The 60,290-nt window shown below is 47.6% G+C and overlaps 1 protein-coding gene, 1 long non-coding RNA gene and 1 pseudogene across 12 annotated transcripts, besides 5 other annotated features; 1 reads left to right on the plus strand and 2 right to left on the minus strand.

Moving 5' to 3' along the window:
* The first annotated feature begins 1,998 nt into the window (after positions 1–1,998).
* LOC105371950 (uncharacterized) lies at positions 1,999–6,158 on the plus strand. 4 transcript variants are annotated; one of them, XR_002958209.2, is made up of 6 exons: positions 1,999–2,319; positions 2,684–2,868; positions 3,890–3,995; positions 4,169–4,482; positions 4,583–4,692; positions 6,079–6,158. It is a non-coding gene; the product is annotated as an uncharacterized LOC105371950 (long non-coding RNA). The 4 variants fall into 4 exon arrangements; XR_935077.3 differs by lacking the exons at positions 4,169–4,482; positions 6,079–6,158 and adding an exon at positions 5,725–6,061; XR_007066263.1 differs by lacking the exons at positions 4,169–4,482; positions 6,079–6,158 and adding an exon at positions 5,725–6,061 and having other exon boundaries at positions 2,739–2,868.
* Positions 6,159–6,353: 195 nt separating this feature from the next.
* On the minus strand, positions 6,354–32,681 carry TUBB8B (tubulin beta 8B). Of its 8 annotated transcripts, NM_001389610.1 has the most exons (7): positions 32,454–32,681; positions 9,563–9,691; positions 8,869–9,008; positions 8,271–8,379; positions 8,082–8,192; positions 7,590–7,757; positions 6,366–7,344 (listed from the first exon to the last, which is right to left on the minus strand). In NM_001389610.1, exons 4-7 carry the CDS (start codon positions 8,358–8,360, stop codon positions 6,532–6,534), a joined length of 1,182 nt encoding a protein of 393 aa, NP_001376539.1. In that variant the 5' UTR covers positions 8,361–8,379; positions 8,869–9,008; positions 9,563–9,691; positions 32,454–32,681; the 3' UTR covers positions 6,366–6,531. The 8 variants fall into 8 exon arrangements, with proteins under 8 accessions (XP_024306915.1, NP_001345618.1, NP_001376539.1 ...); NM_001389609.1 differs by lacking the exon at positions 7,590–7,757 and having other exon boundaries at positions 6,366–7,589; XM_024451143.2 differs by having other exon boundaries at positions 8,869–9,691.
* Positions 37,834–38,334: an enhancer, noted in NCBI's record as "H3K4me1 hESC enhancer chr18:78692-79192 (GRCh37/hg19 assembly coordinates)". NCBI's record gives its function as "activates a minimal SCP1, AML or CMV promoter by ChIP-STARR-seq in naive H9 embryonic stem cells {active_cell/tissue: H9 hESC(naive)}" and the evidence as "EXISTENCE:reporter gene assay evidence [ECO:0000049][PMID:30033119]".
* Positions 38,335–38,835: an enhancer, noted in NCBI's record as "H3K4me1 hESC enhancer chr18:79193-79693 (GRCh37/hg19 assembly coordinates)". NCBI's record gives its function as "activates a minimal SCP1, AML or CMV promoter by ChIP-STARR-seq in naive H9 embryonic stem cells {active_cell/tissue: H9 hESC(naive)}" and the evidence as "EXISTENCE:reporter gene assay evidence [ECO:0000049][PMID:30033119]".
* On the minus strand, positions 38,863–47,703 carry IL9RP4 (IL9R pseudogene 4; annotated as a pseudogene).
* Positions 40,632–41,545: an enhancer, noted in NCBI's record as "H3K4me1 hESC enhancer chr18:81490-82403 (GRCh37/hg19 assembly coordinates)". NCBI's record gives its function as "activates a minimal SCP1, AML or CMV promoter by ChIP-STARR-seq in primed H9 embryonic stem cells {active_cell/tissue: H9 hESC(primed)}" and the evidence as "EXISTENCE:reporter gene assay evidence [ECO:0000049][PMID:30033119]".
* Positions 49,591–49,885: a silencer, noted in NCBI's record as "tiled region #10972; K562 Repressive non-DNase unmatched - State 9:DNaseU". NCBI's record gives its function as "represses a minimal TATA promoter and a strong SV40 promoter by Sharpr-MPRA in K562 cells {active_cell/tissue: K562}" and the evidence as "EXISTENCE:reporter gene assay evidence [ECO:0000049][PMID:27701403]".
* Positions 49,591–49,885: an enhancer, noted in NCBI's record as "tiled region #10972; HepG2 Activating DNase matched - State 8:EnhW". NCBI's record gives its function as "activates a minimal TATA promoter and a strong SV40 promoter by Sharpr-MPRA in HepG2 cells {active_cell/tissue: HepG2}" and the evidence as "EXISTENCE:reporter gene assay evidence [ECO:0000049][PMID:27701403]".

Raw genomic sequence — 60,290 nt, forward strand, 5'->3', positions numbered from 1 at the left:
AGAGTGAACAGGCAACCTACAAAATGGGAGAAAATTTTTGCAACCTACTCATCTGACAAAGGGCTAATATCCAGAATCTACAATGAACTCAAACCAATTTACAAGAAAAAAACAAACAACCCCATCAAAAAGTGGGCAAAGGACACAAACAGACACTTCTCAAAAGAAGACATTTATGCAGCCAAAAAACACATGAAAAAATGCTCATCATCACTGGCCATCAGAGAAATGCAAATCAAAACCACAATGAGATACCATCTCACACCAGTTAGAATGGCAATCATTAAAAAGTCAGGAAACAACAGGTGCTGGAGAGGATGTGGAGAAATAGGAACACTTTTACACTGTTGGTGGGACTGTCAACTAGTTCAACCATTGTGGAAGTCAGTGTGGCGATTCCTCAGGGATCTAGAACTAGAAATACCATTTGACCCAGCCATCCCATTACTGGGTATATACCCAAAGGACTGTAAATCATGCTGCTATAAAGACACATGCACACGTATGTTTATTGCGGCACTATTCACAATAGCAAAGACTTGGAACCAACGCAAATGTCCAACAATGATAAACTGGATTAAGAAAATGTGGCACATATACACCATGGAATACTATGCAGCCATAAAAAATGATGAGTTCATGTCCTTTGTAGGGACATGGATGAAACTGGAAATCATCATTCTCAGTAAACTATCGCAAGAACAAAAAACCAAACACCGCATATTCTCACTCATAGGTGGGAATTGAACAATGAGATCACATGGACACAGGAAGGGGAACATCACACTCTGGGGACTGTTGTGGGGTGGGGGGAGGGGGGAGGGATAGCATTGGGAGATATACCTAATGCTAGATGACCAGTTAGTGGGTGCAGTGCACCAGCGTGGCACATGTATACATATGTAAATAACCTGCACAATGTGCACATGTACCCTAAAACTTAAAGTATAATAATAAAAGAAAAAATATATATATAACATAAAAAATAATAAATAAATAAATAAATTTTTAAAAATTAAAAAAATAGATTAAAAATAAATTCATGAAGGGAAAGAAAATATTCACACATTATGTATTTGGTAAGTAATTAATATCCGGGCTATATAAAGACCTCAGCAACAACAACAAAACAATCAAATTTAAACATGAGCAAAGGTTTTAAAATACACATTTCTCTAAAGAAGATATGCAAATGACCAGTAAGCACAGGATAAGGTGCTCAGCATCACTAATCATGAGAAAAAAGTAAATCCAAACCACAATGCAATACCAACTGACACATGTAAGCATAGCTGCCATCAAAAAAACCCCACCAGCAAAGCAAAACAACAAAGCCCCAGAGAACAGCAAATGCTGGATGTGGAGAAGTCAGGACTCCTGCACACTGCTGGTGGGAAAGTAAGATGGCACAGCCACTGTGGAAAACAGTAATCACCATATGATCCAGTAATCCCACATCTGGGTATATACCCCAAAAAACTGAAAGTGGGAATTTGTACACCCATGTTTATAGCAGCATTCACAAGAGCCAAAGGGTAGAAAAAGCCCAAATCTCCATCTACAGATGAATGGATAAGCAAATATGATTGATACACACAATATTATTCAGCCTTAAAAAGAAAAGAAATTCTAATACATGCTACAACATAAACCTTGAAAACATTAAAACAAAAAAATGCAAATACTCCATGCTTTCCACTTTTATAGTGTACCTAGAGCAGTTAAATTCATAGACACAGAAAGTAGGATGTGGTTTCCAGGGGATGGGGGGAAGGGAAAGGGGAGCTATTGTTCCGTGGATACAGAGTTTCACTTTGGGATGATAACACAGGTTTGGAATGGATACTGGTGATAGTTGCACAACAATGTATTTCTACTTAATGTACTTAAATTTTCTCTTATACATATTTCACCACAGAAAAAAAATTAGCAAATATTTAAAAATCTACATGTTTCTTTGAACTGTTTCTTTACGTCCCTTGTCCATTTTTCAATTTGGCTGTTGGTCTTTTAATAATTTAGGATAGCTATATAGCTATATATATACATATATATTACACAAATTAGCTTTTTGTCTGTCATGTATGTTGCAGATCTGTTTCCCCAGTCTGTTGACTTTTGACTTTGATGCATTTTTCTTGCCTATAAAGTTTTAATTTTTATGGAGTCAAATGCATCAGTCTTCTATTCAAAGACTTATTTATGGGTTTGGTGTTTCAGTTTAGGATGAAAAAGAAGTTGTAGATATGGATAAAGGAGATGGTTGTACAACACATTATATTGGACCACTCAACTGTACGTTTAAACATGGTTAAAATGGTAAGTTTTATGTTGTATATATTTTACCACCAAAAAAGGGCCAGGCTTAGATATTTATATGTTAGGGGTTTGGAGTACCTCTAACATTTATTCCCCTACAGGGCTCTAATTTATAAAACTCCCACACAAGAAAAGTAGATACTGACTTCACAAATCTCCTTACAAGTCCCACAGCAAGGGCTGTCTGGGAAAGCAGAGGTGGAAAAAGTCACATAAACTTGAGATCAGTGTGAGACCTCCCATCCCCCACTCTGGAATCAGATGGAGGAAGGCAGGCATGCAGGCTGAGCTGGAGAGATGAGCTGGGGTGGGCAGAACTGTCTTCCCATGAGCCTAGACCTTAAGTGCTCCCACATGATCTCAGGCATGTATCAAACCAAGAAAGCGGCTAGGAGGGCAACACATCTACCTGTATACAGGGAGCTATGAAATACGTGAGCTGCGCAAGTGATGCACAAGGAAACGGAAGCAGTATGACCTTTACACAGTGACCTGGCTCAAATAATTTCAGGCTGTCATTAACCAGGCGAGCTCCACTTTCTCTCTGAGGTAGGTAAAATTGAGGGGGTAAAGTGGGAGTTGGGGAAAATGGAAAAGAAAGCCTGGTAGTATTTCTTCTAACTCTGTCATAAATAAAAAGTAAAACATAGATGCCATTTCTCAGGGCCCAAATGTTAGGTGAAAAAATGTTTGTCATCTCAGTCATGTGATGTGGACTTCAGCAGAGCAGTACACACATGGTCATTTATCCTTTCCCTCTGCATGTTGTGTGCTTTTTCAGTTTATAATGTACCTGATCCACTTGTCTCATCACACTAGCTGCAAACAAGGCCACTGAATGTCACAGCAGGTGGCCGGCATGTCTGTGAAGGGCAGAAACTGGGGCAGCCAAACAGCTGGCAGAGGCCAGCTAGGAAGTACCTGATGCCCACTCCATAGAGGACTCCACACTTAAAAGACAAGATCAGCAAGTGTCAGGCTGCCTCACTAGTTATCCCCCCAAATAAAAAAATAAAAGTAACCCCTCCAGGGAACGTGTATGTGTACACACAAAAGTACATGCACACAGCTATATGCAAATGGGAAAGGCTTGGAAGGAACCAAATCCACCTCTGAACACCAGTTACTTGTGGGGAAGGGGCAGGTGAAGCCAACTGTCAGCATTACTCACCTTTTCAACTGATGAGCTTACATCAATTTTGGCAATTTCTCATAAAAAGGCAATTTTCACTCCTTGGGTGATCACCCAGGTCCTGCAGAACTGAGCCACCAACAACCACCTGCACCACTTCCCATGAGGCCAAATAATGGCTTCCCTCAAAGCTCAGCCCTCCCACCCACCTCCCAGTCCTCTCCCATGCAGGGGGCTGCCGGCCTCCTGGGGTACAGGGGTCCAGGCCAAACCCAATCCACGCATGGTTGGTGAAACCAGCACGTATCCAAGGGCCTTTCCCCCACCTGGGCCATGTGCCCACTGCATAGATAGGCCTGTGCTTGCTCCCCTAGGACAGAGACTCCCTTTTCTTCCATTGGAATGAGGAGTGGGGAGATTTAATGGTGTCCTGTACAGGTTGGGTGTTAATCTGATGTGGTGCTCTTGGAGAAGCTTGCTTGAGTTCGGCGCTTTCTCAGCACGTGGTGTGTGCTGCCCCTTCAAGCTGCAGGAGTCCCAGAAAGTAAGTGCTGCTGCAACCCCCATTTACTGGTGAACAGAGGTCAGGTGATCTGCAGCCAACCAAGCAGCTGCTAAGTGGCCAACAGGCTGGATCTGCATCTAACTTGCAGAGGCCCTGCCTGGATGCTGGGGCTGTCCTGAGACTCCCTCCTCCTCCTCCTCTTCCCTCCACAGCTCTCCTGGCTTCTATCCAAAGCTGTGTTCCAGGTGGGGAACACCTATGGATGCACCAGGGTGCAACTACTCAGAGTCCAGTGTGCAGAAGGGCCCCTGCTCTATGCTGTTTCCGTATCCAAGCCCAAGCTCTTCTAGAGCTTCAGCAAATCCAAGCCTCCCTGAATTCCCTGCAAGACCAAACTGAGCCCTACAACCCCCACCACTCTGGTTAGCTGCCAGTCCCAGCCCCTGTTCCCTCCTGGGCCCCTGTCTGTACAGTTCTGAAGTCCTACAAGAATGTTGAGATCCTAAGCCGACTCTCACCCAAAGAGGTAAACAACCAGGGGCCTCCAGGTTGAGAGAATATACCCAGACAGGTTCTGCTGCCTGTAGGCTTGATGTCTTTCCCCTACAACACGCCTTGCTTGCCAGGCTGGAAGAGGGGCTCCAGAAACTTGGGAAACCTGGGCCTGTAGCTGGCATGTGGAAAAGAGGCCTGGAAAAGCACCATTCCTGTCCATGAAGCCCCCAGATGGAACCAGGTAATTGGGAAATACATGGGCACCAAGCCTGAACCCCCCTCAGACCCAGGTGGGAACTGCAGTGGTGACTTGCCCCCTCTGCCAGTCTGGCTGTACCACTACAGGAGGGAGGAACATCTAGCCCCACGCGTGAGTGGAGACACCAGGTGTGGGCAGGTTCCAGTGGTTGCTGCAGCTGAACCTTCCTAACCAGGTCCATGCGAGACCATCTCAGATGGGTGTGCACCTGGGTTGGGCAAGGACACCCCTCAGACAGTGAGAGCCACTGAGGAGGGCTGTCACAGAGGCCCCTTTTCCTGCTCTTAGAACAGGTTGGGCGAGTATGGGGGAGTGTGGGGGAGTATGGGGGAGTATGGGGGACCTCTCCCACCTCCCAGCTGCTTCCAGGAGCCACTTCTTTCGAGATGAGACTCTCCTGCCTGCCTGTTCCCATTTGGCTGCAATAGACCATTGACAACATTCAGAGAACAAGAAGGGGCCTCACCTGTTTTCCCTGACACGTAGGAGGCAGATGGGCATTCCCAGGGGACCTGGGGTAGAGCCTGTTCATCTGCCCACCCCCAGGCTATGCTGGCTTCATCTTATCTGTGCGATAGGGCTGGGGGTGGGGGTGGGAATTACCAGGAGACCATCACACAGGCCGTGGACAAGTTCTACAAGAGCCAGGGAGAAGAACACTGTCCGTGCATGCGTCCCAGCACCCAGCTCACACATCTCTCATTTGACAGCTTCCCCAAAGCAGGCTTTGCAGTCCAGGCTCCCCAAGAAGCCAGGGGAGGAGACTCTGCCAGGCTGAAGGGTCTGTCCCCAAAGGTGCCACCCTCACCAGGCTCATCCTGACAATCTTGGATTATTTTTGCCCTGAAGTTTTGGAGTGGGGGACAGGGAGAGAGCAGACAGTACTCATTAGCCACCTTTCCAGAGAGCATCAGCCCTCCAGACTGGGGCAGGTCAGACCTCCACTCAGGCATTTTTCTCACTGGTTGCCAGTTGGGGGAAGCAGTATTTGTGAGCACCTGCCTGTCTCCCCAGGTCCTGTTCAGAAACCCCATCTGTGCCTTTGGAGGGACTGCCCTGCGCACACAGGCCCAGCAACCACCATCTACGGCCCCCAGGACCTAATCCCCTTCTACTTGGGATTCAGTGCATGTTAGCAGACACTGGGCTTGATTCCTGCCTAGTCCCTGCCAGATATCCCATGCCCACCTCATTAAGAGAATGAGGCCACACAAACACACCCAGGCCATCGTGATGATGGAGTGCCTGGGGTCCCACTTGCCCACCCTTCATTGCTGGTTCAGAGCCAGCTCTGACCACATTCCTACCCTGAGATGGGACTCTGGGGACATTGTCCACCAGGGTCACTGACCCCTTTTAACGTTCCAGAAACATGGCCAGCTGGTCCCCTAGAAGTTTGGTATATGGGATAAGCCAAGGCTTGCCTTCAGCAACAGGTTTTCCACCACATCACTGCCCAAGGCCCAGGGCATCACCAAGTTCATGTGAAGCCTGCCTGCCATGTCCACAGCCCATACCGACCCCTCCTGGAGCCACTGGAATGCTTGTTCCTGGGCATGTGATGAACCCAGACAGCTTCCGCCTTGCAGGACAACTATGCGCATCTGGCAGCAGTAGCCAGAGGGCCCATAGAAAGAAGATGGAGGCAAAACCAGATGCTGTGAGAATACTTTATTAGTCAAAACCGCATACTATAAAAATGCTTTAAAACGCAGCAGGAGATGTGAAGACACAAATTAACAAGCGTATAGTGACACATGGCTGTCAGAACACAGTAAAGAATCCACACTGCTTCCCCCCTTTACCTAGAAAAGGAGAGTTCTAGGCCACCTCCTCCTCGGCATACTCCTCATCCTCCTCCTCCTCGGCCGTGGCATCCTGATATTGCTGATATTCAGACACCAGGTCGTTCATGTTGCTCTCGGCCTCGGTGAATTCCATCTCATCCATGCCCTCGCCCGTGTACCAGTGGAGGAAGGCCTTGCGCCTGAACATTGCTGTAAACTGCTCTGAGACACATGTGAAGAGTTCCTGGATGGCCGCATTATTCCCAATGAAGGTGGCTGACATTTTTAGCCCCCGGGGTGGGATGTCACAGACGGCTGTTTTTACGTTGTCGGGGAACCAGTCAGCAAAGTAGCTGCTGTTCTTATCTTGAATGTTGAACATTTGTTCATCCACCTCCCTCATGGGCATGCGACCCCTGAAAATGGCAGCCACCGTTAGGTAGCAGCCGTGACGGGGGTCACAGGCAGCCATCATGTTCTTAGCATCAAACATCTGCTGGGTGAGCTCAGCCACAGTCAAGGCCCGGTACTGCTGGCTGCCCCGGCTGGTCAGTGGGGCAAAGCCGGGCATGAAGAAATGCAGCCGGGGAAACGGGACCATGTTCACGGCCAGCTTCCGCAGGTCAGCATTCAGCTGGCCTGGGAAGCGCAGGCATGTGGTGACCCCACTCATGGTAGCAGACACCAGGTGGTTCAGGTCACCATAGGTGGGTGTGGGCAGTTTTAGGGTCCTGGAACATATGTCATATAGCGCTTCGTTATCTATGCAGAAGGTCTCATCCGCGTTTTCTATGAGCTGGTGGACTGAGAGGGTGGCGTTGTAGGGCTCCACCACGGTGTCCGACACCTTGGGCGAGGGCAGGATGCTGAATGTGTTTATGATCCTGTCTGGGTACTCCTCCCGGATCTTACTAATGAGAAGGGTACCCATCCCAGACCCAGTCCCCCCACCCAGGGAGTGGGTCAGCTGGAAACCCTGCAGGCAGTCACAGCTCTCAGCCTCCTTTCTGACAACGTCCATCACTGACTCCGTCAGCTCCGCGCCTTCTGTGTAGCGTCCCTTGGCCCAGTTGTTTCCGGCCCCACACTGACCTGTAAGACAGCACAGCCGGTCACTCGACGGCCAGGTATACGGTCATCAGTGGTCACCACCATAATGCAGAAAGGGCCAAGTGTCACATGTGAGGTGAAAGCACCATTCGCCCTGCAGGTGGAGCAAATGAAACTCCCTCCTCCAGAGTTACAGGACAGCAGCTTCCCCTGTTAGAAATTAAGACAGGAGTCAAACCTGAGACGGGTTCACAGACCTCGCTGCAGGTGGCTCCTGCCCATTCTCAGGAAAGGCAGTAGCCACGGCCCCAGCTCAGCTCCCGGCAGGGACATCAGTAGCTCCTCACCTTGAGGAGACACCGGGGCCTTCCTCCCGAAGCCCATTTAGGAGGCAGATGAAGCGACTCGACTCGGCGGATAGGAGGGTGTTCAGGGGCCCTGGCGCCACAGTTCCCACAGGATGACCTTGGGCACTCCTGGATTTTGAGCTGCCCTGGCTAAGGAGCCGCACCCCAGTCCTCGCCCGCAGCTCACCGGAAATGAAGTTGTCTGGCCTGAAGACCTGCCCGAAGGGCCCCGAGTGCACAGAGTCCATGGTGCCCGGCTCCAGATCCACGAGCACAGCGCGGGGCACGTACCTGCCACCTGCGTGGGGCGGGAGGGCATGAGCGAGGGGAGGGCCGCGTTCCCAGGAGGGCGGTGGGAGAAGGACGGGGGTCGCACCGCTGGCCTCGTGGTGGTGCACGTTGATGCGCTCCAGCTGCAGGTGGCTGTCCCCGTGGTAGGTGCCAGCGGAGTCGATGGCATGTTCATCAGAGATCACCTCCCAGAACTGCAAGAGACGGGAGGGGCCAGACAGGCCGGGGCTGAGTCACGGAGGCGCCCCAGCCGCTCTCCCACCCCCACCCGCACCCCCATCCCTAGGCCGCCCTGTCCCTGGGGTCCACCCCAGCCGCCTCGCCAGCCACCCGGTTCCACCGTCCCCGGCAGGGAGCCCAGGGGCCGCAATGCAGGGGCACCGCTCCCGCCACTGCCAACATCTTCCCCAGCCACCCGGCAGGCCCGGGCTGGGCCCTCAGAGCCCTGGCTGCCAACCTTGGCGCCGATCTGGTTCCCGCACTGCCCGGTCTGCGTGAGCACGATTTCCCTCATGGCCAAGGCAGGATTAGGGCGGCAGCAGAAGCGCGAGAAGGAGGAGCAGACGCGCAGCGACCCAGCCCGCCCTCCGCTAACGCTTAAATAGCCCCGCGTCCACCTCCCTCAGCCTCCGATTGGGCTCCCAGAATAAGCAACAGCTTTACTTCCACACAGGTGCACCCACCTGTGAATCCCTTGGCGTTGAACGTCTGTTGGAGAACTCAGGTGTCCTTGCTATGGTCCCTTCCACGTTGGGGAAAGCTGCTCAGCTGGAGAACTTCTTCCCACGTCTTTAGTAAGACTAGATCCCTAGCTGAGCTGAAACTGAATTTTCCTCCCATGTGGGAGGGGAAGACGCTTGTTTCCATATGCACGGAGTGCCTTTGCACCTGTCCTAGATTGATATTTTTGTAATGGAGATTCATTTCATCTATTAGGAGATCTGTGGTTAGGAAAGGCCTTCCATATGTTAACTCAACAGGACTTAATTATACGTTTTACTTTGGAGCAGTTCAAACCCGCAGTAAGCTATGGGTGTTGGAGATAGTCAGGCGTCTGATTTAGCTGGAGTCTTCTGTAGAGTAGGATTAGCCCTTTCACCTTTCCAGAGGACTGCGGTCTCCACACAGAGTGAAGGTAATATTGGATTCTTAAAGCTGAGGATAGGTGTTGGGTTACGCCTGCTGTGAAAGATGGGCCATTGTCACTTTGCAGGCTTTTAGATTACCGAAACTGAGGAGTTATTTCTTCTGGTAAACATTTTTCAGATGGGGTGGGGAATGCCTCGATCTAACCAGTGAAGGTATCAGTAAGCATTAGCAAATATTTGAATCTCCTGCAGAAAGGTATCGGAGTACATTAGAGTTGCCAGTTCTCACCTGGATAGGTTCCTCAATTTTGGACAGGTTTAACTGGAGAAGGAGAAAATTGCTGGCCGTTTGGGTCATGTCAGGCACAGAGCTCACAGGGCTGAGTCACCTGTTTTAGTGTCTTGAAAAGATTTACCCCTATAAACAAATGAGACATTAACAGAAACAAAGAATCCCTTCTAGGGTGAAAAGAATCATGAAAGTGCTGAGTTATACTCCTGTGATTGGTACTTGGCATTAGTAATTTATTACCATCATTCAGCCTGAGGGGCCCTGGACTGAAATGCAATCCCTGGCCCATTTTTGTTCTTCTTCAGGGTATTCCGGCCCAGTTCTATGTATGCTGACCAGCACGCCCACAAGCTTCATTGGCCCTTTCAGTGCAGGGGCCTTGGCTGTGGCATCTACAAGGGCATTTCCTTTTACATGGTCAGTCTCTCTTTTGATGTCCTCTGCAATTAATTATAGTCACTTTTTGGCAGCAAAGCAGCATTCTAACAAGCTCAAAATCTGAATGATGTATGGAAAAGCCCTTTGGGGTCAGGAGTCCCCACCCATTCCAAATTGCAGCATAAGCATGAAGCACTAAAAAATCATACTTGGAATCAGTGTAAATGTTAACTTTTAAATCCTTTCCAACTGCAGGGGCCTAGTAAGTTCAATTAACTCAGCTTTTTGAGCTGAGGTCGAGGCCAGCAAGGCTTGTGCCTTGATTATCTTGTGCTAATAATAGCATATCTAGCCCTCCTGTTTTCCTGATGCATAAAACAACTTGCATCTGTTAACCACTCTGCCTTGGGATGGTCAAGGGGCTCATCTCTCTTAAGTCTGGCCTGCTAGAATCAATTTGTTTCATAACCTGTGACATGCTTTGGCTGTGTCCCCAGTCAAATCTTATCTTGAATTATAGCTCCTATAATTCCTATATATCGTGGGAGGGGCCCAGTGGGAGGTAATTGAATCAGGGGATGGGTCTTTCCCATGCTGCTCTCGTGACAGTGAATAAGCCTCATGAGATCTGATGGTTTATTTATTAATTTATTTTTGAGACAGAGTCTTGCTCTGTTGCTCAGGCTGGAGTGCATTATCATGATCTTGGCTCACTGCAACCTCTGATTCCCGGGTTCAAGCGATTCTCCTGTCTCAGCCTCCCGAGTAGCTGGGATTACAGGCACCCACCACCATGCCTGTCTAATTTTTGTACTTTTAGTATAGACGGAGTTTCACCATGTTGGCCAGGCTGGCCTCGATTTCCTCACCTCAGGTCATCCACTGCCTTGGACTCCCAAAGTGCTGGGATTACAGCTGATGGTTTTATAAAGGGGAGTTTCCCTACACAAGCTCTTTTGCCTGCTGCCATGTAAGAGATGTGACTTTGTTCCTCACCTGCCTTCTGCCATGAGTGTGAGGCCTCTCCGACCATGTGCAACTGTGAGTCAATTAAACCTCTTTTTTTATAAATTACCCAGCCTCAGATATGTCTTTATTAGCAGCATGAGAGCAGACTAATACAACCTGTATGCCAGAAAGGCTGGGAGCACCTGTGGACTCTGACAGGCAAGTAGATGGGTTTATGGTTTGCCAGGCTTTAAGGGTTATGTCTGGAGGGTCGGTCTAGCAATAAGGCCTCACACTTTCATAAATATTCTCCTATTATCCACTGCTGCCCTTTAGCTTCTAGGACCACCTTCCCTTGGTGTGGGGTCAAAAACCTGTAGGTGCTGTTCTAATGTTAGTTTATTAGCTTTGCCAACTAGAAAAGTGGTAGCAGCAATAGCTCTAAGACATCAAGGCTAAAAGTCAGAGGATTGCTGAGGAAAGTAAAAGCTAAACTGTTTGGGGCCTCTTTCCTGGGGCAGCCTCCAGGCTACTGCAAAACGGAGGCGGTGGGCAGAAAGGCAACAATATGCAGAGCACTCAGGTGAGGGACAAAGAGCACAAGGTGGACAGTCCAAAAAGAGAAAGTGGCAAACATCTTGTTTAGCCAAATCCATTCTTCTCAATATTCCCCAGGGCCTCTAACCCTGTGGGCTTGGCCTCTAATCTGAGTATGACACCCCCAGGTCTCTAACTTTGGGCTGAGTCTCTCACCCTAATATTATACCCTAGGGCCTCTCACTTAAGTAATAGTGGGTAATCATTCTTGCCAACCTGAATGGCTTCGCAACTCTAAAAGACAGCCCACTTGCCAGCTGATTGATTCTATGTGGATTGTTTTCCTTGGAGTGGGGGTCTTGTCTTGGTGTCCCTTCATGGCATTGCTGAAAGATGTTGCTGGAAAAGAGGGTCCTGATACAGACCACAAAGTAGGATTCTTAGATCTTGTGCAGGAAAAAATTTGAGGTGAGTCAGAGAGCAAAGTGAACGAAGCAAGTTTATTAGAAATGACTCCATTACAGAGTTGGACATCCTCAGAAAACAAGAGCAGGAATGCATTGTCTTTTGTTAGTGTCTCTACTCTAACTATAAAGAGAAAGAGTTATAATTAAACTTGGAAGGTGCAGATGTACTCATTGAAGTCGGGGCTATTCGTTTTAACAATGACAATTAACCCGTTGACCTAAGCTAGCTCATTAATATTATCTTTAAGAAAAAATGCTGCACTCCTAGGACATTTATACATTTTTCAGGCTTGGTGGAAGATGTCTTGTATGGCCATAAATATTCTGCAGTTGTAATTTGTGGCCAGTAAAAAAATGTGGCTATTTTCAGACTATAGGTATTAACCTTCTAGATGCCTTGTGAGTACCTAGCTACTCATATTAAGATAGAGAATTCTAGTCATGTTTATTAAACTAGAAGCTTGATAACCATGAGTTCCTCTAACACAGCAAGTCTACTCCTCAAGGAGAAAATGTATTTCTCAGGAATTTTGTGCATTTTATTTGATGGCATTTGGTATGTTTACCATAATGGCAGAAAAGAGTGAAATTAGTCCTCAAAGATTTCTCAAGATTGGATATAAAGTAACAAATGATTATAGTTAATATGCAAGTTGACACAGTTGATATGCAAAAGAAATTTTGTCTGGAACACAATGAGATTTTTATTTATTAATTATTATCATTATCGTTTTGAGACAGAGTCTTGCTCTATTGCCCAGGCTGGAGTGTGGGGCACCATCTTGGTTCACTGAAACCTCTGCCTCCCGGGTTCAAGTGATTCTCCTGCCTCAGCCTCCCAAGTAGCTGGGATTACAGGCATGAATCACCACACCCAGCTAATTTTTGTATCTTTAGTAGAAATGGGGTTTCATTCTGTTGGCCAGGCTGGTCTCAAACCCCTGACAACAAGTGATCTGCCCACCTTGGCCTCCCAAATTGTTGGGATTACAAGCATGAGCTACTGCTCCCAGCCACAATGAGGCTTTTAAATAATTCTGATTTCCTGCTGCTGAGCAGGGAGCCGAGCAAATTCAACAGTTCATGGGCCTAAAGTAGGAGAAGACTGAGGACAAACTCTAGAACACATGTGATTAAATTAATTACAATGGAAACCAAATCAAATTTAATAAGGCCATACCTCTTAGTTTCAAGATGTTTCCCCTCATTTTGAAATGTGGTGTTATTCAGTGGAAAAGAAAAATAGTGTTTATCTCCAGAGTAAAGAACAGGGTTCCCTGCAGGGACTGACTGACTGAGAGCTATGGCTCAGGATTAAAAATTCTCTTTTTTCCACTTACAAACTAAAAATTAATTTCTAAGCCCCTATTGACTAAATGGACCCCTCTTCTTGGATAAGGACATTCCAAAGTTAACCTGAAAAGCTACTTCAAGCCATGGGTCACACCTGCCTCATTAGACTCTCCTCCCTTTGGTTTTAATTGTAATTTTTAATTAATTTTTATGGGTACATAGTTAGTGTATATATTTATGGGGGTACATGACATACTTTGATACAGGCATGTAACGAGTAATACATAATAAAAAACAGGGTATCCGTCCCCTCAAGCATTTATAGCTTGTGTTATAAACAATCCAATTATACTATTTTAGTTTTTATAAAATGTATAATTAAATTTTTTTTACCATAATCACCCTGTTGTGCTATCAAATACTGTCTTATTCATTCTTTCTAACAATTTTTTGTACCCATTTCACATCCCCACTAACCCCGTTCCCCCACTGCCCTTCCCAGCCTCTGGTAACCACCCTTATACTCTCTATGACATCAATTATTTCAAATTTTAGCACCCACAAATAAGTGAGGACATGTGACATTTTTCTTTCTGTGCCTGACTTATTTCACTTAACATAAAGACTTTCAGTTCCATTTCTGTTACTGCAAATGACAGACTCTCATTCTTTCTTATAGCTGAATAGTACTTCATTGTGTATATGTACCACATTTTCTCTATCCAGTCATCTGTTGATGGACATTTAGGTTTCTTCCAAATCTTGGCTATTAGCAACATTTGTTTTTGACTGACTTCTGGATAAAAGCCACCTTAACTGAGGTGAAATGATATCTCATTTTGGGTTTGATTTGCATTTCTATGATGATCAGTAATGTGGAGCACCTTTTCACTTGCCTATTTGCCATTTGTATGTCTTCTTTTCATAAATGTCCATTTAAATTTTTGTCCACTCTTTAATTGATTATATTTTTTTCTATAGAATGTTTTGAACTCAATATATTGTAGTGTATTAGTCTGTTTCTGCACTGCTATAAAAAAACTGAGACTGGGTTATTTATCTATTTATGTATTGAGATGAAGTCTTGCTCTGTCGCCCAGGCTGGAGTGCACTGGTATGATCTCGGTTCACTGCAACCTCCACCTCCTGGGTTCAAGCAATTCTCTGCCTCAGCCTCTTGAGTAGCCGGGATTACAGGCACCTGACACCATGCCCAGCTAAGTTTTGTATTTTTAGTGGAGACGGGGTTTCACCATCTTGGCCAGGCTGGTCTTGAACTCCTGACCTCGTGATCCACCCGCCACAGCCTCCCAGAGTGCTGGGATTACAGGCATGTGCCACTGTGCCTGGCGAGACTGGGTAATTTATAAAGGAAATAGGTTTAACTGAGTCACAGTTCCACATGGCTGGGGAGGCCTCAGGAAACTTACAATCATGGCAGAGGGGAAGCAGGCACCTCTTCCATGATGGCAGGCGAGACAGCATGTATGTGAAGCAAAGGGGGAAGAGCCCCTTATAAAACCATCAGATCTCATGAGAACTCACTCATTATCAGAAGAACAGCCTGGGGGAAACCAACCCCATGATCCAATCACCTTCTACCAAGTCTCTCCCTCAATACCTGGGGATTACAATTCAATATGAGATTTGGGTGGGGACACAAAGCCTAACCATATCATGTAGCTATTAATTGCTTTTCAGATGGGTAATTTACAAATATTTTCTTCCATTCTGTGGGTTTTCTCTTCACTTTATTGTTTCCTTCACTTTAAAAAAGCTTTCTGACTTGCTGTAATTCCATTTGTCCATGTTTGCTTTGGTTGTCTGTGCTTATGGGGCATTATTTAAGAAATTTTTGCCCAAACCAATGCCCTAAAGAGTTTCCCCAGTGTTTTCTTGTAAAATTTTGATAGTTTGAGGTGTTAGGTTTAAGTCCTTAATTCATTTTAATTTGATTTTTGTATTTTGCAAGAAATAGTGTTGTAGTTTCATTCTTCTGCCTATGGCTTGCCAGTTTTCCCAGCCCTATTTATTACAGAAACTGTCTTGTTTTTTGTTGTATGTTATTGACACTTTTGTTGAAAATTAGTTTAGTTGTATGAGTTTGTTTCTAAGTTCTCTATTTCATTCCATTTGTCTTTATGTCTTTTTATTCTAGTGTCATGCTGTTTTAATTACTATAGCTTGATAGTACAATTTAAAACCATGTAATGGGATTCCTCCAGTTTTGGTTTATATACTCAGAATAGCTTTGACTATTATGGTGTTTTGTGGTTCCATATTTCAGATTTTTTTTCTATTTCTGTGAGGAATGTCATTGTTATTTTGATAGAGATGGCATGAAATGTATAGATTGCTTTGGATTGTATGGACATTTTTTAAAATACTGATTCTTCCAATATGTGAACATAGAAATAACTTTCCATTTTTTTGTCTTCTCTTTCATTTCTTTTATCGGTGTTTTACATTTTTAATTGTTGAGAACTTTTATTTCTTTGGTAAATTCCCACACATTTTGTTTTATTTGTGGCTATTGCAAATAGGGTTACTTTTTTGAATTCTTTTGCAGTTTGTTGACTGTTGGCATATAGAAATCCTACTGATTTGTATATGTTAATTTTGTATTCTGCAAATTTACTCAAGTTATTACTTCTAATAGTTTTTTGATGGAAATATTACACCATTCTCACATTGCTGTAAAAACAATTGGTGACTGGTTAATTTATAAAGGAAATAGGTTTAATTGGCTCATGGTTCTACAGGCTGTACAGAAAGCATAGCACTGGCTTCTGCTTCTGGTCAAGCCTCTGACAACTGACAATCAAGGTGAAAAATAAATCTGGTGCTTGCACATCACATGGTAAGTGTGAGGGCAGGGGGGAAGTGCTACACACTTGTAGATAACCAGCTCTCATGAAAACTTACTATTGTGAGAATGGCACCAAAGGAAATGATGCCAAACTGTTCATGGAAATCCTGCCCTCATGATTCAATCATCTCCCGACTAGGCCCACTTCCAACATTGAGGATTACATTTTAATATAAGATTTTGGTGGGAACACACACCTAAACTATATCATTTTGCCCCTGGCCATTCCAAATCTCACATCCTTCTCACATTTCAAAATACAATCATGACATCCCAATAATCCCCAAAGTCTTCACTCATTTCAGCCTTAACTCAAAAGTCAAAAGTCTCATCTAAGACAAAGCTAGTTTATTCTTCCTATAAGCTTGTAAAATAAAAAACAAATTAAGTGCTTCCAAGATACAAATGGGGCATAGGCATTGGGTAAATACTCCTATTCTAAAAGGAATAAATCAGCTAAAAAAAAGAGGCCACAGGACCCATACAAGTCTGAAGCCCAGAAGGGGAGTTATTGAATTTTAAGGCTCCAAAATAATTATTTTTGACTCTACGTCCCATTTCCAGGGCACACTAATGCCTTGGGACGTTTAGACCTTGTGGCTTTGCATGGTTCAGCCCCCACAGCTGCTCTCATGGGCTGGTATTGCGTGCCACTGGCTGGTTTTGTGTGCTTCTGGCTTTTGCAGGTGCAAAGTGCAAGCTGTAGCTAGATCTACCATTCTGGGATCTGTAGGACAGTGATCCTCTCCTCACAGATCTACTAGGCCATGCCCCAGTGGGGAACCCACATGGGGATTGTAACCCTACATTTCTTCACTGCATTGTTTTAGTAGAGGTTCTCCATGAGGGCTCCACCCCTGCAGCATGCTTCTGCCTGCACACCCTAGCTTTTTTATACATTATTTGAAGTAAAGGTGGAGGCTCCCAAGTCTCAACTCTTGCATTTTGTACACTCACAGGCCTAACACCATATGAAAGCTACCAAGGCTTATGGCTTGCACCCTCTGAAGCAGTGACTGGAGTTGTAACTGGGCCAATTTGTGCTACACCTGGAGCTGGAGCAGTGGCCAGGATGCAGGGAGCCATGTTCTAAGGCTACCCAAGGCAGCAGTTCCTGGGCCTGATCCCAGAAACTATTCTCTTCTTTTAGGCCTCAGGGTCTGTGATGGGGGGCTGCCTTTTAGATTTCTAAAATGCCTTCAATTCCTCTTCCCCATTGTCTTGGCTATCAACACTTGCTTTTTTTTTTTTTTAAGTTATACAAATATCTCTAACAAGTGATTGCTCCACAGGCTGCTCGAGTTCCTCTCTTGTAAAAGCTTTTTATTTTTCTGCCACATGACTAGGCTGCAAAGTTTTTAAGCTTTTACGCTATGCTTCCCTTGCAAGTAAAAATAGATTACAACTTACTTTTTTTTGCTCCAACATGTGAGCATAGGTTGTTAGAAGCAGCCAGGCCACATCTTCAATGCTTTAGTGCTTAGATATTTTTTCAACAGAAACCCTAAATCATCACTTTCAAATTCAAACTTTTATATAACCCTAGGGCATAACAGAAATTCAGCCAACCACTTTGCTAAGACAACATGAATGACCTTTGCTTCGATCCTAATAAGTTTCTAATTTTCATCTGAGACCTCCTCAGCTCAGCCTTCACCGTCCAGATCACTATCAGCATTTTCGTCAAAGCCATTCAAAGTTAAGAAAATCTCAACTTTCCCTCATTTTTCTGTCTTCTTCTGAATCCTACAAACTCTTCCAACCTCTGCCTGTTTACCCAATTACAAAGCTGATTCCACATTTTCAGGTATTCATATAACAATTTTCCACTCCTTTGTGCCAATTTTCTGTATTAAGCTTTTTTCCCATCACTATAAATACCTGAGACTGGGTAATTTATTTTTTAAAAAGGAGGTTTAAGTGGCTCATGATTCTACAGGCTGTAGAGAAGACACAGCACTGGTATGCACTTCTGGGAAGGCCTCTGGAAGTTTACAGTCATGGCAAAAGTTGAAGCAGAATCTTGCACATCATAGGGCAAAAAGCAGGAGCAAAAAAACAGAGGGGCAAGTTGTTACACACTTTTAAATAACCAGGTCTTATGGGAACTCACTCACTATCATGAAGATAGTACCAAGTGGGATGGTGCTAAGCCATTTATGAGTAATCCACCCCAATGGTTAAATCACCTTTCACCTGGCCCACCTCCAACATTGGGAATTACATTTGGGAGGGGACACACATTAAAACCCTATCAGAGGAGTCTTTACGTTTTTCCAAATATAAGATTATATCACTGGCAAAAACAATAATTTGACTTCTTTTCCAATTGGGATGCCTTTTATTGCTTTCTCTTGTCTGATTGCTCCAGATAGGAATTTCAGAATTATGTTGAATTACAGCGGTAAAAGTGGATATTCTTGTCATCTTCCAGATTTTAGAGGAAAGGCTTTTAGTTTTTCCCCACTTAGTATGATACTAGCTGGGGGTCTGTCATATATGACTTTTATTATGTTGAGATATGTTCATTCCATACCAGTTTTCAAAGGGTTTATTATTAAAGAATATTTAATTTTATCAAATAATTTTTTAGCATAATGGAAATGATTATATGGATTTTGTCCTTCATTCTTTTTTTTTTTTTTTGAGATGACGTCTTCCTCTGTCACCCAGGCTGGAGTGCAATGGCATGATCTCAGCTCACTGCAACCTCTGCCTCCCGGGTTCAAGTGATTCTCCTGCCTCAGCCTTCCAAGTAACTGGGATTACAGGTGCCCACCACTCCACCTGGCTAATTTTTGTATTTTTAGTAGAGATGGGGTTTTGCCATGTTGGCCAGGCTGGTTTTGAACTCCTGAACTCAGGAGATCCACCTATCTCGGCTTCCAAAAGTGCTGGGATTACAGGCGTGAGCCACTGCACCTGGCCCCTTCATTCTATTTATATGATATATCACATTGACTGATTTGCGTGTTGAACCATCCTTGTATCTCTGGGATAAATTCCACTTGGTCATTATGAATTACCTATTTATGTATTGTTTAATTGAGTTTGCTAGGTTTTTTGCAAATTTTTGCATCAATATTCTCAAATATGGGCCCGTAGTTTGCTTTTTAAATGTGTCTTTGTCTTGTTTTGATATCAGTGTAATACTAGCCTCAAAGAATGAGTTTGGAAATGTTCTTTCCTTCTCTATTTTTCAGTCTGGTCCTACAGACATTTTTTTATTATGGCTTTAATTTTGTTACTCGTTATTGGTCTGTTCAGGTTTTGGATTTTTTCCTAGTTCACTCTTGGTAAGTTGAGTGTGTCTAAGAATTAATTTCCTCTAGGTTTTCTAATTTGTTGGCATACAATTACTTATAGTAGCCACTAATGATCCTTTGATTTTCTGAAACTTGTAATGTCTCCTTTTTCACCTTTGATTTTATTAATTTGTATCTTCTCTGTTTTTTAGCTAGCTGTCTAAATATTTGTTAATTGTTTTACTTTTCAAAAAACCAACTTTTTGTTTCATTGATCTTTTGCACTGTTTTCTTCATTCTATTTCTGCTCTAATTTTTATTATTTCTTTTCTTCTAATTTTGAGTTTTGTTTGGCCTTTTTATTCTAGTGAATTAAGATGTATTGTTAGGTTATTTATTTGCAGCTTTTCTGATTTTTATATAGGCACTTACAGTTATAAATTTTCCTTTTATAATAGTACCTCTTTTACCATATTCCACAGGTTTTGCTATGCTATGTTTCTATTATTGTTTGTTTCAAGAAATTTTTCCATTTTCTTTTTAACATTTTTATTGACCTACTGATCATTAAAGAGCATACTGTTTAATGTCCAAGTGTTTGTATAGTTTCTGAAATTCATTTTTTAATTGATTTCTAGTTTGTTCCATTGTGGTCAGAGAAAATGCTTGATATTACTTCAATTTTTTTAATGTTTTTAGACTTGTTACATAATATATGGTCTATCCTTGAAAATAACCCATGTGCAGAGAAGAACAATGTGTATTCTGCAGCTGTTGAATGAAATTTTCTGTAAATATCTATTAGGTTCATTTGTTATACAGTGCAGATTAAGTCTGATGTTTCTTTGTTGATTTTCTGTCTGGAAGGTCTATCCAATGACTAAAGTAGGGTGTTGAAGTGTCCAGCCATTATTGTATTGATATCTCTTTCTTTAGCTCTTATAGTATTTGCTTCATTTATCTAGGTGCTTTAGTGTTGAGTGCATATATATTTCTTATTATATCCTCTTGAAGAATTGATCTCTTTATTATTATATAATGACCTTCTTAATATCTTCCTACAGTCTTTTGTTGAAATCTATTTTTGTATGGTATAAGTAAAGCTATTTCTGCTCTTTTTTGGTTTCTATCGGCATGGAATAACTTTTTCCATCATTTTATTTTCAGTCTAAATGTATCTTTACAGGTAGAGTATTTTTTTTGTAGGTCACAGATTATTGTCTTGCTTCTCTATCCATTCATCCACTATTTGTCTTTTGATTGGAGTATTTAGTTCATGTACATTCAATGTTATTATTGATAAGCACTTACTCCTGCCATTTTGTTACTTGTTTTCTGATTGATTTTTGTCCTCTCATTGTTCTTTTCTTTCTTCCTGTCTTCCTTTTAGTGAAGGTGATTTATATTTTAATATTATCTAATTTATTGCTTTTTACTTTTTGTACATCTGTGGTACGCTTTTTGATTTAAAATTACCATGAGGCTTGAATATAATATAACACATCATTTTAGACTGTGGACAATTTAACATTGATTGCATAAACAAAGAAACAAGCAAAGCAACTAATAAAAACTCTACACTTTAACTCCATTGCCATTCTTTTAAACTTTTTGTTGTTTCTCTTCCTTCCCTATTTTACTGTCTATGTCTTGGAAATATGTTGTAGTTATTTTTTATTGGCTTATTGTTTACTCTTTCTATTTGAGATTTTTGCACACCATAATTACCATGTTATAATATTCTGTGTTTTTCCATGTGCTATTACTACTGAGTTCTGTACCTTCAGATGACTTCTTATTGCTTACTCACTTTTTTCTTTCAGGCTCAGAACTCCCTTTTGCATTTCTTGTAGGACAGGTCTGGTGTTAATGAAATACCTCAGTTTTTGTTTGTCGGAAAAAGTTCTTATTTCTCTGTCAAGTTTAAAGGACTTTTTGCCAGATACATTATTCTAAAGTAAAGTCTTTTTTTTTCCTTCAGCTTTTTTAATATGTCATGCCACTCTTTCAGCCTGTAAATTTTCTCCTGAAAAGTCTGCTGTCAGATGTATTGGAGTTCCATTGAATGTTATTTGTGTCTCTTCTCTTGCTGCTTTTAGAATCATATCTTTATCCTTAACCTTTGGGTGTTCAGTTAAGTGCCTTGAGGTGGTCTTCTTTGGGTTAAATCTGCTTGATGTTCTGTAACTTTCTTGTACTTGAATGTTGATATCAAATGTTGGGGAATTGTTTTTAATATTATTTCTTTAAATAAATGTTTAATTTTTTTTTTTTTTTTGACAGAGTCTCGCTCTGTAGCCCAGGCTGGAGTGCAATGGCGTGATCTCGGCTCACTGGAAGCTCCGCCTCTTGGGTTCACGCCATTCTCCTGCCTCAGCCTCCCAAGGAGCTAGGACTACAGGCACCCACCACCACGCCCAGTTAATTTCTTTTTGTATTTTTAGTAGAAATGGTGTTTCACTGTGTTAGCCAGGATGGCCTTGATCTCTTGACCTTGTGATCCACCCGCCTCAGCCTCCCAAAGTGCTGGGATTACAGGCGTGAGCCACTGCACTGGGCCAATAAATGTTTAGCTCTTATCTCTTTTTCTACCACCTCTTTAAGGCCAATAACTCTTAGATTCCTATTTTGAGGCTATTTTTTAGATTCTGTAGGCATGCTTTATTTTTCATTCTTTTTTGTCTCCTCTGACTTTTTCTTTTCAAATAGTCTGACTTCAAGTTCACTAAATCTATCTTCTCCTTGATCAATTTTTTTAAGTAACTCTGATGCATTCTTCAGTATGATAATTGGATTTTAACTTCAGAATTTCTGCTTTATTCTTTTTATTTCAATCTCGTTAAATTTATCTGATAGAATTTTGAATTCCTTCTCTGCATTATATTGAATTTCTTTGAATTACCTCAACCAGCTATTTAGGATTTCCTGCATGAAAGGTCACATATCTCTATTTTTCCAGGATTTGCCCCTGGTGCCTTATTTAGCTTGTTTGGTGAGGTCATGTTTTCCTGGATGGCCTTGATACTTGTAGATGTTCATCCATATCTGGGCATTGAAGAGTTCAGTCTTTATTGTAGTCTTCACAGTCTGGGCTTCTTTGTGCCCATTATTTTTGGGAACATTTTCCAGGTGTTCAAAGAGACTTAGGTCCCAAGCCCAAAAGCACAGTAGCAAACATGTAGAGGTACTGCTGTGGTGGCCTTGGATTAACATTAAGAAAAATTCTCTTGATTTATCAAGTAGAGATTCTAGTTCTCTTCCCTTTCTTTCTCTGAAACCAGCAGTCTCTCTTTCTGTGCTAAGCCATGTGGAGCTGGAGTTGGGGTAATATAAGCATCCCTGAGGCCATCACCACTGAGACTGCGCTGGTTCACACTTGAAGTAGGCATAGAACTTGGTCTCACCCAAGGCCCACTGTAACGACAACTTGGCTACCATATAACTTTATTAAAAGCCCTAGCCCTAGCCCTAACCCTAACCCCAAACCCTAACCCTAGCCCTAGCCTTAGCCCTAACCCTAACCCTAACCCCTAACCCTAACCCTAACCCTAACACTAACCCTAACCCCTAACCCTAACTCTAACCCTAACCCTAGCCCTAACCCTAACCCTAGCCCTAGCCTTAGCCCTAACCGTTACGCTAACCCTAACCCCTAACCCTAACCCTAACCCCAACCCTTAACTCTTAACCATGACCCCTAACCACTGACCCCAACCCTAGCCCTAACCCTAACCCTACCCCTAACCCCAAACCCTAACCCTAGTCCTAGCCTTAGCCTTAACCCTTACCCTAACCCTAACCCCTAACCCTAACCCCAACCCTTAACTCTTAACCATGACCCCTAACCACTGACCCCAACCCTAACCCTTAACCCTAACCCTTAACCCTAAAACCCTAACCCCAACCCCAACACTAACCCCTAACCCTAACCCTCACCCTCACCCTAACCCTTAACCCTAACACTAACCATCTAACCCTTCTCCATAACTTAAACCTAACCATTACCCCAACCCTAAATCAAACTCTAAGCAAACCCTAACACACTAGGCACACAAGAACAGGTGTGCATATTCATTCTGTCATACTTATGTTTGCACTTCCTCTCACACATACACATCAACACACTCACATATGCATACCCCTACACATACTGAAATGTCATCTGATTTGTGACCCAAAGAACTCTCAACTAAGAAATAAATGAAAAGTTGCTTACACTGACTAATACTAAAGGAAGTGCTAATTAAAAGAATATTAAAATATCTTTGCCTGCCTGTGTGCAGGCTGGGCATGGTGGCTCCTGCCTATAATCGCAGCACTTTGGGAGGCAGAAGTGAGCGATCACTTGAGGCCAGAAGCTTGAGACCAGCCTGGTCAACATGGGGAAACCCCCATCTCCACTTAAAAAAAAAAAAATAGTTGGGCATGTTGGCACGTGCCTGTGTTCCCAGCTACTTGGAAGGCTGAGGCCTAAAAATCATTTGAACCCGGGAGTCGGAGGTTGCTATAAGCCAAGACTGCGCCACTGCACTCCACCCTGGGCAACAGAGCGAGAACCTGTCTCAAGAAAAGGACTGATATTTACTGTTGGCAAAGGCTACAGGCGCTCTCTTGTTAACCCTAAACCCTGACTTTGACCCAGACCTCATCAAACTCTTCCCCGCAATTCCTCAGGTATGTTTTCTTTCTGCTAATTTTTTCCCCTAAACTTCTAATACTTAATATGCTAAATAGTAAACCAACCCATACCCAATCCCATCCCCAATTTAATACTAAACCACACTAGTACTTCACATCACAAGAACAGAAAGGTACAGATCAATGTCTAGTATAATTATTCAATTAATAATGTTCAAGAGGCCAGGTGCGGTGGCTCACACCTGAAATCCCAGCACTTTGGGAGGCCAAGGCAGACAGATTACCTGAGGTCAGGAGTTTGAGACCCGTCTTGCCAACATGGTGAAACCCTGTCTCTACTAAAAATACAAAAATTAGCCAGGTGTGGTGGCAGGAGCCTGTAATCCTAGCTACTCAGGTGGCTGAGGCAGGAGAATAGCTTGAACCTGGGAGCCAGAGGTTGCAGTGAGCTGAGATCATGCCATTGCACTCCAGCATGGGTGACAAGAGTGAGACTCTGTCTCAAAAAAATTTAAAAAAAAAATGCTCAAGAAAATAATTGTAATTTCATACTAGCACGTATTTTGAGGATTACACAACATGATCACTACATCCTTTTCTCAGAAAATCAAGCTGGTTTGGCATACTAAAGCCATCACTGCAAATAAACATCAAATAAACAGAATAAAGAAGGAACCCACATACTAATTTCAATAGATGCAGGAAGTACTTTAAACAAAGTCAACACCATTTCATCATAAAAACACCCAACAAACCAGGGATAGGAATTTTCTAAACACCACAATCGGACTTCAGCACCATCTCCATTGTCAGGGCCCAGTGCTTTACTCCTAAGATCAGGACCAAGGCACCAATGCTCATTTTCATCATTGTATTCAACACTGTATGGGAAGTTCCATCCACAACAAATAGGAGAGAAAAGGAAGTAAAGAGAACTTATATGTGTTTGGAAGCAGTAAAAACGGCTACTCACAGATCACAGGAGCTATCTTATGTGCAGAAATATCATGACAAACCCCCAAAACGTTATTAAAACTAGTAAACTACAACACAAAATTACAACACAAAATGTCGATACACAGTAATCTGCTATATTTCCAGACACTAGCAACAAACAACATGAGAATGTAATTATGAAAACCATTCCAGACGGGGGGTGGTGGCTTACACCTGTAATACCAGCACTTTGAGATGCTGAGGTGGGAAGATCTTTTGAACCCAGGAGTTTCAGGCCAGTCCGGCCAACACAGGAAAACTCTCTCTCTACAAATAACTTAAAAATTAGCTAGGTGTGATGGTGCATATCTGTAGTCCTAGTTACTCAGGTGACAGAGGAGAGAGGATTAATTGAGCCCAGGAGGTTTAGGCTGCAATAAGCCACGTTCGCACCACTGCACTCCAACCTGACCAACAGGGCAAAACCATGCCTTGAAAAAGAAAGAAAAAGAAATTACATTTTAAAAAATCAACAGGCTGGACATGGTAGCTGACACCTGTAATCCCAATGCTTTGGGAGGACAAGAGAGGAGGATCACTTGAGAACAGGAGTTTGAGGCCAGCTTGGGCAGGACAGCAAGACCCTACCTGTACAAAAAATCAAAAAATTAGCCAGATGTGGTGGTGCACACCTGTAGTCCCAGCTACTTGGAGGCTGAGGCGGGAGGATCACTTGAGCCCCGGAGATAGAGGCTGAAGTGAGCCATGATTGTGCCACAGCACTCCAGCCTGGGAGACAAGAGTGAGACCCTGTCTCAAAAAAATAAAAATAAAGCAATTGCTCATAGAAATATGGGTTTATTTCTGAACTCAAAATTCAGTTCTATTGATTTATTCAAATGATTGTACCAGAATCATGTTGATTTTATTACTGTTGCTTTGTAGTAAGATTTGAAATTGGGAAATGTGAGCCTGAGTTGTTGTTGTTGTTGTTTTGACACTATTTTGGCTATTCTGCATCCCTTGAAATTTCATATAAATGACAGGATCAGCCTGTTGATTTCTGCCAAAAGGACGTGGGGATTGTAACAGGATCCACAAAGAATCTGTAGGTGGCTTTGTGTAGTACTGCCACCTTAAGAATTATTAAGTCTTCTAGTTCATGAATATGAGGCATCTTTAAATTTATGTAAGCTTTCGTGAATTTACTTCAGCAATGTTTTGAAATTTTCCATGTACAAGTTATTTTCTTGTTTTTTTTGTTTTTTTTTTTTTTCCAGAAACGGAGTCTCACTCTGTCACCCAGGGTGGAGTGCAGTGGCAAGATCTCGGCTCACTGCAACCTCTGCCTCCCGGGTTCAAGCAATTCTCCTGCCTCAGCCTCCCAAGTAGCTAGGATTACATGCACATGCCACCATGCCCAGCTAATGTTTTGTATTTTTAGTACAGACGGGGTTTCACCGTGTTAGCCAGGATGGTATCGATCTCCTGATCTCATGGATCCACCCGCCTTGGCCTCCCAAAGTGCTGGGATTACAGGCGTGAGCCACCATGCCCAGCCTCATGTACAAGTCTTGTACCTTGGTTAAATTTATTCCAAAGAATATTATTACTGTTGATTGTTTTTTGAGAGAGTCTCACACTGTCACCCAGGCTGGAATGCAGTGCCACAATCCTAGCTCTTCAGCATCAATCTCCTGGGCTCAAAAGATCCTCCCACCTCAGTCTCTAGAGTAACTGGAACTACATATGTGTGCAAGCACAACCAGTTAACTTTTTAATATTTTTGTAGGGACGGTGTCTGGCTATGGTGCCCAGCTTTCATTCTAAAATTTTAAAAAATTCTAAAATTTTAGCCATGAATCAGGCATAATTACTGTGATGGTTAATTTTAGGTGTCAACTTTACTAGATTAAGGGATACACAGAGAGCTGTTAAAGCACTATGTGTGGGTATGTCTGTGAAGGTGTTTTCAGAAGAGGTATCATACTGGTATAACATATCACGGCATATCGTAATACTGATATGACACCCACAAGACTGCTGTGACACCCAGAAGACTGATGTGAAGCCCACGAGATTCATGACACTCCTAAGACTCATATGACACCCATAATACTGATACGACACCTGTAAGGCTGATATGACACTCGTAAGACTGATGGGACACCTGCAATACTGATATGATGCACACAATACAGATATGACACCCGAAATACTGATATGACACCCACAATACTGCTATGACACCCCTAAGACTCACGTGACACCCTCAATACTGATATTGCAGCCGCAATACTGATACAGCATCCAGACTCTTACCGGGGTGCTTGGTACACAGCTTACACTGACCTGAATTTGGACTGGGTTTGGCCTCTATAGTGAAGTTTGATGTCGTCTCTGCTTTATTGCCATGGTATTACTGTGGTTGTTTGTAATTTATTTTACAGTAATTTCATACTTCTAGGAATCTTGCAATAGCAGTGTAAAGTGTAACTTATCCCTTCTCCTAGATTCCTCAGCAGTTACAGCAACTCCACACAAAACACTCCAGTGTATTTTACCAAAGCAAAGACAGCCTCCCAGCTAACCACCACGTAACTCCCAAATCAGGAAATGCAAGGTCTCTACCTGACAATCCAATCCACAGACCCATTTCACTTCACTGCCTGCCCCAACTGGGAGAAAGGGTCTCTTTCCATTTGGATTGGGTTTTCCTTTTTCTGGAATGTTCCTGAGCTGTCCCTCAGTTTCACAACGTTGGCAGATAACTCCCAGCTGGGTCTGCCCCGTGTTTCCTCCTGAGCAGATGCAGACCCTGCGTTCCCAGGGAAAACACCTCAGCCCAATGCTTGCTCTCCTCAGTGCAACCCACCAGAAAGCACAATCCACCCGCCCACAGCTGGTGATCTCAACTGTAAAATGGCAAAATTCTCATTTTCAAACCCAAGGTTCACAATGTCACTCTCTGATTCAACTTTTACAATGGATTCCCACTGGCCTTAGAACAAGGACCACAGGACTGACCATGACCTCCACACACTGTGTGCTCCTTCCTGCATGCTGCCCTTTCCAAGGCATTCAACCCCAGTGGCCTGCAGTCTCGTATGCTCTCTCTTACGGGACACAGCAGCCTCCTGGGTGTCTCGAGTATTTAATGCATGTTCCCTCAAGCCATTCACCCAATGTCCACCCTTAGCAAATTGTCTAAGACATTGTCCAGCAAAATCCTTAAAGTCACTGCAGGTGTGGTATCTAACAGTAGTAAAGTTAATAATGTGGTTTTTCTAAGAACAAAACATAATTATTTCTTGGATAATCTGCAAGAATCACCCGCAATTTGTAGATCAAGGAAATAATAGTTTAATGGAACCAAAGTCCATGTATGAGATAATTAGGAAAGAAAAACAAAATCTCAGTGTTGAACAAAAGGCAAATGGCACAACTAATTACTGAAATTTAATAAGAACACACTGGGCCGGGCATGGTGGCTCATGCCTGTAATCCCAGCACTTTGCGGGGGTCTGAGGCCAGCCTGGGCAAGATGGCAAAACCTCATCTCTACAAAAAAAAACAAAAATTAGCTGAGCACGGTTGTATATACCTGTAGTCCCAGCTACTCGGGAGGCTGAAGCGGGAGGATGGCTTGAGCCCGGGAGGATGCAGTGAGCCGAGATGGTGCCAGAGGACTCCAGCCTGGGCAATCGGGCCAGACCTTAGAAACACTCTCCTCCTGACTCTTCAGGGAGCCAGACAGAGAATTCTCTCTCTTCTGCTGCCTCCTAAATAAAAGCTTAAAAACACCTAAATAAAAGCTTTGTCTGGGAAACTTGCTCATCCTCATGTCAATTTCTATTACTGGAGAGTCAAGAAACTCTGGTCAGTAACAAATACCACTGACAGCTCGTTCCTGCAAAAGGTGTTGCATTAAGCAGGAATTATTTTAAAATAATTAAAGCTTGTCATTGGGTCATAAGAAATTGTTTAATATAACAATTCCCTCAATTGAAAACAAGATAAACTAAGAAGTATATTTTTAAAATATTATTGATGGAAACAAATAGCAGAAACACATAGGATTAAGAATTCTGTTGAAAACTAAAAGGAGATAAATTAGAAGTCAAATAAGAGAAGCTTATTGGCCAGGCACAGTGGCTCATGCCTGTAATCACAGTACTTTGGGAGGCCGAGGCGGGCGGATCAGCTGAGGTCAGGAGTTTGAGAACGGCATGGCCAACATGGCGAAACCCAGGCTCTACTAAAAATACAATAATCAGCTGGGCATGGTGGTGCAGGCCTGTAATCCCAGCTACTCAAGAGGCTGAGGACGAATTGCTTGAACACAGGAGGTGGAGGCTGCAGTCAGCCGAGATCTCCACTGCGCCACTGCACTCCAGCTTGGGAGACAGAGCAAAACCCTGTCTCAAAAAAATAAAAAATAAAAGAAAGGAGAAACTTATTGAATCAAACTGGAAACTGAGAGAAAATGGGTGATTTCCTAGTAAAAATACACATTAACAAAATGGACTCTAAAATAAGGAAAATTTAAATATACTGATTACCATAGAAAAGCTTGGAGTGACCCTTAGAGATCCCCATTAAAAAAGGACCCCAGGGACAGGGCATGGTGGCTCATGCCTGTAATCCCAACACTTTGGGAGGACAAGGCGGGCAGATCACTTGAGGTAAGGAGTTTGAGACCAGCCTTGCCAACATGGTGAAACCCCACCTCTACTAAAAACACACAAAAAATTACCCAGGCATCATGGCGCACACTTGTAGTCCCAGCTACTTCGGGGCTGAGGAAGGAGAATCGCTTGAGTCCAGGAAGGGGAGGTTGCAGTGAGCGGAGATCGCGCCACTACACCCTAGCCTGAGCAACAGAGTGAGACTGCATCTCAAAAAAGAAAAAGAAAAAAGAAAAATACTGCAGGGCCGGGCGCAGTAGTTCACACCTGTAATCCCCAGCACTTTGGGGAGGCTGAGGTGGGGGGATCACCTGAGGTCTGGAGTTCAAGACAAGCCTGACCAATATGGTGAAACCCCATCTCTACTAAAAATACAAAATTAGCCACATGCCTGTAATCCCAGCTACTTGGGAGGCTGAGGCAGGAGAATCGTTTGAACCCAGGAGTCAGAGGTTGCAGTGAGCCGAGATCTCACCATTGCACTCCAGCCTCGGAAAAAAGAGTGAAAATCTGTCTCAAAAAAAAAAAGTGGGGGAGATCTTCGGCTGGGTGCAGTGGCTCATGCCTGTAATCCCAGCACTTTGGGAGGCTGACGTGTAAGAATCACTTGAGCCCAGGAGTTCAAGACAAACCTGAGCGACGTAAAGATCCTGCTTAAATTAGCAGTGCATGGTGGCTGGTGCCTATAGTCCAAGCTACTTGGGAGGCTGAGGCAGGAGTATTGCTGGAGCCCGGGAGGTTGAGGCTGCAGTGAGCCACGATCACACCACTGCACTCCAGCCTGGGTGACAGAGCAAGACCTTCTCTCTTAAAAAAAAAAAAATCAATCAATAAAGATGTAAAGGCTGGGTACAGTGGCTCACACCTATAATCCCAATAATTTGGGAGGCAAAGGCAGGTGGATCACTTGAGGTCAGGAGTTAGAGATCAGCCTGACCAACATGGTGAAATCCCATCTCTACTAAAAATACAAAATTAGCCAGGCATTCTGGTGCACACCTGTATTCCCAGCTACTCAGGAGGCTGAGGTAGGAGAGCTTCTTGAACCCAGGAGGCAGAGGTTGCAGCGAGCGAAGATTGGGACATTGCACTTTAGCCTGGGCAACAGGAGCTAAAATCCGTATCAAAAACAAACAAAAAAAAATTTAAAAAAAAAAAAAAAAAAAAAAAAAAGCAGCCTGGCATGGTGGTTCAGGCCTGCCTGCAATCCCAGCACTTTGGAAGGCCAAGGCGGGTGGATCACTTGAGGTCGGGAGTTCGAGACCAGCCTGGCCAACATGGTGAAACCCCACCTCTATTAAAAATACAAAATTAGCCCGGTGTGGTGATGCAAGCCTTTAATCCCAGCTACTCAGGAGGCTGATGCAGGAGAAGTGCCTGAACCCGGGAGGCGGAGGTTGCAGTGAGCTGAGATCGCGCCACTGCAGTCCAGCCTGGGCAACAAAGTAAGACTCCATGTCAAAAAAAGAAAAGAGGCTGGGCTCAGTGGCTCACGCGTGTAATCCCAACACTTTGGGAGGCCAAGGCGGGTGGATCACGAGGTCAGAAGTGCAAGACCAGCCTGGCCAAATTGGTGAAACCCCATCTCTACTAAAAATACAAAAAAATTAGCTGGGCGTTGTGGCAGGCGCCTGTAATCCCAGCTCTTGGGGAGGCTGAGACAGAGCATTGCTTCAACCTGGGAGGTGGAGGTTACAGCAAGCTGAGATCACGCCACTGCACTCCAGCCTGGGAGACAGAGCGAGACTCCATCTCAAAAAAAAAAAAAAAAAAAAAAGGAAAAAAAGATAAGAAAAGACACCACAGGGCCATACGGGTTTACAGCTCAGTATTAAGTAACCTTAACGAAATCTGATTTTATTTAAAATGGTCAAGGCCAAGGAAAAAAAAAGATTAGTGACTTTCTTCAATTAATTTTATGGTATCATGTCAAAGCTTGATATAGTTAATACATTTCAACTAACTTAGGATGAGAATGTTTATAAAACAGACGTCATTTTATGTACCATTACAAATACACTGTAAATTAAACAGACTTTCTCGACAAAAGAAAAACTGTTGTTGACGAGTTCACTTCCATTAGACGCACACAATGGTTTTTTTGGTTTTGTTTTCATTTGTTTGTGTTTTTTGAGACAAGGTCTCGCTCTGTTGCCCAGGGCTTGAGTGCAGTGGCATGACCATGATAATGTGCCTACTTTTCCATTTTCCTGTGTTGTTTCCACTATGTTAACAAATGAGCCTGAAAACACGGAGCACTGACCAGGCGACGTGGCTCACGCCTGTAATCCCAGCACTTTGGGAGGCCGAGGTGGGTGGATCACCTGATGAGGTTGGGAGTTCGAGACCAGCCTGACCAACATGGAGAAACCCCGTCTCTACTAAAAATACAAAATTAGCCGGGCGTGGTGGTGCATGCCTGTAATCCCAGCTACTCGAGAGGCTGAGGCAGGAGAATCGCTTGAACCCAGGAGGCGGAGGTTGCAGTGAGCCGAGATCGCGCCATTGCACTCCAACCTGGGAAACGAGCGAAAGTCCGTCTCGAAAGAAACAAAACAAAACAAAAAATGAGCACTGATCCGGGGGTGCCTGTTTCCTCGACCTCAGGCTGTGGCGCCTGCCAGTCCCCAACATCCCCACCGCCCGACGGCGTCTCCGCGTTCCTCCCCCTCTCCCGGTACCAGGGTCTCTCCCCGTACCAGGGTCTCTCCCCAGAAACAAACTCGCATTCGTAACCGGCATCTTGGCCTTGCGCTAGGGGTGACTCGCCCAAGCCTCCATGAAGGGACGCTTGCACAAAGTGAAGCCCAGGTACAAAGAGCCCGACGGGAAACGCGGCCGCGCTCGCTCCGCTGCACTCGCAGCGCGGGCAGGAAGCCTTTTCCTCACCTTCGCCTCGGTGGCCCCAGGTGTCCCGGAGCTGCAGCAGCGTCTCCCTGTCCTCACAGCGGACGCGGCCCCAGGTGTCCCCAGGTGTCCCAAGCCCCGGCCCCTCCTGGGTGGGTCCTGAGGAGAGGAAGCTCCGTCCTCACAGTGGACCCCCCGTCCTCACAGTGGACCCCCCAGGACGCCGCCGTGCGGTTCGGACACGGTTCGCGCGCGCCGCCCTCCGGGTTTGGCAGGGCCGGGCGCCCCCTCGCGGCAGCTCTGGGGAATCTCTGAAAATCAGCGCCTTGATTTTTTCCAGGCCGTGATTTTGGAAATTTCAACTGAACTGGAGACCACCATCCCGTGCCTTGACCGGAACGCATGGAGATAGCAATCAAAGAAGATGGCCAGTTCACGCCTGTAATCCCAGCACTTTGGGAGGCTGAGTCGCGGATCACTTGAGGTCAGGAAATCGAGACCATTCTGGCCAACATGGTAAAACCCCATCTCTACTAAAAATACAAAAATTATCTGGGCGTGTTGGCACACGCCTGCAGTCCCAGCTACTCTGGAGGCTGAGGCAGGAGAATCCCTTGAACCCAGGAGGCGGAGGTTGCAGTGAGCCGAGATCGCGCCACTGCACTCCAGCCTGGCGACAGAGCGAGACTCAATATCAAAAAAAAAAAAAGAAAAAGAAAAAAATAAATAAAAAGAAAGAAGGAAAGAAGAAGGAAGAAAGGAAGGGGAAGGGGAAGGGAGAAGGAAGTTAAGAAGAGACTCCAGGCTAGGTGCAGTGGCTCACGCCTGTAATCCCAGTACTGCGGAAGACTGAGGTGTAAGGATCACTTGAGCCCAGGAGTTCAAGACAAATCTGAGCAACGTAAAGATCCTGTTGTCTGTGCCAACATTTTGTTCTGTTTTGTTTTTGAGACGGAGTTTCACTCTTATTGCCCAGGCTGGAGTGCAATGGCGCGATCTTGGCTCACTGCAACCTCCACCTCCAGGGTTCAAACAATTCTCTTGCCTCAGCCTCCCGAGTAGCTGGGATTACAGGCGCGCACCACCATGCATGGCTAATTTTTGTATTTTTAGTAGAGACCGGGTTTTGCCATGTTGACCAAGCTGGTCTCAAACTCCTGACCTCAGGTGATCCCCCCACCAAGGCCTCCCAAAGTCATTCACGCCTGGGATTACAGGCGTGAACCACCGCGCCCGGCCAATTTTTTTTTTTTTTTAATTAGCTGTGCATGGTGGCTGGTGCCTATACTCCTAAGTACTTGGGAGGCTGAGGCCGGAGGATTGCTGGAGCCCAGGAGACCGAGGCTGCAGTGAGCTGTGATCACACCACTGCACTCCAGCCTGGGTGATAGAGCAAGACCTTCTCTCTTAAAACAAAACAAAACAAACTGAAAAAAGGCTGGGTGTGGTGGCTCACGCGTGTAACCCCAGCACTTTGGGAGGCAGAGATGGGTGGATCACCTGAGGTCAGGAGTTCGAGACCAGCCTGGCCCACATGAGGAAACCCCATCCCTACTAAAAATACAAAAATTAGCCAGATGTGGTGGTGGGCGCCTGTAATCCTAGCTACTCAGGAGGCTGAGGCAGGAGAATTGCTTAAACCCGGGAGGCGGAGGTTGCAGTGAGCCAAGATCGCACCACCGCACTCCAGCCTGGGCGACAGAGCAAGGCTCTGTCTCAAAAAAAAAAAAAAAAGAAAGAAAAAGAAAAAAGAAAAAAAGATAGCCAGTAGACAAAACTCTATTTATTTTCTTTCTTTTCTTTTTACTCTTAAAAAGGGTCTCGCTCTGTCGCCCAGAATGGAGTGCAGTGCCCTGAGCATGATAATGTGCTACTTTTCCATTTTCCTGTGTTGTTTCCACTACGTTAACAAATAAGCCTTAAAACACCAAGCACTGGCCAGGCGAGATGGCTCACGCCTGTAATCCCAGCACTTTGGGAGGCTAAGGCGGGTGCATTGCCTGAGGTCAGGAGTTCGAGACCAGCCTGGCAAACATAGTGAAACCCGTCTCTACTAAAAATAGAAAAAATTAGCTGGGCGAGATGGCGGATCCCTGTAATTCCAGCTACTCTGGAGGCTGAGGCAGGAGAATCGCTTGAACCCGGGAGGCGGAGGTTGCAGTGAGCCGAGAACGCGCCATTGCACTCCAGCCTGGGAAACCAAAGCGAAACTGTCTCAAAAAAAAAAAAAAAACACGAGCACTGATCAGGGGGCGTCTGTTACCTCGGCCTCAGGCTGTGGCCCCTGCCAGTCCCCAACCTCCAGACCGCCCGACGGCACAACGGCGTCTCCACGTTCCTCCGCTTCTCCCGGGACCAGGGTCTCTCCCCAGAAACAAAATCGCATCCGTAACCGGCATCTTGTCCTGTGCTGGGGGTGAGCCGCCCAAGCCTCCATGAAGGGACGCTCGTACAAAGTGAAGTCCGGGTACAAATGGCCAGACGGGAAACGCGCCGCGCTCGCTCCGCGGCACTCACAGCGGGGGCAGAAAGCCTTTTTCTCACTTTCTCCTCGGCGGCCCCAGGTGTCCCGGAGCGTCTCCCTGTCCTCACAGCGGACGTGGCCCCAGGTGTCCCGAAGCCCCGGCCCCTCCGGGGTGGGTGCTGAGGAGAGGAAGCTCCGTCCTCACAGTGGAAGCCCCACGACGCCGCCGTGCGGTTCGGACACCGTTCGCGCGCGCGGCCCTCCGGGTTTGGCAGGGCCGGGCGCCCCCTCGCGGCAGCTCTGGAGAATCTCTCAAAATCAGCGTCTGGATTTTTCCAGGCCGATATTTTGGAAATTTCGACTGAAATGGAGCCCGCCATCCCCAGCCTTGACGGGAACTCATTGAGATAGTAATCAAAGAAGATGGCCAGTTCACGCCTGTAATCCCAGCACTTTGAGAGGCTGAGGCGGGGGGATCACTTGAGGTCAGGCGTTCGAGACCAGCCTGGCCAACGTGGTGAACCCTCGTCTCTACTAAAAATACAAAAATTAGCAGGCATGATGGCGCGTGCCTGTAATCCCAGCTACTCTGGAGGCTGAGGCAGGAGAATCGCTTGAACCCGGGAGGCGGAAGTTGCAGTGAGCTGAGATTGTGCCACTGCACTCCAGCCTGGGCAACAGAGCGAGACTCCTTCTCAAAAAAAAAAAAAAAGAAAGAAAGAAAAAAAGAAGATGGCCAGTAGACAAAACTAAATTGATTTTCTTTCTTTTCTTTTTAAGAGACAGGGTCTCGTTCTGTTACCCAGGCTTGAGGACAGTGGCATAATCACAGCTCCTGGGTTCAGCTTCCAGCTCCCGGCTTCAAGAGATTGTCCAACCTCAGCCTCCCAAAGCACTGAGATTACAGGTGTGAACCACCGTGCCCAGCCCCACCTGATTTTCTTTTATTTATTTATTTTAATTATTTTATTTTATTTTTTATTGGGGGGGTGGGTCTCATTATATTGCCCAGGCTGGTCTAGAACTCCCAAGCTCAAGTGATCCTCCCAACTCAGCCTCCCAAAGTGCTAGGATTACATGCGTGAGCCACCATGCACTGCCTGACCTTCTTTCTATCAGCAATAATGTATAGGAATAATTTGAACTTGAAATAAAAAAAAACCATTTACAATAGCACCCCCAAAATTGAATTTATTAAGTATAAATGTAACACAATACATCTAAATATGCATTCAGAAAACCTTGGATCATGGTTGGGAAGAATAAAAAATATATAAATAAATGCAGATACTCCTTGTTTAGGAGCAGTACACTCATTACTGTTAGCTTTACCACAAAGCTAAAGTAATGAAGAGAGTGATATTGGTGAAGGAATGGACAAATAGATGAACGGAATAGAATACAGAACCCAAAAGACCCAAATAAATATAGTCAACTGCTTTTGTCAAAGGGGCAAAAATATTCAATGGGGAAAGAAAAATCTGTTCCACAGATGGTGACAGAACAATCAGAAACCATAGGGAAAAAAATGAACGTAGATACAAACTTCATAGCTCACCCCTAAAAAATCACTCAAGATAGTCTGTAGACTTAAATTTTCAAATATAAAATTGTAAAAGTTATAGAAGAAAATCCATATGACTTTGGATTGGTGATGAGTCTTTAGATACAATATCAAAAGCCAGTTCATAAAATAAAAAAAGATAATGTGGACTTTATTAAAATTTAAAATGACTATTCTATGAAATATCCCGTTAAGAGAATCAAAAAACAAGCCACAGACTGAGAGAAAATATTTAAAAAACAAACTTGAAAAAGACTTGTGTGCAAAATATACAAACAAATTCTAATAACAAAAAGAAAAACAACCCAATTAAAAGATAGACACCTCATCAAAAAAGATATACAGATGACATGCCCAGGTGCAGTGGCTCATGTCTGTAATCTCAGCACTTTGGGAAGAGGAGGCTGGCAATCACTTGAGGCCAGGAATTTGAGACCAGCCTGGCCAACATGGCAAAATCCTGTATCTACTAAAAATACAAAAATTAGCTGGGAGTGGTGGCTCACACCTGTAATCCCAGCTACTTGGGAAGTGGAGGCAGGAGAATCACTTGAACCGGGGAGGCAGAGGTTGCAGAAAGTTGAGATCATGCCACTGCACTTCAGCCTGGGCGACAGACCAAGACACCATCTTAAAAAAAAAAAAAAATGGAGTTTTGCTGTCACAAGCCAAGAAACTAACAGAAGCTGAAGACAGGCCCAAAACGGATACTTCCCTAGTGCCTTCAGAGGGAGCATGGCCCTGCTGAGACAGAGTAGAAATAGGACTCGGCCCACCCCCACTAACGTGTTGTTCCATACATGCCCGCTGACCACCAGACCTTGCCGCACCACCCTCCAGGTGCTATACTCGCTGGCCAGACCTTGCCAACTGTATGAAATAAACTAAGATAAGCAGCATCTGGCCGTAAGTCTTACTCAAGGGAGTTGACTCTATCACCCACTTGTGCACGAGGCCAGGAGAATGACTGATCCTTACCCCTGGCCTCATTATAATACTAAAGTCCCCACCCAGGTATAGGCTTATCTGCTATTTTCTGATCATGCAACGTATGTGTTAGCACGATTCTTTACTGCATCTGAGCACCCTTCACTCCACCCTGTAGGTGTAACGACACTCACCTAACTCATAAAGTATGCATGTCACCCTCCTTAAGACACCACAATGCACTCCCCTTGGTGAGCCAGCCAAGAATCCTTCCTCCTGGCCAACCTTTAGGGCATAAGACTTAATACGTCTCTCTTCTGCTCAACCTTTAGGGGCATAAGACTTAATAAAGCCTTGTCTGGGAAACTTGCTTGGCCTTGTATCAACTTCTGTTTCATGGGAGCCTAAGAACATGTAGTCAGGAATGCTGCCAACATCTTTATTTCCAACTTCTGGACTTCAGAACTGAGACAAATCTCTGTGGTTCTAAGCTACCCATTTTGTGGCACTTTGTTACGGCAGCCCTAGGAAACAAACGCAGGCACGTTCTGCTCCATCTGCCGCTCTCTCCAGACCACAGCTCTTCCTCAAACCCACCCCATGAGAGGCTGAGGACAGAAGCAGGACCCTTCACAGGCCACCATCACTGCTGGATGGTCATTTCCAGCACTGACTGGGAGCTCCAGCCTCATCTCTCAGTTTCTAGGAGCAAGTGGGAGGATGAGGACAAGGAGGAATGAGGGCTCTGGCCTCCCAGGAACTGTCCCTGAACCTCCACCCTGCTGTCCATGAAGCTGCCCCTGAGCCTCCACCCTGACCTCAGCCCAGTGCTGTCCCTGAGCCTCCACCCTGCTGTCCCCAGAGCTGCCCCTGAACCTCCACCCTGACCTCAGCCCAGAGCTGTCCCTGAGCCTCCACTACTGCTGTCCCCAGAGCTGCCCCTGAGTCTCCACCCTTACCTTAGCCCAGAGCTGTCCCTGAACCTCCAGCCTGCTGTCCCCGGAGCTGCCCCTGAGCCTCCACCCTTACCTTAGCCCAGAGCTGTCCCTGAACCTCCACCCTGCTGTCCCCGGAGCTGCCCCTGAGCCTCCACCCTTACCTTAGCCCAGAGCTGTCCCTGAACCTCCACCCTGCTGTCCCCGGAGCTGCCCCTGAGCCTCCACCCTTACCTTAGCCCAGAGCTGTCCCTGAACCTCCACCCTGCTGTCCCCGGAGCTGCCCCTGAGCCTCCACCCTGCTGTCCCCAGAGCTGCCCCTGAGGCTCCACCCTGCTGTCCCCGGAGCTGCCCCTGAGGCTCCACCCTGCTGTCCCCGGAGCTGCCCCTGAGGCTCCACCCTGCTGTCCCTGGAGTTGCCCCTGAGCCTCCACCCTGCTGTCCCCGAAACTGTCATTGAGCATCCACCGGGCTGTCCCTAGAGCCCAGAAAGCCTAGGGCTGGCCAAACCTCACCCCTCACTCCTCCTCTGGCCCCTCTTCCCAGCCATCAGCACTTTGGAACAGCCATGAAGCCCCTTTTAATCTCTAGAAAGGTGCCTCAGGAAGGCACAGAGAGGTCACACCAGGTGGTCATGGTGCCTTACCTGTGTACACTGGGCCCAGGCTGGCCCTTTAAGGGGATGATGGTGGAACAGCTGAGACCACACCCCTCTTCTCAGAGAGGCCAGGGATAAAGAAAAGGGACAGCGGAAGGAAGAACCTGTGGGCAGGATGCTGAGGGTAGAGGCTGCTCCCCACAGGCACTGAGCGGAGGGATCCTTTCTCCCTGAAGCTGCCCCTGAGCCTCCATCCAGACAGGACCTCCAACCACTGCTAGGGGCCCATTCTCAGGAGGTTCAGTCCCAGACAAGGGCTCCGGAGACTTAAGTCCACTTTCCCAAAATGGACATGATTCATCTGGCAAGTCAGGGACCCAGGACATCCAGGACCAAGCCTTGCTAAGGACGGAAGGGAGTAACATGCCCTGGTGGACGTGGGGGCCAAGTCCTCCTGTGGCAGATAGGCAAGGGGCTGTGCCCTCCACTCCGTACACCCTGCTGGCAGCACATGCTCTGAGCTCAGGTCCCAGTGCCTTCCTGCTCCTCCTCCAGGCCCACAGATTTCTAAGGACCCGCTGGGCCACAGGTGAACAGTGCAGTGGCCTCCTGGACGCAGGGCTCCAAGGCTCCTCATCGGGTGCCAGCACAGTCCTGGCTCAGCAGCACACCAGCCCTGTGGGCCCCCATCCGAGTCTGGAACAGAGTGCAGGAGGAGGGAAGGGCTCAGGTAGCATGTTCAGAACTCATCCTGGGAGCAGCTGCCTCCTTTCTGGCAAGCCCAGCCTCCCTCCTCCTCCAGGAAGCCCTCCTGAGGTCCACACCCAGAGGCCAAGCAGCGCCTGTGTCTTGGACATTCTGTCTTTCCTCCATGTGCCAGCCCAGCCTCATCACGGGACCCTGAGTCCCTTCAGGCTCCTCAGCACTCCCCCAGCACAGGACCTGGTGCTCACGGCAGCCTGAACCAAGGTACAGATGGTGATATCTGCCCAGGACAGAGCCAACTCCTGACAGCATGTGCCTCAGGGCCTTTCAGCAGCTGCAGAGACTGGGCATTCCCAACACACACACACACACACACACACACACACACACACACACAGAGACACACACACACACAGACACATACACACACAGACACACACATAAACACACACACAGACATACACAAACACACACAGACACACACACGAACACACACAGACACAAACACACACAGACACACACATAAACACACACACAGACATACACAAACACACACAGACACACACACACAAACACACACAGACACACACACAGATACACAGACACACACATACACACACAAACACACACAGACACACACAGACACACAGACATACACACAAACACAAACACACAGACACACACATAAACACAGACACACAGACATACACACACACAAACACACAGACACACACAAACACACACACATAAACACACACAGACACACACAGACATACACACAGACACACACACAAACACATACACACACACAAGTCGCTGTCAGGACTGGTGACTTTCAAAGCACTGGGCTAAGGCGAGCAGACCTGGATCCTTCTGTGGGGCCACAGGCGGCCCCTGCCTCCAAAAGGAAGCTGTTCCCTTGGTGAGACCAGGAACCTCCATCCCATGCACAACACACAACACACCCTCCATCACTGCACTGCTCCCTAAACACACAACACACCCTCCGTCACTGCACTGCTCCCTGGAGACAAACCTACGGCACCAGATCCCCACCCGCAGGTCTAAATAACCCCTGGCAGGTGCCCTGATTCTCTAGGGAAGGGCTGGTGCCTGCAACAGGATGACAGTCCAGGGGACAGTCATGATCTGTGCCCTGCTCAGCCTTGTACTCGGCTGCCCAGGCTCGTGACAGTCACACCTACCACCTTGGGGAAAGGGGGAGACTCTGTGAAGAGCCAAGTGCCTGGTTTATGGTTCAAATTGAACATTTGGACAAAAATCTTGAAAACTAGGCTCCTCATTGAGAGAAAAAAGGATTTTTCTGCATAGTAAGTTGGAGCCGCGGTGTGGAAGGGACATCCTTGCTGCACAGGGCCCAGGGATGCCCTAGGGCACAGGGAGGGAAGATCCTGGAGAAGAGGGGTCAGCTTGGCCCAGACCCCAGGGAGGGGCCCTCACTGCTTCTTGTCCTTTGCCCAAAGTGAGGAGTCTGAGGGGAAAAACCAGAGACCATTCAATGGAGCCCTCCCTCTCCCCCTCCTCCCACCCAGGGGGCATGAACCGCCAGCCCTGCAGGGAGGGGAGGGGCTGATGCAACCCCCAAGTTGCTCACTGGTTCCTGGGCTGTGGGGGCCCAACAGGGCCACAGACGGGGAATTGCAGAGCCCACTCCACAGCTGTGGTGCCAGCATGCGATCTGTGGGGACCAGGGGACCAGGGGACCAGGCAGAGCAGGAGCCCAGAGGCAGTGAGAGCCCCAAGGGCAGCACACACACCACAGACCCTTCCCCATGGCCACAGGGCAGACACCTTTGCAGAAGGAGGAGGTGAGGCACATGGTGGGTGCAGACAGCCGCAAACCAGAGGGGACAGAGATAAGTCATGAGAAATTTACGTTTTTCCGTCAACAGTGGAACTGGAGACATGAGAACAAAAAGAAATCAGTAACGGAGAATAAAGCTAGTTTTTCCCCACTGGAGACACAGCGTATAAATTGAAATACACTGAATATACAGAAACGGCTCCAAGCACTGACAAGTTTCCCATACTGGCCGCCAACCCTCATGAAAGCCAACATCTCTGGCAGGCCAGAGCTCTGGGCAACACCTGCCCCCGACGCCCTGCCGTGGTCTCTGCACACACCTGGAAGTTCCCATTGTGCACACCGTAGAGGGGCTAGGAGAACACCGCTAGAGAGGGCACATTCTAGTAGAAGGTTCTCTTCACCCTGAGGCCAGGAGAGGCCAGTCAGAGGCCTATGGGGACCCAGGTGGCCTGAGGTCACTGCAGAGGCTGAGCTTCCTTCCATCAGCAGGAGGTCCGCCCACCTCATCCCTGCCACTGCCTCTCTCCCATCTCATCACATCCCAACCCACTCTCAGGGCAGGACCTAACTGGGCCTCCTTGCCTAACAGCCGCATAGAACTGACTTATACTGAGGCACGCGTCCTTTACAGCATGAGCTACGATGGTGGGTTCAGAACAGGGAGTTGTCAGCTAGATCCTCAGCCCGCAGAGGGAGCCACACCTCCAGGAACTCTATCTTTGCCATCAGCACGTCTGTGGCTCCCACCCCACCCAGTGTCTCCCTGAGCACCTGACTTGCTGCCAAGGATCCAGTGACCCTCCCACAAGGATGTCACCTGGGGCTCCAACCCAACAGGTGCAAATAGACCTCGCCAACCTCCCCGCAAGGCTGTGCCCCATTTCCCCACCTCAGGGGTCACCACTCATATCTCATCCAGCCACACGTCCCCTCTATTTCTCCCCCTAAGACCCTGCAATTCCCTCCACCTTGCTCTATCTCCACTTCTTTCACTGGCTCACGCCAAATCATCTCCCTGTGGGCACCCCACTGGCCCCCACTGGCCCCCAGCAGGTCCCCCATGTCCCCTTTTCCCAGCAATCCATTCCTCAAAACATAAACTAGGTCGTATTACACAGTTTCACACTTTCCTTTGCTCCAAGGAGAAGCCAAGCACCCTCCCGCTTAGCCCCACCCAACACCCCTCTCCCCACACCCTCTTCCTCACATCCTCGGCCTGACATGGCCCCTGCACTCCCTCTTGTAACCTGACATGTGGTGCATGAGGCGTGATGGTTTATTTAAGGAGGGTCCTTGTCCATCTTGTTCTCTAAGGCATCGGCCAGGGTGAGAAGAGGGTCCTGTGTACACCAGATGCCCCAACTGACCTTTCATATAACGTGTGAACAAATGAACAAACCAAGCTCCTCCAGAGGCAGGAGACTAGGACCTCCGGCTCTTGATCTCGGTGACTCTGGGTCTGGTCGGGACCAAGCTGCCCTTATCTTCAGCCTCTGCCTCAGACCCCCCTTCCCTGCTCTCCCCTGGCAAGTTGAGAACCCTCTTCTGGACCAGGGTGGAGACTCGAAAAGCCCACCCCGTCCAGGACCAGGCAGTGGAGAGGGGAGGGGAGGAACCAGACAAGGGCGGCCCTTGACGGCCCACCCACCACACACTCACACATGCACACAGTCACACATCTGCACACATACACTAACATGCACACTCTTGCCCGCTCACACATGTACACACACGCACACATCAGCCACCTACCTGGGCGACAGCTTGAACAGGAGGTAGGTCGGGCCAGTCAGCAGGAGAAAGATGGACACAGCAACAAAGGTGTTGCCTGGCCACCCCCAGGGTGGGATCAGAGGGTCCGTGGGCAGGAAGGGCCCAGGGCTGTGAGCAGCGTCAGTGCCAGGAGGCTCCCCACAAACCTACCTGGCAAAAGTGCGCCCTTTAGTGCCCTGGGCCAAAGTGGAAGGTTTGTGATGAGCCTTGGAGGTTTGTGTCATCTGCTGAAGGACCTTGTGATGGGCCTTGGAGGTTTGTGTCACCTGCTGAAGGACCTTGTGTGAACCACACTCCTGGGCCTCACTCTTCCCATCTGCCACACAGTGGGTCATAAGGTCCCTGGGCCATCTCAGCACTGCAGTGCGCAAGGGTCAGTCCAGCCCCCATTAAGGACACTGAGGTCATGTCCAGCCTCCAGGCAGGAGCCCAGCCCTGGTGTGCAGCCCTGCCACCCTCACTCCTAACAGCAGCCACTAACTACAGGTTCCCAGGAAGCCCCAGAGTTGGCAGGTGTTTGTTTCCTCCCTGCAGACCTCAAAGCTTCAGAGGAAGGGGGTCAACTGGGACATGGCTGACTCAGGGAGGGGCTTCCAGGAGGCTGAAAGGGAGTGGGGGACACCCAGCCCAGACTCTGGAAGTGCGGCAGCCATAGCAGCGCCCACCTTGTCTCTGGGGAGCCTGGAAGCACACGGGCTGGCTCCCCTCGCTCCTCCTGTGCCCCGTCATCCCCCAGCATGGCCGTCTGGACACGCAGCCTGGCCTCAAGGATAAAGCCAGGGTCCAGCTCAAAGGCTTCAAGTATGAGCCAGGTCACCCCGACAATGTGATCCCTGTGCTGGGCCCGCTGTGGGGGTGGCGACAGTTGGCAGGTGCTGAAGGTGGGGCTGGGTCCCTCAGCCCTTGAGAATACACACACGCACACGCTCACATAACACACACATGAACGCACCTGTGCTCACACAGGCACACTCGCCATGTTCACGTGCACACACACACAGAGAAGGCACACTCACACACAGATACAGCTGCGTTTGCCCACAAATACACATATGCACACACAGGCAAACATGTCTACAGGCACACTTTCACACTCATCACACCTGCATGCACACTCATATACACGAGTGTGTGCACAGAAGCACACTCACCACACTCACATACACGTACACAGAGGCATGCCCATGTGCACACTCACACATACAAACACAAGGCGCAGACACACTCATATGTACACTTACAAACACAAACATGGGCACACTTGTAAGTGCACACATAAACACATGCACACTTACCACACTTATGTGCACACACAGAGACACAGGCACACTCACCCTACTCACATACACACACATGAAGCACACACATGTAAATGTTAGCATGTGTGCACACACACACCTGGCTCCAGTTCCTCCCCTCCTCATCACTCCAAGTTGACCTCGCCTTATTTAGAGTGGGGAGTCTGCCCTGGACTGCTGCTCCCAGGAGTGAGGCCCCCAGGAGAAAAGCCAGCCAAAGTGTTACCTCCCAGGCCTCTTCCTGCCTCTTGAAGTCCAGCTCATAGCTGAGAAGTGTGGTCATTGACTCCAAGGCAGGACTGAGGCTCCAGGTCAGGATGCAGTGGCGAGCTGACGTGCTCTGCAAGTCAGAGTGGGTCCAGCTTCACAGGAACAGAGAGAATCCATGTAAGGCTGAAGCCCCATGGGTCTGGGTGTGTCAGTCAGCACACCCAAGACTGGGGATCTGAAAGATTCCCAAGGGGCATGGTCAAGACCCTCTCAGACCAGACACCTCACTGGGAGACTGGTCCAGAAAAGCCCCAGATGGGACAGGACAGCAGTGACTTCCTTTGGCCCCTGCAGTAACCACGTGGACCCTCCCTTCCCAGGGGCCAAGCCTGCCCCCAGCCCTGGATCTTACTTGGCAGGGACTGAGAACACTTACTGGGCCACAGGGGTCACAGGCTGCAGGGCCTTTCTCCCAGCCCCCAGGCAGCCAGGATGTTCTTGCCAAGGGGCCCTGCCCCAGGCCTATAGCTGCTGTTCACCGTGTCTCCAGGGCAGGTACTACAGGTCCACCAGGCTGACCTGATCCCTCCCGGACATGCAGTGGTAGAAAGTGATGATGAAATTGTCAGATGGCAGGAGTGCTGCCTTGGGCGGCAACACTACAGTGCACTCACTGCCCTGCCAGATGCACTTCTGTGTGCCACCAGCAGCCTGGTTGCTGAAAAGGGCATGTGTCAGCACCACGGGGCTGCTACACTATCCTGGTGCAGCTGCTGCAATCCTCACCCTCATCCCTATCCAGGTGGGCATGGCCCTCCACCCTCACCTGATGAAGGGGAGCCCGGGGCTGGAGCCCTGACCCAGCTCTGGGGCAGACCAGTGGCAATCAATCCTGAGAATGTTGTTGGTGAGGCAGGTGGAGGTTCCAGCCCTTGGCCCTGGAGACAGTGACGGCTGGGAGCCCACAGTGAGTGCTTCAGAAGAGAGCTGAGTTGGGGGATTGGGGGGGATCCGGCAGCTGACATCCTAGCAGGGCAGTCACCAGTGAATGACCCCAGAATCTGTCCAGGGAAGCACTGGGAGGCCTGGGAAGTGATGGGCTCTGACCCATGGTACATGGGCAAGTCAGAACCAGAGAGGTGTCAAGAGGGTGAAGGAAGGGTGGGTCCAGGGACCGGAGGTAGGGAGGTAAAGGAAGGGAGACTAGAGACAGAGGTCCAGGCTGACCCCTAGAGGACATGCCCCAGCACAATTTGGGCCAAAACTTTCCCTAGGGGATCGACATTGGACAACCCAGTCCCCCAAACATACCCTAGTTCTCCACCCACCTCATACAGACACTAGTGCCCAGCCCTCACCTCGTCCATCCCCTGAGACAGAGACTCCCGAGCAGACACAGGTGCAGACGCAGGTGCAGGCCAGAAGCCAGGTGCCCATGTCTCGTCTCAGGGCCTCACTCTCCAAGGTCCAGCCTGCAAGGGGCTGGGCTGAGGGCCTGTGCGAGCCATCCCTCTCTGGAGGGGTGCTCCCCATGAATTGCTCCCTAGCAGAGTGCTCAGTGGATCTCCATCTGCACTCACGCGGTGTCCTGTGAAAGATGCTGGGCACCACTGCCCAGGGTTTACTGATAAGGAACTGAAGCTCAGAAAGGCTGCTTGACCCTGCCAAAGACTCATGATTGCAGGCTGTAAGATGCACCCTCAAACTTAGATCCTGGACTCTGACTCAGCTAGATCTCCACGTCTGCCAAGAAGGCTCCTCTCTGGGACAGGCATCCTCTGCCAGCCCATCCCCTGTCCCTGGGCCCAGGCCCCATCCTGCAGGGGTGTCGGGATTGGGGGAACCACTCACTACCAACAACCACCACAGGTGCATTTTCTACTTTAATTCTCACAACAGCTCTGTAAGGGAGAAGCACTGTCCCTGTTCACAGGCAAGGAGCTGAGTCCCAAGAAGGGAAGGAGGAGAAATCACTTGCCCAGGGTCACATAGACAACCTCTATGCATTTATTTATTAATTTATTTATTTATTTATTTTTGAGACGGAGTCTCCCTCTGTCGCTCAGGCTGGAGTGCAGTGGCGTGATCTCGGCTCACTGCAACCTCCAACTCCTGGGTTCGAGCGATTCTCCTGCCTCAGCCTCCCAAGTAGCTGGGATTACAGGTGCCCGCTGCCACACCCAGCTAATTTTTTTGTATTTTTAGTAGAGGCAGTTTCACCGTGTTGGCCAGGCTGGTCTCGAACTCCTGACCTCAAGTGATCCACCCACCTCGGCCTTCCAAAGTGCTGGGATTACAGGCATGAGCCACGGTGCCTGGCCTCTATGCATTCTCTCTCCCTTTTGTGTTCTTACATAAAGACCCATCCCAGGATCTGCCCCAGGAAGGTGGACAAGGGTGGCAGCAGAGTATCCATGCAACAGATGGCACTTCCTGAATTCTATCTGTTGCACCCCTGTTCGAAGGTACCTCCAAAGGAGAGCACCACCAGAAGGACGAAGACCCCCCCCTGCTGGAGTGTGAGGCCTGGGTCCCAGGATCTCTGGGGGAGCCAGAGGTTGGCTGGAGATGAGGCGCTGAGTGTCAGGAAGTTCTTGGGTGTGGGAAGGCTACTGATGCCCCATCACCCCATTTGCAGCTCCAGACGGTACACCCATAGCCCGTAGGCAGGAAGCAGGGCCAGCCTGGTTACCAAAGGCTGATTAGTGATAAGGAGAAGAAAAAAAACAGACATACGTGCTGGCTACAGGGTGCACACTCTTAAGGAACCCGCACACCCTCAACGGGCATCAGGCACTACTCTAACCCCACTCTGCCCCACTCCCGGTAGCGTATCCAGGTACCCATAGGACAGTCCCCTGTTAAGACTGATGATCAGTAATCCTCACCCTTTCTAGAATGGAGCGTGCAGCCTGGAACCACCAGCCGCAGCATGAAACACCGTGGCAAGTTCTCTGCAGCAGTGTCTGTCCCTTTGTGCAACAGTTACTGGAAAGGTAGGAATGGGAAGACAGTCAGCCTGCTCTTAGGATATCTGAGGGCAGAGTTGGAGTGACCACAAGGACCTGGGGAAGCACGGGCACAACAGCCACAGCTGAGAGCTGACCCAGGCCCCAGAATGGACAACCGCTGCCCCAGCACTGGAGAAACACCCACATCTATGTAGAATCAGGCCAGGCCAGCCACAAGCTAACCCAGGAGCAGATGGCTTGAGAGCAGGGAGTGGGGTGGCTTCAAGCTCAGCAGGCCTCGTTTCAAGACAGGGAGACGGGATGGTAGGGCAGGACCCACATGTGACATCTGAGAGCTACAAAGGAGGAGGCCAGGACACCCCCTGGGGGAGCACTGGAAAGTTGGGTACAGCAACAAGGCAATATGGCCATCTGAGGGGAAGGGCTCTGCTTTTCCTCCGCACTGAAAACTCACAGCTGTACCTGGTAAGCTGAGCAGGGCAGGGTTACCACCCTCCTACAGATGAAGAAACTGAGGCTCAGAGACCTGGGACCTGCCCAATATCTGGCTCCTGACACCTCTTCTTAGCACATTCCCACCAGCTTCTACACAAGCCTGTGAACTTCCCGAGGGGAGTGCCTGCGAGGCACCCTCAGCACATGCCCCAGCAGAAGGCACACAGTGCTTTACAAATGGGGTGGAGCTGCAGGCGGAGCTGCCTTCCCCCATCCTTGACCACAGGGCCAGGCAGCCAGGGCAGGTGCACACACACCCCCACCCACATGCTCCCTGCTCCTGGATGTCACTAGGGAGGCCTCACCGCAGCTCAGACAACACCCGGTCACAGGACGGTTGTGAGAGCAGGAGGGGAAACCAGTGTCTGCCACCTGGGACAGAGCTGCCCCTGACATCCCTAGACCTGCTGGGGAGCCTGGCTGACATCACTGCCTGGTACAGCTTCTGCCACATTGGGTCTGTGGACATAGCCTTCAGCCCATGGTCACTCTGGCCCCTTCTCAGAGCCGCACCTATTCCATGGCCTCAGCATCAAGGCCTGGCCCAGAAGGCACTGGGCCTCACGGCCTGCCTGCCCTGGTTCCCTGGGCCACTGCGAAGCTGTGGGCTGCTCTGCAGCTGGACCCCTGCCTCAGACCACAGGCTCTGCCACACCCACGGGAGGGTCTTCAGACAAGCTCAGCCCTTCCCCCTCCATTAGCCGGGCATGGTGGCCCACGCCTGTAGTCCCAGCTACTTGGGAGGCTGAGGTGGGAGGATCACCTGAGCCCGGCAGGTTTAGGTTGTGGTGAGCCGTTATCGCACCAGTGTACTCCAACCTGAGTGACAGTGAGACCCTGTCTCCAAAAAGAAAACCAACAACTGCAGCAAGAATATTACCAAAGTTGAGAAAACTAATGCAGCAAAACAGGAATCTACTAATATGTGTTAAAACTGGCAGTGGTAAAAGCATGTGTGGATCAGGAACAAGCTTAGGTGGACAAATGTATGAAGATTGTGAAATCATAAAGTGCTTAAAGTGTACGGTTTTTCACTGCATCATCATTATTATTATTATTTTTGAGACGGAGTCTCACTCTATCACCCAGGCTGGAGTCCAGTGGCAAGGTTTTGGCTCACTGCAACCTCCACCTCCCGGATTCAAGCGATTCTCCTGCCTCAGTCTCCCAAGTAATGAAGGGGGCCTGCCCCTCCATACCTGTCGGTATTTCTTGCAAGATGGAGACAAGAGACTGAGAAAAGGAAATAAGACACAAAGACAAAGTATAGAGGAAGAAAAGTGGGCCCAGGGGACCGGCGCTCAGCAAGTGAGGACCTGCACCGGTGCTGGTCTCTGAGTTCCTCAGTATTTATTGATCACTATCTCTACTATCTCGGCAAGGGGGATGTGGCAGGACTATAGGGTAATGGTGGGCAGAGGGTCAGCAGGAAAACGTGAGCAAAGGAATCTGTGTCATAAATAAGTTTAAGGAAAGGTGCTGTGCCTGGATGTGCACGTAGGCCAGGTTTATGTTTGACTTTACACAAACCTCTCGGTGCACTAAAGAGCAGTATTGCCGCCAGCATGTCTCACCTCCAGCCACAGGGCGGTTTTCTCCTATCTCAGTAAATAGAATGTACAGTCGGGTTTTACACCGAGACATTCCATTCCCAGGGACGAGCAGGAGACAGATGCCTTCCTCTTATCTCAACTGCAAAGAGGCCTCCCTCTTTCACTAATCCTCCTCAGCACAGACCCTTTATGGGTGTCGGGCTGGGGGACGGTAAGGTCTTTCCCTTCCCACGAGGCCATATCTCAGGCCGTCTCAGTGGGGGGAAACCTGGACAATACGCAGGCTTTCTTGGGCAGAGGTCCCTGCGGCTTTCCGCAGTGCACTGTGTCCCTGGTTAATGGAGAATGGCAATGACTTTTACCAAGCATACTGCCTGCAAACACATTGTTAACAAAGCACATCCTGCACGGCCCTAAATCCCCTAAACCTTGAGTCAATACAGCACATGTTTCTGTGGACACAGGGATGGGGCTAAGGTTACAGATTACCAGCATCTCAAAGCAGAAGAATTTTTCTTAGTACAGATCAAAATGGAGTTTCTTATGTCTTCCTTTTTCTACATAGACAGAGTAACAGTCTGATCTCTCTTCCTTTCCCCCACAGAGTAGCTGGGATTACAAGCATGCACCACTATGCCCAGCTAATTTTTGTATTTTTAGTAGAGATGAGGTTTTCCCATGTTGGCCAGGCTAGTCTCGAACCTCTGACCTTAGGTGATCCACCCACCTTAGCCTCCCAAAGTGCTAGGATTACAGGTGTGAGCCACCACGCCTGCTTCTCTGTATTATTCATCAGCAAGAACTCTGTGGGAAATATCTGAATCCATTGTCAGTGGTGAATCTATTGACTCTTTCAGTGGTGTCAATGGTATACTTCATTTGCTCTCCTGCACGTAACCAGCATTCACAGATGCACATTTGCAATTGATTTCAATGACAGGGAACATTAACTTTGAACCCCAATTAAGCAAAATGGCATCCACTCTTCTCAGTAATAGACCCACATTACAAAAATTAAACTCAATTATTATTACATTTTGAATTTTGCCTATAATCACATTCTGAGGTTAAATTCAAAAAAATTAAAGAAGAAGTATAAAATTTTTTAAAAATTGCCTATAAAAAACATATGGAAGTTGCCAGTCTGGGCAACATGCCAAAACCCTGTCTCTACCAAAAAAAAAAAAAAAAATTAGCTGGGCATGGGGCGCACCTATAGTCCCAGCCACTAGGGAGTCTGAGATGGAAGGATCACTTGAGCCCAGGAGGTCCAGGCTGCAGTAAGCTGACATCATGCCACTACATTCCAGCCTGGGCAACAGAGTGAGACCCTGTCTCAAAGAAAATTAAAAAGTAAGTAATTATACTATTCACCCTCTGACCCTTAAGAAAACAGTTTGTAAACCCCTCAAACAGGTTATTATTATATCCACTTTATAGATGAGGAAATGAAGGCAGAGGTTCTGCAACTTGACCAGGGTTTCACAGCTAAGGCGCAGTCAGGGACACTGGCTTCAGAGTACATGATGTGTACCGTGGATCCATGCTGCCTTCCAACAACAAAACTGAACAGAAGAACTGTCACCTGAGGAAGTAAAACTAACAGCATAAGCAGAAGACGTTACAGATAATGCCCACGTGATAAAATCACATTTGGGAAACCAGAACAAACTATTCTGAACTAGAGCCAATTAGAGACAATAAGCTCAGGAACTGGTTAACATGTTCAAACAATATGAAAACAATCATATTAAATGTAAAGATTGGCCGGGGGCAGAGGCTCACACCTATAATCCCAGCATTTTGGGAGGCCAAGGTGGACGTATCACCTGAGGTCAGGAGTTTGAGACCAGCCTGACCAACAGGGAGAAACCCCATCTCTACTAGAAATACAAAATCAGTCAGGTGTGGTGGCGCATGCCTGTAATCCCAGCTACTCAGGAGGCTGAGGCAGGAGAATCGCTTGAACCTGGGAGGCAGAGGTTGCAGTGAGCCAAGATCATGCCACTGCACTCCAGCCTGGGCAACAGAGCAAAGCCCTGTCTCAAAAAAAAAAAAAAAAAAAAAAGATGTGGAGTGGGGAGTGGTGGCAGCTACTTAGAGGCCAAGGCGGTAGGATCACTTGAGCCCAGGTGTTTGAGGCCATCCTGGGCAACATAAACAAGACCCCATCTCTTTCAGAGAGAGAGAGAGAGATTGATTTAGAAAGCAATTAAGACTGGGGCCTTGACCAAGAATCAATTATCAATAACCTAGACTCAGCTAGTCTGAGGTTTCCTTTCTCTTCTGAGAGTTGAATGATTAACACAGAAAGTATAAAGTATAAAAACATAGTGCCGGGCGCTGTGGCTCATGCCTGTAATCCCAGCACTTTGGGAGGCCAAGGCAGGTGGATTATCTAAAGTCAGGTGATTCGAGACCAGCGTGGCTAACATGGTGAAACCCTGTTTCTACTAAAAAGACAAAAAATTAGCTGGGCATGGTGGCAGGCACCTGTAGTCCCAGCTGCTTGGGAGGCTGAGGCAAGAGAATCACTTGAACCCAGGAGGCAGAGGTTGCAGTGAGCCGAGATCATGCCACTGCACTCCAACCTGGGCGGCAGAGCGAGACTGTGTCTCAAAAAAAAAAAAAAGAATAGAATCTTATACGTTTAATGCAACCCTAGGAAGCAATCAGGGAAGGTTCAAAAAATGAATAAGGGAATAAGAGTAGGAGTAAAGAAATAAATTGAAATACCAGTGATGAGGATTTTCATAGCCTGTTCAAATCTACGTATGTAGTCAATTTTGGGATCACTGTGATTTGGGGTTTGCTTTCTACCTAATAAGCTATTTAAAACACTGAGAAGGCAATATTAGAACTTTCATTTTAATGAAATATTCAGAATTTTGATTAAAATAAATACTAAATTAAGTTTACAAGCAACAGTTAAATATTTAGAGACATTTAATGTACTCAGTTTTGCGAACAGTACAAACATTTAAGAGCGTTGATTGAGGCTGAATGCGGTGGCTCACGCCTGTAATCCCAGCACTTTGGGAGGCTGAGACGGGTGGATCACGAGGTCAGATTGAGACCATCTTGGCTAACACAGTGAAACGCTGTCTCTACTAAAAATACAAAAAAATTAGCCGGAAGTGGTGGCGGGCGCCTGTAGTCACAGCTACTCGGGAGGCTGAGGCAGGAGAATGGCGTGAACCCATGAGGTGGAGCTTGCAGTGAGCAGAGATCGCACCACTGCGCTCCAGCCTGGGCAACAGAGTGAGACTCTGTCTCAAAATTAAAACAAATAGTGTTGATTGGGAGTAAGGGAATGTCAACTGCCAATAAATGTAGAAGATGAAAGAACAGGACTTTAAACAGCACATACTTAGTTATGGGTCTCCGTCTCCTACCCATACAGAAAAACTCCCTGACATTCATGACTTCATCCACTCTGACTAGCAGATAGGCCACATTTCCTGACACCCTGGCGCTTCACCTCAAAAGGTTTGTCTTTCCACCACACCAGCAAAGACCCTCAGGACACATGATTCACGCTGCCAGCTAAGCATCTACCCCAAGGGACAAGGTAAGCACACACTGAAGCAGCTGGGCCATCCTAGTCCTAATCCCTACAGCGGTGTCCACCCTGAGAATTGCAGCACTTGTAGAAGGTGATCATCAGCTCGTCTGCAGAGCAAGTCTGAAGCTGCATGAAGTAAGCACGAGGATGTTTGCATTTGAGACATGGCTCTAGCAATCAGAAAAATAAAGAAGTGACCCACATTAAAAAAAAATATTGCTCATGACTGTTAAAAGTAGGTATTACTATCTTTTCTTTTTTTTTTTGAGACGGAATCTCCCATTGTTGCCTGGGCTGGAGAGCAGTGGCGCACTCTCAGCTCACTGCAACCACCACCTCCCAGGTTCAAGCAATTCTCCTAACCCAAACCCTAGCCCTAACACTACACAAACCCAAACCTGAACCCTAACCCTAAACCCTAACACTAACCCCTAAAGCTAACCCTAACCCTAACCCCTAAAACTAACCCTAACCCTAAACCCTAACCCCTAAAACTAACCTTAACCCTAACCCCAACCCTAACCCTAACCCTAACTTCTTAATCAACCGTATTGACTAATGAAGTAAACATGAGTAGGCCAGTCGAGGTGGCTTACATCTCTAATCTCAGCACTTTGGGAAACTGAGGCAGGCAGATCACCTGAGCTCAGGAGCTCGAGACCAGCTGGCTAACATGGTGAAACCCGGTCTCTACTAAAAATACAAACATTAGCCGGGCGTGGTGGCAGGCGCCTGTAATCCCAACTACTCAGTAGGCTGAGGCAGGATAATCACTTGAACCCGGGAGGTGGAGGTGGCAGTGAGCTGAGATCACACCACTGCACTCCAGCCTGGGCGACAGAGCCAGACTCCATCTCAAAAAAAATAAAAAATAAAAAGCAAACATGAGTGTTTAAACCTGAAATTTTTTGCAACTGGTATATGTGTGATATACACACACATACACACACACAGGGCTGGAGAATATAGTAAGATAATATTCTGTCCAGTAAACTCTTATGAAATTTCAATGATCAATTGTGCCCTCTGCCTTTCATTCTGTGTTGAGCTTTTATTTTTCTTTACTGATTATCCCAAATATGGACTCTGCTTTTATGTATCTATTTCCTTGATTTATAAATTAAGGGTGATTCTCACATATGATCTACCAAACATTTTTTTTTTGGTCTAAAAAAATCACGTCAGAACATTTGTGTTGTTAGACATCATAACCGCTGTGACTTGAAGGATCTAGGTAGACAGAATCTTAAGAGTATTTGATAAGAGGGTGTTGGATGTGCATAGAGTTCCCAAGACCCCCGAGAGCCTGCTGTGTCCCTGCAGGTGGAGGCCGCAACGCAGGCAGCTGGGCTGGGCTGGGCGGGTGGGCAGCAGGTGGGAGCGCTCAGGGACTGGGGGCCAGGTCAGTTGTGCAACCCCTGTTCTGAGGCCAGTGGGAAACCATCGTTAAAGTTAAATAAGAAGAGTGATGGGATGAGACTTGTTTGTAAAGGAGAGTTTTGTCACAATCACCCTGAGGTCTCTGTGGGGTGTGGGTGGGTCTGTGCTCCTCCGGGGAACTCGCTGTGCGGAGCACTGCCGGAGGCTGCGAGTTCCCACCTGGAGTGCGGCGTCTGCATCTGCCCAGGGGGAACCGCTGTGCAGACCCAGGCTGGGGGCAGCTCTGCTCTTCAACTCTGCGAAGGCTCCAGAAAAGGAAAACTGGACCCAGATGGAAAGAGACATTTTCCACCCAGCCGGGGTGGCTGCGAAGTGAAACGGGCCTGCGGACACGACCCTCAGGTAGAAACGTGGCCTCCTGCGCTGGGGTCACCTGGCGCTTACCTGGGAGGGGTCCCTGTTTTGGGTGAAAAACACTGGGGTGTTTTCTGTGAGATGCAGATCTGGCTCAGCAACAACCGCTGAGGAATCTGAGAGAAAAGAGAAAGAAAACTCCACACTACCGTTGCAAGTTTCCTGAAAGTATGGAATTATTGGGAAGTAAGCTACTTTTTAAAACAACTGTGTCAATTCCACGCCCGTGAAGCAGATACGACAACAAGCTCCACTGTGGAGGCCAAGCCCGAGGCAGCTCCAGCTCAGCAGCAGCTGTGAGCAGCTGGAGGCTACGTTAGTTTTGATTATGTCAGTGTTGATTATTGTGAGCGGGGACTGCGGGGCCGTGTGGGGAGCACGGGGTTTCATATTAACATTTTTGTATTGAGGCAGCGCATTAGCATTACAGGTGTTTGTTACCTGAGCACTGCGAGTGTCACATTCGTATTTCGGGAGGCATATCTGCATTAGGAACGCTCCATTTGTGTTCCAAGGCCGCGGTGTAGACCTCGCACTGCGCCCGCCTCGCCTTGGGTGGGGAGAACCTCAGTGCTCAGGATTCGGAGGGGCTTTTGGTTTCCAGTTTCCCACACCGACCCCGCTTACTGGTCTCTAACCCTCAGTAGTCAGGGCTGCAAACAGGAAGGATTTTACTCACCATGGCCTCGAGTTGTCCCAAAGCGAGGCGGTGCCCCCCGGGTCTGTGCCGAGGAGGACGCGGGCTTCACCCTCGCTTCGGCCCGGTGTGGACGCCCTGCTGGCGGCCGGGGGCACTGCAGGGCCCTCTTGCTCACGGTGTCATGGCCTTGCGCCCCCTGCTGGCGGCCTGGGCACTGCAGGGCCCTCTTGCTCACGGTGTCATGGCCTTGCGCCCCCTGCTGGCGGCCTGGGCACTGCAGGGCCCTCTTGCTCACGGTGTCATGGCCTTGCGCCCCCTGCTGGCGGCCGGGGGCACTGCAGGGCCCTCTTGCTCACGGTGTCATGGCCTTGCGCCCCCTGCTGGCGGCCTGGGCACTGCAGGGCCCTCTTGCTCACGGTGTCATGGCCTTGCGCCCCCTGCTGGCGGCCAGGGCACTGCAGGGCCCTCTTGCTCACGGTGTCATGGCCTTGCGCCCCCTGCTGGCGGCCGGGGGCACTGCAGGGCCCTCTTGCTCACGGTGTCATGGCCTTGCGCCCCCTGCTGGCGGCCAGGGCACTGCAGGGCCCTCTTGCTCACGGTGTCATGGCCTTGCGCCCCCTGCTGGCGGCCGGGGGCACTGCAGGGCCCTCTTGCTCACGGTGTCATGGCCTTGCGCCCCCTGCTGGCGGCCGGGGGCACTGCAGGGCCCTCTTGCTCACGGTGTCATGGCCTTGCGCCCCCTGCTGGCGGCCGGGGGCACTTCAGGGCCCTCTTGTTCACGGTGTCATGGCCTTGCGCCCCCTGCTGGCGGCCGGGGGCACTGCAGGGCCCTCTTGCTCACGGTGTCATGGCCTTGCGCCCCCTGCTGGCGGCCAGGGCACTGCAGGGCCCTCTTGCTCCCAGTGTAGTGGCGGCACGCACCCTGCTGGCGGCTGGAGACACTGCAGGGCCCTCTTGCTGCCACAGCCACCTGGCATTGAACAGCGACAGTGTGGCCAGCACTGTGCTAAGCTCATCTCGGTCATTCTCTCACCACATCCTCCAACGAGCCCGTGAGGCCCAGAGAGGTTAGGCGAGTTGCCAGTGGTCACACAGCCGATAGCGGCCAGGCTGGAACTTGGACTCAGGCTCCCAAGTCTCACCCACCAGCATGTGCTGCCTCTGAAGAGTTTGGGATTCCCCTTCAGGGCAACTGGGAGCCACGAGGGATTTTTAAGGGGGGTGGGTAGCACGGTCTCAGTGCCCTAAATCCCCAAGTCACGTTCGTGGAGAACCCGCTGCGTCCACCTGGGAGACGTGGCTGGTCTGTTTTCAGGGTCTGACCCTGCTGGCCTCTTCCTACACCACTTAAAGTTGGAGTGCAGGTTGTTCAGCACTATCAATTCTGCAAATTCAAACTGAAATGGAGCTAATACTGGGGAGACCTGATGTCCCAGTTCTTGTCTAACTTGAAAGAAAGATTCTCACCAAGAGGCAGTACAAAGATGGCAGATAACTTCATTGAAAAGAAATATAGTGTAAAGAGCTTATTGTAGAAAAAATAAGTATGCCTCAAGGGAGAAGTGGGGCTGATCTGCAGGAACACAGCCCCAGGGTCCTGAGCAGGGAGTTTTATGTTGGACTTCTTCACATTCCTCAAGTCTCCACCTCTTTTCTTTGTCTGGTTTTCCTGCTCCTTCCTTAGATCCCTGACTTGCCCCGCCTAGGCTTGTGGGACCCCCTCACTGTTGGCTGACACATATGTGCAGTGATCAGTGTGATTCCACTGCTGGGGCTGGGCTCCTTCCTGCCACTCCAGGAAGGTCCTACAGTGGTCATGTCTGTACCTACTGTGCCTGCCTATCTCTTTCGAATGTCCTTCTCTGCCCTAATCTGTACTTATGGTGCCAGGTTTCTCTTAAGAATGTCCCCTTTGTCCTTATCAGCATGTAGCTAGCAATATCCTAACATTTTAACAGCAGAGTGAATGATTATTGGGGCATCTTAAGAGGAGCTCTGTGCCCCAAACTCACACAGCCTCCCAGAACCTCCTCTACCCAACCCCAACCCTAACCCACCACTGTAATCTTAACCAATCCTAACCCTGATCCCCAGGGAAGTTGAATCTGCCTCCTCCTGCCAAGTGCCTCCCTTGATCCTCACCACACTCTCAAAACCTGATCCCTAACCCTAACCCGAACCCTAACCCGAACCCTAACCCTAAGCTCAAATTTAGTTGAGCTTCTATGGAATTATGTCTATGTAGCTAGGCATGAAGTTGATGATTTTTAAAAAATCTATGCCTTATTTGTGTAATAAAATACACAATAAATAATTAATGCTCATAGGAAAACATGTTAGACCTTGTGAAGGGAAAATAAATCTTGGGGACCCAAAATCGCTAAGCTAAAGGGAAAAGTCAAGCTGGGAACTGCTTAGGGCAAATCTGCCTCCCATTCTATCCAAAGTCACACATCTGCTCACGGAGATAAATGCATAGCTGATTGCCTCATTTGGAGAGGGTAATCAGCAAAGCAAAAGAATGAAACCATTTGTCTCTTACCTACCTATGATCTGGAAGCCCCCTATCTGGCCTTCTCACCTTTCTGGACTGAACTAATGTACACCTTACATATATTGATTGATGTCTCATGTCTCCCTAAAGTGTATAAAGTGTATAAAACCAAGCTGTGCCTCGACCACCTTGGGCCCATGTTGTCAGGACCTCCTGAGGAGGCATCACGGGGGCTCCACTGCAAACTTGGCAAAATAAACTTTCTAAAAAATCTGAGAGCTGTCTCAGATTTTCAGGGCTCATACATGTAATGTAGTATGTCAATGTTTATAAAACAGACATTATTCTGTCTACTATTACAACTATGCTGCAATTAACCTTAGACTTTCCCAACAAAATAAAAAATGATGAGGTACAAACAATATATTTAAACTTAAATAATGGTGCAAGTTTTAATATGCCTACTTTTCAATTTTTCAATACTATTTTTACTACTTTAACACTGTAAGAAAAATGAGCAATTAAAACATGAATAAAAGTGTTTACAGGGGGTGCACGTGTTTCCTCCAGCCTCTGCCCATCCCCAGCTTTCATCCCAACTGTCCTGATGGTGGCTCTAAGCATTTCCCCTGTCTCTATACCAAGATCTCTTCCCAGAAACAAGCCCAAATCTTACCATATGTTATGGCACGCTATGGTGATGAGCTGCGATGAGCAGCCGAAGCCTCAAGGAAGGGATGCTTTTGTAAAACAAGACTTGTAGAATAAAACGTGTGAAAGTAAAGCCCATGGCAGAGTTCCCTCCTCAGCACACGGGGAGCAGACAGGAAGCTTTTGCCTCACCTTCCTCAATGGCCTGCAGCCACGTCTCCCAGGTCAGTCTTAAGGACAACGAAACTCTGGTCTTCACTGTGGACACGCCACACTACCAGGTGCTCCAAAGCCATGGTGACCCATCCTCGGGTGGGTCCTGACGAGAACAAAGCTCTGGTTCTAATTCTAACCCTAACCCTGTCCCAAGACTTTGACCCTGAACCTAAACCCTGATCCCTACCCTGGTCCCTAATTCTGACCCTTACTTTGACCCTGACTTTGATCTCGACCCTGACCATGACCCCACCTCTAACCATACTTCTGGCCCTGACTCTGACCCAGATCCTAATCCTATCCCTAACCCTATTATTATCTTTACAATCTATGTCTAATCTTACTGTCTAGTGCTAAATAGCTGTACCCAAAAGCACTTTTAAATCCTTTAACTTCTTTTCCTTGAATTCTCTAAGGACATCTTAAAGGAGATGTCATTATGTATTTTGCATTCCCTCTGAGTGGTATGGCTTCACATATGAAGTTCTAATACTTTGCAAGACATAAAATGTTTGGAGGGTAACAGCACTGGGTTGTTAGGGATGTATGTTGGCATTCATGATAGTCATTGGTGCTGTTCTCCAAATATTTTCAGTCCATTTTTTTATGAATGCATTCTGACTGTTCCATCCCACCTACTTAAATTTTTCCATGGCCACATGACTTTTCTATTTTTATTTTTATTTTATTTTTTGCTAATGGAGGTGAGAAGAAATAACATGTGACTTTTTCAGGAGAAATCTCCAAGAAACAGAGTTCTACTCTGCATGCTTTTTTCTCTTTTCTATAGCAATGGGGATCTTATTGATGATCCCTCCTTCCATCTGGATTCCTGTGTTAGGATGACACAGCACAGAGATATCTCTCACCTGACCCGTGATGAGATGTAAATAAATGAGGAAGAAGATTTTTGAGCCACTGAAATTTGGAGGTTGTTTGTCACCACAGTTTAACCTAGCCCCCATTGACTGATGCATGGCTGAAGAATGAGTCTCAACTGGATCTGGACAAGATATGTGAAGAGCACGCCAGGCTGAGTAAAATTCAAGTGTTGTCTCAAAGATAACAGTGAGCACAATATGTTATTGGGGTGTGTGTGGGATAAATAAGGTATATCAGGTGAGAATAATAAGAAACTCAACTTTAAAAGACGGTGCTGATTTGGACTGTGGAGAGATTCAAATGTCCTGCTTAGCA

The sequence above is a fragment of the Homo sapiens genome, chromosome 18, assembly GCF_000001405.40.
Source record: "Homo sapiens chromosome 18, GRCh38.p14 Primary Assembly".
Lineage (NCBI taxonomy): Eukaryota > Metazoa > Chordata > Mammalia > Primates > Hominidae > Homo > Homo sapiens.

Bases quoted from the DNA above. Each gene is read 5' to 3' on its own strand.
- TUBB8B (NM_001358689.2), bottom strand. From the start codon at position 8,699: ATGAGGGAAATCGTGCTCACGCAGACCGGGCAGTGCGGGAACCAGATC. The intron at 8,380-8,642 runs GTTGGCAGCCAG...CGTCTCTTGCAG, and splicing joins GGAACCAGATCGGCGCCAAG to TTCTGGGAGGTGATCTCTGA. The intron at 7,590-8,081 runs GTGAGCTGCGGG...GCTGTCTTACAG, and splicing joins GCCAGACAACTTCATTTCCG to GTCAGTGTGGGGCCGGAAAC.